We start from the raw sequence: 72,089 nt of genomic DNA, 5'->3' as shown, positions 1-72,089 counted from the left end.
AAATCCAATTCTTGTATCAAACTTCTGAAGTATGATAATCATACTTTGGCATCATTTTAAGCATAGTGATTACAAACATGTGTAATACATATATATACACATATATCTCTCGCAATATATGTATAATGTATGTATGTGTGTGTGTGTGTGTGTGTGTGTCCCATGTTTCAGGATGGAAAAAGGGACAGTTTATTTCGACGCAACAACTAGAGATGAATAGCTAACATTCAGCGGTACATGTACAAAGAGAATCTTTGGCTCCTTATCCATGAAAGTGAGACATTGCGTTAAAAAAAAAAAGTGTCAACACTATACAGACATAATCAGCTCCAGTAAGACAAGTAAGAGGTCATCTTGCTTATAACGAAGTCAGTCACACTCTTTTTTTTTTTCCTTTTGTGGCATGGCATCTTGACAGTCCGCTGGAGACACATTAACTTTCATTTTCGAGTCATTGATGAAGATGTCTCCCATGGAGATGATCACAGCATATAATTAATTGCCCAGAGCACACAGAATCGTTAGGTTCTCGCTATCATGTTACAATTGTACGGAAAACGTATATGTATAATTGAATTCAGTGGTGCCCAACAGGGAGAAGATATGAAGTATTTTACTTAGAAGATGTGAAACCTTGGTTTTTTTTTCAGTCGTGAATAAAATTTACTATGACAAAGATACACATGGACAAGAAAACATAATTGCAGCAAAAAAAAAAAAAATGCCAAAAACGAATAGAATTTATATCATTTTGTTGCTTTGATTAGGTTTTCTTTTTTACCTCATGAAACTATTTTGTTTTCATTTTCCATGTGACAAGATGGCAGGACAGCCCATATTCAGCTGCTCTAGCTGGTCTTCCATGCAATCCAGTTGTACGTACTTGGGGGGGGGGGGGGGGGGTGAGCTTATGCACCCTGCTCCTCGCAATGAATGAATGAATGAAGAGGGATGGGTTGTGGCTCTGTCACACGCAGGATCTCCATTTTATGTCCTATCAAGGACATAAAACTGTACTAGTGACTGGAAGACAACAACAACAACAACAACAAAAAAAAAACACTTGTAACACTTTCCCCGCATTCACTTAGAATATGATTCTCCTGTAATGTGTGATTTGATGTCACTCAGTTGACTCAGGATCAAGTGATCAAGTGAAAATTGGTATATGAAACCTTTATCCCAAAAGTTGAGTGGGGAAAATACCTTTTTTTTTTTTTTTTGGGGGGGGGGGCTGCCTTTGCATGGTATTCAGTTGAGCAAAAGGTATCCACCAAAAAAAGAAGATATTGCGGATGAGATTTATGATGAGGATTCTGATGGTCTGATGCTTTTACAAAGGAGTCAACACACTTACCCCTTCTTGTGCCAGGGACTTTGGATTGTGTGTATAATGCTATGGGTTCTTCTGTGCCAATCAGGACTCAATGCACACAATGGGTTAAGCTTGCCAAACAGACATATAGACAATGTTGGTGAGTTCACTCACATCGCCAGTCACAATTCTGTCTCGCTTTGATTAATGTACACTGTATTATTGTTATTATTATTGAAGTGTCATTTTTTCCTTCAACATTTTGCCTGCAAGGTTGTTAGAAGGTATCAGGGCAATTACCCTCCCCCTCCCCCCACCCCCACCCCGGACAATATGTCTACCCCCCCCCCCAAAAAAAAATAATAAATAAATAAATAAATAAATAAATAAATAAATAAATAAATAAATAAATAAATAAATAAATAAATAAATAAATAAATAAATAAATAAATAAATAAATAAATAAATAAATAAATAAATAAATAAATAAATAGATAAATAAATAAATAGATAAATAAATAAATAAATAAATAAATAAATTAAATTAATAAATGAATAAAAAAATGAACAATATTGGTTAGTGATAATGTTAGAGTAAAGATTAGGGTTAGATTTAGGGTTAGAGTTTGGGTCAGGGTTAGGGCTATAGGTTCAGGATAAGGATTAGGGTTAGTGTCAGGAGACTGGTCTGGGGTAATTGCCTTAGACCCCGCTGGAAGTGCTACTAAGTCATTGCGGACATTATCTGCTAATCTGCAGACAGCAGCATCAGGATGGACATTGTAAACATATACTCAGATGTGATTAAAGGGATTGTACAGTTCTGGTTGAGACCTAATTTCAGTTTTCTAACATTTTTAGATGAGATAATGAGAAATCTCTTATGAAATATGAAAGAGCATGTAATTCTATGAGGAATTCAACGTTTATTTGATAAAAATTGGGTTTGAAATGGCTGAGATATCCAAAAAAGAGCGATTCTAATAAAGTGTGGGACCCACACTTTGTAACGATCGCTTTGTTTTACTTTGTTTTTGGATGTTTCAGTTATTCCACACCCGATTTTCATTAAATAAACTTTGAATTCCTCTTAAAATGGTATGCTCTGTGCTATATCATAAGTGTTTTCTTGGTATCTCGCAACAATTTAAACGCCCAATTCTCATCTCCACCAATACTGTACTATCCCTTTAACCCATTCTATGTCAGCGACTTTAGACAGTGTATTCAAGGCTATATAGGGTTTTCTGTGGCAATCATCACTGATAACACACAAACGGTTAAAACAGAAAGGATGTCCTTTTAGTTTATTTAGTATAGTATCGGCCAAAAAGTCCTGGAACCAAACTGCCTGTGAATCAGATCAGGAAAAGGTTTGATGGAGTTTTGCGGATGTCTTTGGAGTGCTTACATAACCCTGGATGCACTAACTTAAAGTGAAAATCTCCTCCATGATATTCAAGTTCATTTTAATTAAGTGAGAAAAATCAAACAAATCAAATGGTTGATATTTTGTCCAATGGTTGATATTTTGTCCAAATGGGAAATAAAATGCAGATGTTTGCTTTGAAGACTTGAAGTTTTCTCCTCCATGAAATGATATCTCTGCCAACACCAGTATGCAAATTAGAGGAAGCAGTGATGACTTCACCCAATTTACCCATGCACTGGTGTGTGAGCAAAGCTATTACTCCAAAGGGTCTGTACGGTACTGGTTGAGGTGAGGATTCAGCTTGTTACGTTTTGCGAGATATTTAGAAACCACTCTAAGAAAATGAATGTTAAAGAGCATACAATTCTAAGGGGAATCAAAAGTTTGTTTGATGAAAGTCGGTTTTGAAATGACTGAGATATCCAAAAACAAGGTTAAACAAAGAGATCCTAATAAAAGCCGTGGCCTGTCAAGTTTATTAGGGTTGCTTTTTTGGATATTTCTGCCTTTTCATGACAGATTTTCATCAAATAAACATTGAACCCTTCTGGAATTACTTGTTCTTTAATATTTCATAAGAGATTTCTCATTATCTCACAAAAAAAAAATGTTATAAACCTGTAGATAAGTCTCAACCACAACTATACGTTCCCTTTAATTTTGCAATTGCAACCCCTCCCCCATTAAAGGTCGTCATTGCACTTCTAACACATTCGGTGCTAAGGGTAGAATTTCATCTTAATGACTTCACATAAAAAAAAAAATGAATAAACATAGTAAATGATTGTTTTTGCTCATCATTGGAAAGCTCATAAGCCAAGATGCCATTATCCCACCAAATTAGCCTATATGCACCTATGGTTGACACAGATAAAACTTGTGTTTCACAAAACATGTGAAACTATAGAAAATTCCCTGTCCAAACCTCTTGTTTATGTTTCAGTCTAAATACAGAAATTGCTAACATTCTTGTTTGTTTGCTAGCTCTCCTTTTATCAACATTACCTTGGCAGTGAAGTGGTTTTCCACTTAAAGGGATAATACAGTATTGGTGGAGATGAGAATTGGGCTTGTAACTTTTTGCGAGATACCAAGAAAACACTTATGATATAGTACAGAGCATACCATTTTAAGAGGAATTCAAAGTTTATTTGATGAAAAACGGGTTTAGAATGACTGAAACATCCAAAAACAAAGTAAAACAAAGTGATCGTAATAAAGTGTGGGTCCCACACGTTATTAGAATCGCTCTTTTTTGGATATCTTAGCCATTTCAAAACCAATTTTCATCAAATAGACGTTGAAATCCTCATAGAATTACATGCTCTTTCATATTTCATAAGAGGTTTCTCATTATCTCACCAAAAAAATGTTAGAAACCTGAAATTAGGTCTCAACCAAAACTACGACTTGATACGATCCCTTTTAAAAAAAAAGAAAAAAAGATCTATACCCATATCACTAACATGATCAAGTTATGGAAAGAGAAACAAGAACCAACTGTAGCTTGTAGGATCATGAGCTGTTATCATGTTTGAGCTATAAAGCAGCAGTAGTAGCCAATCACATGAAGCATTTTATGTCATGTGACTCAAATCCTGTAACCCTAGATTCCAGGGGTATCAGGTCCCTGGTGCCTAGGGGTGTCAACATTGTCTCTTCTTTTTTCTTCTTCTCCTTTTTTTATTGCTAATTCATTTTCCATTTTGTCATCCTTACTGTTAATATTTTATTATCATCATGTTTTTATTATCTATTATTCTTGTTATTGCTATATTCCTTATCATGCATCATTGTTTTTTAAAAATTTTGTTCTTAATGAATATGACTGTTGTCACAGTAATGACAAATTATGTCTTATTTTTGCAGTCATCATTGTTACCATCATCATAACAAAGTTGACACTGTTGTAATTTTATCATACAAGCTACCTGCAGTAATCAACGACATGATTTCACAAAGATCAGCAATATGAAAGGATATTGATATGACACTGGGCTGTTGTAGAAGATTTCTCAACATCCCCCCCCCCCCCCCCCCGGAAAAAGAACAACACAAACAGAAAACATTAAAACAAAAACAAAAACAACATCAAAACAATGATAGTGAATAGTTGCAGACACCAAATTATTCAAGATAGTCAACCAGTGATGTAACTACGCAAAGATGAAAATTACTCTAATGTAATGACACGTACACAACCTTCATTAATTTGATTGCCATCCTGTGAGTTTGCCTCCACCCGAGCTGGCGACTTTCTTCTTCTTCTTCTTTATTTTCATTCTTTTTCTTTTTTCAGGTTGCGGGAACTATACAGGGGCATATTTCCACTACAACATTGAAAAGTCGGCTGTAACCATGGTAACCATGATGGTTTTGCCAGTCTCCGTGTACACCTGATTTGCCGCTCATTTCATATTGCACCTGTTGGTACTTTCTGCTGTAAACAACACTTACCTGGTATACATGTACCAATCTCAAGTTGTTCAATTCACCACCGCGACGGTGCGGCTTTTATAGCTCAGCCACTGCACTGGTAATTTCACAGCACCGAATTTTCGATGAGGCAACGTTGCGTCAGTTTATTGATAACCAAGGCGACGGAACGGACAGTGATAAGCTAGATTGACACTTACAGCCGTCGGAGAGTGCGTTGAAAATCGCGACTTCATCATTATTGTCATCTATTGTGTCGTAATGCATATACATCATGAAGTGGCTGTAAAGAGCATCTACACCCTACGTCATCAAGCCATATTTCCAAAACTAATTTTCCAGCTATTGTTGTTATCTGCGATGGCAACATCTGGTCTAGTTTGCAACTTTCTCAGAGGCTTGCCATTCCCTCTCTGGTGTGTGTTTTTTTTAGAGGGAAGAATAAGAGAACAGTTCATGTTCTGCCACACTATAGTCTTTCATAACGCTTTATATTGTTTTAAATCTCAAAAGCGAAGAGGATTATGCAAGCTCACTGAATTCTTGCAAACGCAGAGTCATTTCGTTCCCTTCAGCCCCTTGGATAGGACATAAAATGGAGGTCCCGTGTGTGAGAGAGTCACAACTCATGCATTTAAAAGATCCCGCTTCATTTATTCATCGCAATGAGCAGGGTGCAGTTTAACCCGGTAAAGTGGTCCCGCCTCACATCCAACTGGACCCTATATGGAAGACCAGCTTAGCATAGCTGAATATGGGCTATCCAGCCATATATCTTCTCAGATGGAAAACGAACGTACAAACAACAAACAAACAAAATTTCTGGACAAACACACAAAGGAAACTAAAGTAGACCTATCAGTGAAAACACCATTAAAACCATGGAATTACTTGAATAACGACCCCCCGCCTTCCAACATAAGGTGGTACAGAAAAATTCACAAAATAAGGTTTCATTCTGCGAAAAGATTGGTTTCTCACTAATATGCACCGAATTCCTTTTCAGGAGGCATTGCAATGGAGTGTCCCCGGTTTTTCCTCGCAAACCACATTATTTTGATTGCATCAAAGTTTATCACGTAAACGGCTTTCTCAGAATGTGGATTAGTGCTGATTCGCAACACTTCGTGCAATTTCAAAGGAAGACACACAGGTAGAGCAGGAGGTATAATGTAGGACATTTTCCCGTTTTCCTCATACTCGTCCAGTCATGAGCGTTGTCGAGCTGAACAACTGCTAAATGGAAGTCAATTCCTATCGACGAGGGGGAAGTCTGGTGCCTGGCTTCGTTCTTTGTTTCTCTTTGTTTCTCTTTGTTTCTCTTTGTTTCCATGTTTCTTTCTTTTTCTATTTCAACCGTTCTTTTTTTTTCTTCCTTTCATAATGTATGTATTCATAATCATGTATTCTTTTTTCATTTATTAATGAATTTTTTATTCTAATTTCCTTTGTCCAATCCTTCTTTTTCCCGTTCTTTCTGTTCTTATTAAGTCATATATAGCCAGGTAATTCCTTTATGGCTCATCCCGTTTATGCGCTCGTTTGTTTGCTTCATCTTAGATTTTCATTACTTCCTCCAGTGTCGGTCATTAAACTCGTCTTACGGATCCATGGTATTATCATGGAACGAATATTTTTATCCCACTCATTAACGAACTGATTCAATTTGTGCAGATATCAATACTTAATGGTTTTCTGGATAAAGTCGGCCTACAATACGCATATTGGATGGTGATTTTACGCTTAGTTGAATTTGTGTATTTAAAGATCTTTCCATTTGGATTTCGTGTAGAATTAACCAAGCATGAAATAGGCCTACTTCCCTAGGAGGCAGGCTTGTGAAGCTCAATGAACAGTGCCAGGTTTGTTTCACTATGCAGTACATTGTTTGGTGACTCAGTTTGCAAACGAACGAGCAAGTATACAAATTAAAACAGAAAAAAAAACCCAAACTGTTTGTAATTGATCTATAACTCTTGCGGAGTTCTGTTATTTTTTAGCATTTTTTTATTTTGTTTTCCCCGTGTTTGTCCTGTTCTGTTTGTGCTTGGAGCATTGAGGGAACATCCACTTTAAAGCGCTCGGACAACGAGTGTTTCGGCTTGAGAATAACGTTTTGTATAGTTTACGATGAGGACGCCACAAAATGAATGCACTCTGTTGGCACATCACACCACAGCTATAAATCGGTTACTTCCCACGGAGAGTAAATTCTGAGCACATTGCCAAAGTCACGTTCCTGCCAGAAAAGGTAAGAATCTTGGATAAAAACCAAAGGCGCGCTAATAAGTACTTCAGTCAAATGATTGGAAAAAGAATCGGACATCAAATTTTCCTTGTGGATTGGATCCTATTTTTATGGCACCGATTAACAAGCTTCTTCTAACGGAACAAACTGTGGTTAATACCCAATGTATACTAATAATCAGCTTCAAAGAGTCTTAGCAGCATTTGTTGAACTTTGAAGGGAAATTCCGGACCAGGTGAAAGTTTTTTTTTTTTTCAAAAAGAAAGAGTGAAATTATTTGACACCACAATAATGCAAATTACTTAGGTCAAAATCGGATTAAAAGTAAAGAAGTTATGCAATTTCAAGGATTCGCTGATTTTTGCAGAACAGTTCTTGAACAGTTTTTATGAATGATATATGTAATATAGTAAGCTGATAATGTCATCTCAAAATTTCTCACTGCTCGTTAAAAAAGAAAATGACGAAAATTCAACTTTTCTGCCATGAAAGTATAAAAACAATACTGTATTTTCCTGGATGAATTGTGTATCTTCCAAATAACGATCAGTCAGACGTTTCAGATATGCCAGGATCAGAGACTGGGGCATAATTGCGATTGAACGAAAATCTGGATATCTCAAAATTTCTTGCACATGTTCAAATTGTATGGCAAGATGTGATATGGGGTGATGTCCTCAATTCACAATTTACATATAATTTGACTGTTCAAGAACTGTTTCTTGAAAATTAGCAAAACTTCACAATTTTACGAATTCCTTAATTTATATTCGATTTTGATCAAATTTCGATTGTCTTGCTTCAGAAAATGTTACTCTTTCTTTTCAGACTAACTTCGAACTTGTCCGGAATTCCCCTTTAAGATTAATCTGTCTGTCAGAAGGAAAACGGAATGACACCGAAGGCAACCACATTACAAAGATTGCAGGGTAAGTTCGAACAATGAGTGTGTCATTATGATACTGGATGTGGTTTTCCTGCGGAGCTCACATTAATCACACATTCAACATAAAAAGTTATATGTGTATATCTCTCTACAGTTTTCCCTCTCTCAGAGGGAATATATGTCATATCTAAAGCTGAGTCATAAAACATTCTAGTACCCGCATATTTTGTTCATGTACATGAATGTTTCGGCAAATTAATAAACGAATGAATGCGCACGTTATATTCTGGCCTTCATTTTTTTCTGCAATGTAATTCAGATGTGTGCGTGTATAAGTGCGTCCACCCCTTTTATTTATTCATTTATTTTTGTTATTATTTTTTTAATGTGTGCCTGTTTTTGTTTGCGTGTGATTGGCTCATTTTCCAGTTCGCTGATTAATCCCATCTCGTGAGTCACGATAAAGATTACCCATTGTCACATCAATCGTCGCCTCCGACCTTCCTATAGTCCCCGTATAAACCCGCCATATGTGTTTAGACACCATTTCACGTGCCCGGCGAATTACATGGCTTGAAGGGATGGTACAGTTTCGGTTAAGATGGAGTTTGAGGTTTCCAACATTTATTGATGATGATTTATTTATTATTCATTTATTTATCTATTTATTCATTTGTTTATTTTTTTATTTATTCATCTATTTATTTATTCATTTTTAGATAATGAGAAACCTCTTCTGAAATATGAAAAAGCATATAATTCTAAAAGGGATCCAAAGCTTATTTGATGAAAATTAATTGGTTTTGAATGGTTGAGATACAAGTGTATAAAAACCAAAGCAATCCTAATAAGAGTTGGGACCCGCCTTTCATTACAGTCGCTTTATTTTACTTTGTTTTTGGATGTCTCGGCTATAAAAAACCAATTTTCAGCAAACAAACTTTGAATTCCTCTTGGAATTGTATGCTTTTTGACATTTCATAAAGTGATTTCGAAGTATCTCACAAAGAGTTAAAAGCTGAATTCTCACCTCAACCAATACAATACCATCCCTTCAAGTCTCTCATTGTCACTGGTAACTCATCGATATACAATTGTACTGCATTGGTATGTTAGTGAAATACAATGGAGGTGCTGAGAGGCTTAGAGAGACGTAAACTCGGGCCTGAGCCCATCTATAGGGAGTTTGTTATGGCCAGGCTTTCGAGGAAAAGAAACAAAACAAATCAAAACGAAATATTTCTCCATAAACGATTTATCAAATCAATATTCAAGTTGATGAGCAAGACAGGAAATATGAAACAAACAAACTAATAGGTAAAGAATGAAGAGAAAAACTGAGTGAGAGATTGAGAGAGAGAGGGGGGGAGAGGAGAGGGAGAGAGAGAGAAAGAGAAGAGATATGAGAAAAGAAAGAAGAGGATGATATGCAGATTTGAACTGAGAACCTCGATAAAAGTCTTGGAAGGTCCACCCGAGAGTTTGAAACCAGTAGTTCTCAGTATTCTCTCAAACCCCTCCATCTCCTTTACTCTCATTAAGTACTGGTAACCTCTCTTCCCAGCTCACAAAATTATGGCACACAATCCCAAGACAGACATCACTGCAAATGCATCAAACAAAAACATTTAAATACAAGTCCAGGGTGAACATATCATGGTATCTGATGATACAGTTGGCTCCCATTATAACGAAGTCCTTTCTTTTTGTTTTATCATATTTTTTTAAAAATATTTAACAAATAAACAATAAAGAATATAGAGTGGATGATGTTGGGGGATGAAATTTTACTCCATTGTAACTGGAATTTCGTTATAACCCTGTTTGTTATAATGGGAGTGCACTGTATGTCTGTTGCTGTGTGTTGCTCTGATTTCATCAACTTCAATGAGTCTCCACTCTCACTTAGTTCAACCATCCCTATAGAACTGCACGGTTTTTAAACTAATAAGAATAGAGCAAAGCCATGGTTAAAGAGTCAAGTTGTTCCACAGTTTTTGAAAGACATTTCTTTTAATACTATGCATAGGGATCAATGAAATTATACAAAGATATCTCTAAGAATACTGACTATTAAACAGAAGGACACACTGCTGCTTAATTCACACCTGAATAAATGACTGATGATCATTATTCTATTCTGCTACAAGCTTCTGTCATTTCTTCCATCAATCACTCATGATATGTACAAGTTTTACTTGTATTAGGTATAAAAAAACACCACACAAACCTGTAATATTAATTGAGTATGTCACAGAGGCAATATAACATAAAAAGAAATGACCAATTAAATCACATGCAATTTGGCATACAGTAAAATCTTCCATCAAATATACTATTGTAAGATTTATGATATAATGTACATGAACGTCTATGATGCTTTCCTTTTCTTTGCTTTGTACACTCTGCCATGTGGTCAACCATCAACTTCCTCAATGTTCTCACTTAACTTAAACAAACAGATTTTCATCACTGGTAAGTCGAGTAGAAATAGCACACAATTAATAACATATTTCCACCTACGTGTATCTACATTAAAAATGTCATTACAAATATGCAGCTCTTCTAACAATTTCAGATAGTACCATAATTCATTCTACTAATATCAATCAAGGAGTGGAAGTTGAGTATTAAAGATATAACATCTGATATCCAAGCGTTCCTTTCACTTTCCGATTACTCGAGATGAGAAAAAAAAATGAATCTGGACAAAGGCCGTTAAGTGCAACATGTTTCAAATGTCGCTTCTTTCCCTTTCACAGTCCATCATTCTTCACTTTAAGTGGTTGACAGGAAACTTAGTCTCATGTTGAATGTAGTTTGCTTGTACTGGTATGCATTAGTTATGACTATTCAATGAAATGCATGCTCATATATATTCATGCAGTCTGTGAGAAGAAAGCATTCAAACTTTCAGATACTTTTTTCTGTACTTCATGAACTATGAATGAATAAAAACAGGAAGAAAAAGATGGAAAAGAAATTGCACATAACTAGGAATTTGAAGCAATGGAATTACTAGATTGTCAAAAGCCTGAATGAGGATATTAGACTCTAATAAGCTTAATAGGAATATTGTCTTACAATGCTAACATAAATGAACAAATATCATATTTTCACGAATCATGCTTTTATCATTAAAGATTAAAATACAATGTAATTACATACATTTGGAAATACCTTGGTGCCACACCATTGTTTCCAAGTTGCAGCATTTCCAACAAAAATCATGACCTAAATCCTCGTTAATACAGTTTATCCTCTCCGTTGTCAAACTTAGTATGTTCATTATTCTATGTCAAAGTTATTTCTAATTACAGAATATTTCACAAATGATGTGAGAGCTATGAAGAATAGAATATCTTTCTTTCCCTCATGTCTACATAAGTTACATCAAAGTAAAAAAACAAAAACAGCCTCTTTATATGCAGGAAATGTTAAGTATAGTATTGAATATGAAAAATATCTCATTACATGTCATCGATACCCTGTAAGGATAAATTGAAATATCCATTTACCATGAGAGTACTTGCATATCATTAAACCTTAAGTAATATAATCTGTTTAGCCTATTTCATCACATATGTGATGCACACATAATATAACATATAGTTTAATTAATCTGTCAATGGCTAACACACCTTTTAATACAATGTTCATTATCCAGAAGGACCAGCAATTTAAATCATTTGTATGAAATGTCACTAATCAGTAGACTATCCACAGAAGTGAAAAATGTTGGGGAAATCCCCTTCTGCCTACTTTACTGTATCATTTGGCAGTTTGAGGTCCACATTCTCTCATACGGTGCAATATTACACAACAAATTTTCATGTCACATTGTCCAGAAATGGGCAATTTGAGAAACAGTATATCTCAAGACAGATATATGTCAATCTTTATTTATAGAATAACCCAACATCTCTTATTCTCTTATAGACAACTCTGTGACAGTAAGTTAAGGCCTCTTTGAATTCATTTATGTATTGGAATCCAAGGAATACGTGAAGATATTTGCCTCTCTTGCAGTGATAATATACAAGGGTATGGATTTTTGTTCTTTTTGTTCCTGATATAACAAGGTAGATAGATCTATACCTCTCGGCATATATGGCAGTTTAATGACAATCTACATAGGAGAAACAAAGGACGTTAGCCGGCTGTCCTCCGACTGCTGGTGGTCTAAACAGTCTGCTGCTCCTGGCTGGTATCTTCGTACTCCGCCCGGATGCTGTCCAGGAAACTCATTCCCGACCGGGACATCTTCTCCTGCTGGTGGTGGAAGGACTGCTGCCTTGCCTGTCATAGCAACAATTCATGAGAAGGAAAGAGAGAAGTGTGAGATATCGATTTTGATATCATACCACTTATGGGACTCACTTAGTAATGATTCGAGTACAACAGAATTGTCATGATATGAAATGATATGAAGAAGATGCAGATAGTTTTCGGAAACTATCATAATGGTAGATAATGCTATACTTTCTGGTGGAAGTGAGAGAGAAGAACAGGGGGGCAGCAATAACTTCAGATAGTACTTGCAATACTTATGATTTTATTAAGTTTAAGGTAACAAGTGATATAAATGATGACATCAGAAATGATAGTTGTGCAATCATCATGAAAACTATGAAGGATAGTAAATAAAATATCAAGGAATCTCATTGCATCACTATCTGATTGCTGATGTGCTTTCTTTTTCCACATCTTCTTCTGTATAATCCTAACTCTATAAATGCCCCATATACGAATGCAAAGAGCCTAAAGTGCCTGCACTACAACACCGTAAAAGAGGTGGAAATCCTCTAAACTCTAAACTTCCCTTTTCTACGAATACGAAGTACACCAGGTAAATCGCATTAGGCTTTTAAGGTGCTTTTACAACCCTGAAAATTAGATTCCTTTCATAAACTGGTATACTGTAAAGGGAAGTAATTTCCTCAGAATCATAAACCTGGAAACTTCCTTATGATGGAGACGGAAACAACACTATAGATTTCCAGGAAATTAATTTGGGCTCAAAATTCTACCTGCTACCCGGTATTCTTGGTACAAAAGGGGAGAGTATTCTTGAGTGACATGGAGTTCACTTTTCACTTCTTTGTTAACTGTTCTTTGGTGTACTAAAGTAAGATTTCATACACGATATTGGGATGCAAAATTTCATGATGTTTGCAAAAGGGACATATGTGACCGTGCATCACAAAACAAACAAAAAGTCGCACCCCTTGATTTTACATGAGGACTCGAGAAAGGTGAAATAGGTGAACTGAGTCAATTTTGAGTTTTCCATATTTTCTGAAAGAGTTGTTCTTCTTCTACATTATTTTTGAGTTTGGGATCATAAATTGAATGGGAAAGTGGGTTTTCAGCTGTTTTTCTACAACCCCTTTTTTGGTAGAGTATTGTGATCAGGTTTTTCTTAAAGGCCCCTCTCATTTCTTGAAAATCCTTTGCACCCTCTTCACTTTCAACTCTAATAACTTTTAAAAGGATGCTGCTACTGCTCTGAAAGTTGACATTTATCATGGTCACAATGTGGTAATAGACCATGTTCAATTTCAGCTTAATCTGATAATCCCTTACTTGTTGGTGCTACAATGGTTAAGTTCATGTTTTTGTCCCATTCATGGCACAGGTAGCATGGCTTAGTAAAGATTAAGCACTTAAATAGACCCTGTACTTCACAGCCACTTTTCTCAGTTCACTCTTCCCAGAGTGTGTGCTTTCTTCCCAGTATTTATATAGGTTAGGAGAATCCACTTGAATTGAGTTATACATCATTTTAATGCTTAGAGTCTGCTCTTTCAGAATCAAGTCTTAACTAATCCATGTCTGGCGTCTTTTTGTTTGTTTTGTGGTGCAGGGTCACATATGACCTTTTAAAGTGTTGTCCAACTCACCATAAGGTCCTGCTTGTTTGCGGCTGCCTGCTTCGGTGTTGCAGGTCTCTCTGCCTCTTCATCGGCTGAAGCCGCAGCTGCTGCTGCTCCAGACTCCTGTGTGGGCGAAATCAAGATTAAATCTCATGAAATTCAGATTTCACCATATTGTGAGTATTACGGGAGAAATTATAGTCTATCACACTCCTGATGATTGAACACCAACACATATTTGATATATCATCTCAAAATTACCTACTCACATATCTCAAGACAATGGTAGGGTGCTACATGATATCTTGTGAGATTTTTGAAATGACAAAATTTCCATTCTCGATATGGTCATAATTTCTTTTTCTGTCATAGTCACTGCTACCGTATTCATCATTTTCTTCAATACATCACTTATTAGCAACGTGTTTGATATGTTGGGGATTTTTTGTTTTGTTTCATATTGCAAACTTGCGAGTACGGATAAATGGCTACATGTGTAGGGCCTCAAAGATAGAAAGGAATGCAGACATTGGGAAAAATTTACCCAACTGGCTTACCTCTTGAGATTGCCTTTGCTGTGAGTCAGCCTGATTCTGTCCTGGTGATCGGCTGGGGGATCTGAAAAAAAAACGAACAAAATTGACAACTTGTAAGAGTTTTCTTCTTTCCACAACAAACAAGTTCAAGAATAAACATTCTATCTTTATAGATTGCATATCTTTTTTTTTTTGCAGAAATATTTTCCTTATCTTGATATTCATAATATGATTCTGCTCAATCCATACATTACAATATGTCACTTTTAAAGGGACACATACTTAAAAAGTGCAGTATATAAAAATAAACACATCATTAAACACACTGACAATTTTAACCTGCTACGCTGCTAATATCATTTGATAACTAGTCGGTTAATTGATGTCTTCATCAATGATTGAGAGGATAAAACTATCAAAGAAGCAGCAAACGGAGATTTGAAGGTTTATGCAGTTGAGATTAACTCACTCGCTCCTGAGCACCGAGAGGGAACTGTCCGCCTGGGTCAGATCTGTCCGGCACGACTGGAGGAACCTCTCGACGTCCGCGTGCTGGTAGTCGGAGGCCAGCTCCAAGGGGGAACGTCCCATGATGTCTTCACAGTCTTCGCACGCCTTGTTGGCCACTAGCCACTTGCAGCAGTCCAGGTGTCCACTGAAATCGAGGCAAGGAAATAACGGTTGATTAGGGTCAACATACCGGCAATCAAGTTAAAGTCTGAATTCCCTGCAATATTCTTCTCGTCAACATTCATCCCACTCCAATTTGACATTGATGTAAACAATAATTTAAAATGGATGAATAAAAAAATACAATGATTGACACACATAAATAAATACACAAGTGAATGAATGAATAGACATGGCATAGGAACTACTACAATTAGCTGCATCATTTGGTAGCTGGTATGTCGGTGTAGGATTAGCAGATGGAAAGTTAATGTCTTGAAATATATAACATACTGATGGTGCAATAGTTGTTGGAAGAATTCCAATTGCTTTTGTTCAATGTCAAATCCAGAACCTAGAGTAGGAAATTGCAGGCTCAGTGTGAGCCTACTCAGAACGAATTGTTTTGAAACAGAGAGTGGAAGCAATTAACAAAACAATCAAATACATAGAAATAGCATTACAATACTTGATTGTTATGATAAAAGTGTTCACTTCTGTGATGTAGACATTTCTATGTAGAGGGTATATATTTGAACATTGAGCAGGTAAACAATAAGGTGTGACAGTAAAGTCTCATTGTATTCAAAGACTAAGTGATGTCTTCAAAGTCCTAATTTAACCCTTTGCATGCTTTGAGTGTTGTTTGACCCAGAAAAACCCCGTAGTGTTGCATACACTGTCCAAAGTCCCTGGCACAGAGAGGGTTAATAACGTACCTCATAGCAGCCAGGTGGAGGGGAGTTTGCTGGTCCACCGTCTTGCAGTTCACATCCACCCCCATGGCGGCCAATACCATCATGACGGGCTTGTGCCCATTCATGGCGGCCTGGTGCATTCCACTGTAGCCTGTAGGGGTGAGCATGTTGACGTTGACATCATTGACGATGAGCCACTTGACGATGTCCAACTTGCCTGCAGCCGTAGCACAGTGGAGCGGGGTCCAGCCCCTCTCATCTGGAGTACTGAAAATTAAAGATACAGGATGATATTGATAATTTGTCGGAATAACCACTGGTTTGATTCCCAAATGGCATTCTTCATTTCAGTAACTTGGATATGTTACACCTGGTTCAAGATGGGTGCTGCAGAATTAGGCACTTATTCTTGATTTCTCACATTCTAGTCACATGAATGGTATACTCTGAGGCAAAATCATCATCATCACCATCATCATCATCATCATCATCATCATCATCATCATCATCATAATAAAGGATTACTATCATCAAGACTAGATTGCATAAACTTACTCTTTCAATTCTGGCTTGAGTGTGATAAGTTGTTTGGCTCTGTCCAGGTTTCCCTTCTTGCAGCATTCATGGATTGAGGGACCAGCCAATAGCCTCTCTTCCTCCTCCCTCTTCTTTGCCTCCTCCTCCTCTTCCCTCTCCTTCTTCCGCCTTTCTTCCTCTTCCTTCGCCTTTATGCCAGCCTAGAGGAAGACACAAGGAAAACATGTTGTTTTTATTTTTTGCTTGTGATCAATTTCAAGTCAGAGTTTATCAATGCTACGTATTCTTACCTACAAAGTTTTGCTTAATTTCTGATCATGTCTTCTGGTTAATGATATTTGAATGTGATTGCATTGTTTAGGAATATTATGACATGATTCTACCTCAGCATTGCAAATATTGTACCATTCAATATATGTAATCAACTTTAGTGGTATATAATAATGTATTGTAGAATATACTGGTGATATATCATATCTGGAAATGTTCTTCCTGCAGATGTTAATACTGGAGGAAAAAGGAGAGAATATGTCAATAATCTCACCATATATCCAGACATGAAATCCCCGGCAGTTCTTCCTTTCGATCTCTCATCACTGGATGATGGTGGGTGTGGTGAAGGATGCCGTGAGTTGATGGGCGTCGACTGCTTGGGCATTGACACTGATGCGTCCCTCACATCGGTAGGCAACGGTTCTGAGTGCTGCGGCTCTCCTGGGTGGCCACCCCTGTAGTATCCTCCGCTGCTACCTGTTCGCTCATTGTCACTGTCACCGTCCCCCTTCCCGCTCCTTCGACGACCCCCGCGATCTCCGCCCTCTGTCTCGCTGCCGCTCGAGCTGCCACTGCTGCTCCCACTGCCACTGCCGCTCCCACTCCCGCTGCTGTCCGTCCGGTCGGTGCGATTGCCGCGGCTCCTCGTGGTGTCGGTGACGTCTGTGTCGCTGTCGGTTTCTGTTGCCGTGGTAGTGGATGGGACCCTCCTCCTCCGATGCCGCCTTCTCGGCTCGGACCTCTCCGTGGATCCACCATCGCTGACAAAATGTCCGTCCATCTCCGTCACCTGACTAAGATGGGGGTCGGTATCGGTGTACACACTGCTGTCAGCACTGCGCTCGACGAAGTCTGTCGCTTCACTGTCGGACTCACTTGATGATACATCTATATGGAATACAATCATTGCATGATTATAGGAGTGAAGTCCATGCAGGCATAATATTTGTGAAGAAGCAGATTTGTTCATAAGGTACCAGTACTCTTGAAAAAGATAACAGAATTAATCTTTACTATAGGGAACTCTTTCATTCACAGCTTCTTGCAAAATCAAAAGTTTCTTTGATCCTGTGTTTTCTAATCAACATTATACTTGTTGAACATGCCTATTAGTAAGAGACACTCAACCATCTTAATTCATATTGTGTCATTTATATCTTATCACTATGTTATTATCATTACTATAATGATATCAGGGGTACCAACCACCATAGCTCCAAAAACCTACTGATACATGGTGACAAAAAAATCTCAAGGTGAAAAATATCAACATTACAGTTTGTTAATTTGATTGCAGAGAAAAATACCAAATATGAAAACAACATATCACTCGGCAGCTGTGTCAGAATGTATATCAGATAGGGTAGTCTACAGTACTCTCCGCTTTGTCGGGTAAGAAGTGCTCTGCCAGACACTACCCAATTAAGTGGAAACTACTGTACATGGCCGACACTGGTGGTTCCGACATGCTGACTCACCCATAATGATGTTTGTGACAGGTAATGTCCTCACTGTCCTGCCATCCTCGTCCTGCGCTGACAGCCACCTCTCCACCACAAACTCATAGCTGATGTCATCACCGTACTCCCGGATCATCAGCTTATCAAGGTACCAGCCACACCCTGAAATGGCAGACAATGTGATAAATGAAACAATTTCTTAAATTATGCAGCATACATATCACTAAATGATGTACTTATCATACATATCACTAGAGATGTACTAGATGTACAAAAAAAAAAACATGCTTTGTTCTGTCGTTTTCTTGCAATCAAACTTTTTTTTTCCTCTCTTCATGCAGACATGTGGACAGAGCTCACTGAAATGGTTTTGAGAAATAATGTATCCCTTCTTGATGATAGCAAGTTTTAAATCTGCAATATGAATTCCAGATACAATGCTATTAGACTACAAATGGTGTTCTGCACAAGCGCAAGGCAGGTGTTTCAATTGGTCAACCTGGGAGGCTGCATAGGCTCAACATTTGCATCACAGATCGAAAGCTTGTTTGTACTTCAGTAATAACTACGTAACTGATCTACTCACCTAATTCTCTCCTGTCATGGCCAATGGTTACACACTCCAGCTTGCCAACATAGAACGATTCCACCTTGAATACATCAATCTGCAAAGAAAAAGAGGATCAAAATGCAGGTTAGCAGGTACTACTCTCAAACACTTTCAAGTGAGCGTACAAGTTTAGACTTTGATTGATCAATTTAAACAGTTACCATAACTTTGAAAACACAGTAACAAAACTGCACCATAATGATTTTCAAGATGAACTCATATTTCTCGTTTCATATTGTGTAAAATATTCAGAATTTTCCATACCTGTCCCTTTTGGAATTTCATCTTCTTCCCATCCTTGGTGTCCTTAGACTGTTTGAGCTTGATCTTTCCCGTGTTCCCTTTCTCTCCATACAAAATGATGTGCACATCAGCTCTCGTGCTGGCACCCAGTCTATTGCCGGTATGGATTGCCATTTCATAGATTGTCCTCTTTCCGGATTTGAGCCTCGGGCCGTGCCGTAAGTGGTCATAATCGTCCAGTTCCTCTTCCTCTTCCTCAGAGGGCGAGGGAGTTGGGTCCGGTGTTATCTGGGTGGAAACCTCCAAGGGGTGCTCTGTCTGTGTGCTGATGGCATCGGGGATGGTTTGCGTGCTCATTTCGGGGAGGGTCTGCGTAGAAATTTCCGGCCCCTTGGCGGGGGTTTGCGTGCTCATGTCGGGCGCAGGGGGTTCCGTCTGCGTCGAGGTCTCTGGAAGCGGAAGTACTGTTTGGGTGCTGATTTCTGGCGGTGGAGGCACTGTTTGTGTGCTCATCTCCGGAGGGGGAGGCTGGGTTTGGGTGCTGGAGGTGATCGGGGGCGGCTCTGTCTGCATGGAAATTTCGGCCTGCCAGGGGTCGGTCAGCGCCTCGACAGTGTTTGCTCGCCTCGTCTGTGTGTCCTTGGTGTTGTCCCGTTCTACGGTCTGCATGGCAGTATCCACCCCGGTCTGGGTGGTGTTGTCATAACTGACCAGCGCTGTATCATTCTGGAGAATGCTTGGCTCCTGGTTGATGCTGTCATTGTCCTCTTCCTCCTCCTCCTCTTCATCATCATCGATGTCAGCATCCACCAGCTGCATGTCGGTACCCATGTCAACCTTGGACATCTTGATGCTGCAGAAAAGACAAAGCGTATTTCAAAACTTTGATAGCAACACACATTGTGACCACATCAATGTAACTACTAACACTTCCTCTTACATTCATCTATTCCTTTCATTGGACAAATTCCAAATTGAATTCAGTAACATCATACAAGGACAGATCTGTTTGTATGTTATAATATTTCAAAACTAAAAAGTTAAGAAGTTCACTGTTGATACAGGGGAGCTTCTTGTTTCTCCTGGCAACTTTTAGATCACAGGATTTTCAAGAAAATTGATGCAGATAGCACTATCAGTCATTACACATGAAAGGTGGTATAATCTAATGATGCACACTTACTTGAGCCACTCTGGAGTCTGTGAGCCCCCACTGCGGACTGGAACCAGAATGTTGGTAGGACTGTCATCGCATTCTGGCTCCGACTCAGATGCCTCATAGTGATTTGGGGGCGGGGTGGGTCTGATTCGTATCCTCTGCCCATACTGATCATACCTGCAAGGCAATGGATTACGATTCAGTCATACATAGGCATTACTGGTACTCATCAATAGTCTAATGGATATCAAGCTAAGAGAATTTTTTCAAATATATATACAAACAGGGAAGATGGAATCAAATTTTTACAAAAGGAATGCACATGTATTATATCTATTTTGACGGATTTTAATAGAAGTTTGATGATAGAACTATAATATTGGGCTAAGCGATGTCCTGAGATAGCTTTCCAAAATGGAATATCAAATCAAAATATATTCATAACTTGCATGACTCATTGAATGTACAGATGCTAAACTTCAAGATATGTAACGTCCCTTCAAGCTTATAACAATACAATAAGGGTACCCAACAGGTTGCTATTTCCAGTGAAGCTTACCCATATCTCTTGCTGCTTGGGTTGTATACGGCCGACGAAGGCCTCACCCCACGAGAGGTCTTGGGCCTGCCATTCATGGAATGAGCAGACCTGGTCCTGATGCCATAATTGGACTTGGGTCTATCGGGTCTTTGGGGAGGGTAGGTGTACGGTGAGGACTGGATGATTGGTAGACTACCCCCAACTCCAGAGTCCTGCATTGCATATACCTGTAGACAAAAATCACAAGGGTAAGATTAAAGAATAACAAAACTGCGTAAGATCATATTGTGCACATGTCTTCGTTATAATATTTCTCCCATCAATGATGGTATATAAGACCACTCAACCATCTCATCAGATTAGAGTTCCAAATAAATATATATATTTCACACTTTCAAAATGGTAATTTACAATAAAGGACTTTGCAGATTTGTTGTCTATTGATACTTCTAGTGCAAAAATATTAATTATCCCAGGATTGAAAGGGGTTTGTGGATTGTTAGATATCCGGAATATGTTGTAGACAGTCAAATGTGTGAATTCTGGCCTAATACTAATCATTGCTCAGCATGTTCCATAAATCATTAACTACAGTACCTGGTTTCTATCCTACCTATGTAAAATCATATTTTACCATGGGACTTATGGTTGCTCTATGGACTCTGGAGAGAACACAACAATCACAACTTGTAATCTTAAAAGACAAGTTCACCTTCACAGACATGTGGGTTGAGTGAATGCAGCAATATTAGTAGAACACATCACTGAGAGTTTGAGGAAAATCAGACAATCTGTTCAAAAGTTATGAATTTTTGAAGTTTCTGCTCAGTCATGGCTGGATGAAAAGACTACTACAGCTTGTGATGTCACATGAGTACAACAATATAAAGAAAGTATAAAGAAAATTCAACATATTTTCACTTTTCTCGCATAACAAAAGAACACTCGACTTCTCCACTTTCAGAAGGCAAGGGGAATGATATTACCCTTAACATACCTAAGAAAAGAGTAGAAGAAATGTGCACTTTATTAAAAAAAACCGAGGTTTTGTGAAATTCTCTTTTTATTTTCCTTATACCTTTGTACGCATGTGACATCATACACTGTAGTAGTCCCCTCATTCAGCAGTGATTGCACAGATGCTTTAAAAATTCTGAACAGATTGTCAGATTTTCCCTAAACTTTCACTGATGTGTTCTACTAATATTGTTGCATTCACTCAATCCATATGTATATGAAGGTGGACTTTTTCCTTTAAAGCAGACTCACCTTGGCAGAATACTTCTTTGCTCTCTTGCCTTCCTCAATCGGTACTGTTTCCTGGTGGGAAAAAAAAAACACATATTGAATTTCTTTCACATAGGAGCAACACTTTTATGTGCAGAGATACTTTTTTTCCTACCTACTATCTCTCTCTGTTCATTTCCCTTTACCATGTCCATTTCCCTTTGTCTCTCTTCATCATTTTATGTTTAAAAGAACCAGAAATATATGACCTACATGAAAAATACAGACATAACTGTACCATAAATACCAACTCTCTACCTCAACACACTGCACACAAGAGCATCTAATATTTAGCACAAAAAGTTTTGGCATTGAATTATTCATCTTTCTTTTTTTTTTTCTTTTTTTGCCAAACAAATTTCCTCTATGTGCAATTGAAAACTGATCTGGCTGTAACTGTATTCTACAGGTCTTACTAAACTCAACACATATACTAATAACTTACAGAAGCAACGAGGAGCTTGGTGGCTGTGTTGACGAGTCTCTCTGTCTCCCCCTTGGACAGGTAGGGACCGTGTTTGGAGCGCAGGAGGATGGGACCACCTTGGAAGTTGCTCCGCCTCTTTTTTGGGGCAGTAGCCCTGGGCCGGATGATTGTAGAATAGGGGTTCTGTGGATATGGGAGAGGGAAAAGGAAAATGCACAAAAATAGATCTCTCAACTTTGCATTGCCAATAAAATATGTAACAGAAACTTTTTCTGAAATGATTAACAACAATGGTTTCCATAGTCTATAAATGTTTTTTGTTTTGTTTTTTGTTTTGTTTTTTACAACCAAGACTTCATCTGCTAATGACTGGAATCATTCTATTGGTCATATTAACCCATTGAGGATAGACTAATTTTGCTGTAACACACATTTCCCTTAGACACTTGCCCGAGCATACCTGGGACTCATCCCCAATGGGTTAATGATGGAGGGATATGAATCAGTCCTGTCTTGAATGAATGGAGTCACTGAGAATAGAGCTGGAAGATTAAGATGTCTGGCCAGGACAATGACTAGGAAAAAGCCCCTTCCTTTTATAGCAACAGGGAACAGGTTTAATGAACTGGGATAGCTGGTAAAAGGCTGCAATAGAAATCTTTACGAGAGGCTCCCAGTGAATAGGGTATCAATAGTATTGTGTAATGTATAGGGACAGGCAGGAATTGAGAGGGCTTTGTGTCCCCGTGTCCTGTGCAAGGCATTGTTTACACACCACAAACTGGCAGCTTTAATTGAAGGCTATGCACAATGCCTGTACAAACTACGTTGCCTTCTTATGCCTTTATGTGCTTTGAGTGCTGACTAGCACAAAAAAAACCAAAACAAAACAAAACAAACTATAGTTGTATATTCTGTTTTCATCTCTTTTAATCATACATCTTTATTCAAGCTCAGGGCTTATGATATCTTACTAATGATAGTCTTGAAACATCCATGCGTTAAATGTGTGAAGTACTGCAGTACAGTTGTCAAAATATTGAAGCATTAACTACTGCTGCTATAGAGTCAATTAGCAAAAAAGATAAGCAAAATGCATACTTACAGTGTACTGTGTGCGTGCCATATATTTGTCAACATCTCGCCTGAAATGAAACAGATATATGGGATGATAGGATATCTCACAACTCATCTTGGGATCTTAGATGAGTGGGTACAACATCAGAGATTTGATCAAATAGTGTCATGACTTATAAATGTAAGAAATTAAAGTCACACAATCAGACTTGCCTATTTTGTTATAAAAACAAAGATAAGAAAAAAGAAAAGATAAAACCAACAAGCAACTATCACTATTCGACGCCCAATGTTTCACAGTCAATGACTTGACTTCTCAAACTTTAAACAACCAAGCCTTTTAGATTATTTGTAGAATCTAATGGGCTTTTAGATAATGTATATATGAAGAACATTTCTTGGTGGGGATACTTTGGCAAATCTTGCACTAGATGAAAAACAAACATATATGAATATATTTCATGGTGATATAAAAATATATGAAAATACTATCATTTGAAGAAACTGCAAAGATAATCAGGTAGAATGCACTGATCTTGGCTCAGTGTAAAATTTCAAGGATTGACAATTTCTACTCTTGAGAAAACAGTACAAATCAGTGCACTAAAAGATAAGATAGCAAGGCCAATTCCACAATCAGACATCCTACAACAGGTTACAGTAACAATTGTAAAAAAAAATGCATGATTTATCAAAGGTCAGCACTGTATTTGGATAAATGGACCATAAAAGATGAAGCATTAGATCAGCATGCTTACCTGACTTTGTCCTCACGAGCAAAGTGGCTGCCCTTCGGATTCATTTGGGCCATATGTTTCTTGACCTCTGGACTCCTGAAGTAGTGCTTGAGAGACCGGTCATGGAGTCCATCATAGAGTAGAGTTGGCCTCTGGACAGGAAAGGTATATGAAAGTCAAATTTTATCAGCACAAACAATTAAGAGTATTGCATTTAATACTATATTATCTAACTTATGAGTACTTCAATTGTGTACACAGCACTTGGAACACAAGTTTCTTGACTGCTGAAAATAAATGAAAATGACTTTGACTTCAAAGCATTGCTTTCTCATGTTACTCGAAAATCAAATCAATATTATATTCACGGTGCATCATTAATCAATTTGATGCATCAGTTATTCAAATCATTACAGAATATCTGATCAATGACTTTCAAGGACTAAAAAAATTCCATTTTAGGTAAAATGTACTCAAATTTCCTAATTCTTCACGTATGAATCTTCATCCACCACATGAAAATAGGAGAAAACAACATACCTCTGTACCTCTCAAAGAGGAATATATGCAATGAATTAAGAACTTAGAAATTCACTTGCATTAAAAAGTTTATCTACAAATTTTAAAACTGCAAATGTTTTTTTAATATCTTACAACAATATCTACACTGTATTTGCAGAATCTGCATCTACCAGCATGATACAATGCATATTTTACATTGTAGGCATTGAGAAATGACCAGCAAAGTCCAAAAATTACAAGATTAAAGCATTGATAAACCCTACAACTCTTTATGTATAACCAAAGTATGATCAATGATCAGATTTTTGTGCACTTACCATGATGACTGATAACTACAATTGTATATATAGATTGATATCTTACCGGCTTCAGAGTTGGGTAGTGTTTCTGAGGCTTATCTGGTCCAGACAGGTCAAAGGCATCCTCTAACCTTTTAACTTCCATATAATATTTCCTATAATGAAGAAAGAAAATCAAACCAGAAAATGAATTATTCATCGTGATTAGGTAAATATTTGTATGTCACAAATATTTCATCTCTCTCATTCATAACGAGTATTGTAACAGCTGAAAAACTCATGCAGCACTTTTTCATAGCTAAAACGTCAGTATAGCAGTTAAGTGTATGAAATATACACCCATACACATGCACATACACACATACAGTATGTGTTCCAGTTTCAAAACATTATGACTATAAGCCAGATGGCGACTGATAACAAATGAAAATATAATCACTCCATTAAATGTACAGTAAATTTGCACAAATTAAATTTTTTTATACATGGCCGTTATCAGTACTTGAAATGACAACATGAGACAGGAATTAATAAATCAATTACAGTAAGTTGATGAGTGCTGGAAAAACATCACAGAGCAATGCATAAATCTCCAGGTGCTGGGTGTTGGTAAGCATACTATTCAATAAGCATGATTGATACAGAATTAGCATTCATTTGTCATTCTATTGGCAGGTATTGCATATGCTTCCATCTAACTTCATTCCTCGATTATATTATGTCATATATCTTCATATAATTATACGATGTTAAAAGATAAAAAAGATAATGCCTAATTAATTGCCGACTAAATTTGTGTGTAAATGACAGCTAGCTAGCTACAGTGTATAGGGATGGGCACGATTAAAAGTTTGTTTATGTTGCCATGGCAAGTTATCAATATTGAATGAAGACATGAAGATTAAGGTCACGTCATGAAAGCAACTGAATTGGATATAATAACTGACACACCCATCACATATACGCTACAGATCACTATTTATCATTCCATGATAAAGACATGACTACGGCTCTCAGATCATATTCAATACACTCATTTTATTCTGTTTTCATTTTTTCTTCTTTATCTTCAAAATGTTGGAAACGAGGTTTTCCAGGTATTAAAAGCACAGCCAAGTGCACTTGTATACTTCAGTATGCAATTACATTTCGTGAGCTATATAGTGGCAGCACTTTACACGTGAATTACACGGAGTACAATCAACATCGAAAGAGAAGCTGAAGAAGGTGAAACACACCATACATAGTAGACAAATGAAATGTAGCCTAACATTTTACTTACAATTTTTTGGCTGTACTCTTGATAACATCTTGTGAAGACATTGCGGTCGTTATCACTCCACACAGTTATCAAAATATATAATTTGTCCTAAAACTGCATGCGTGTCCAGTAGTGAGCTAGTCCAAAGGTAAGGGAGGTTGTCCTGATAATTGATTAGCAATCCGTCGGCGGCTCGCTGTAAATAGACCAATTAACAAGCAAGCAGCATGCGTAGCACTACCCACGCTACGGGGATGCACCTGTACACAATAGTACACAACCATACACAACTAGTGGTAGCTAGGGAGACGTATCACTGGACGTAAATACAAATTTTCATCCGAGTAAACGTAAAGTTCTATTTCTATTTAACATTTTTGGAGGCATCCTGTATCTGAGCTGGATATTTATATAATTTCCATCATCAAGACATTCTTTTGTTTGTTTTATTTAAATAATAACATTGAATTCCAGTAAACTGCTGATAGAATGAAATTAATCAATTATGCATGCAAATAAGTACAATGTTGATATTCATCCGCTCGTTTCCATGGTCTGTCATACACAACTCAGTGGAGAAGTGTGTCTCTCTGTGGTCTCCTTACTTCAAACAAACAATCAAGATGGCGACTTCTAGTGAAGTCAATTTGCCAATACACAATTACAAAGATTCTCTCGTCAAATCTATCACAGAGTCACGATCCCTTGTTGTTGTCGGTGAAACTGGTAGTGGAAAGACGACACAACTCCCACAGTTCTTATATGATTATGGTAAGTTTATTTTCTCTAGTTTTCAAATTCACATCGCTCACGGGGTGAAGGACCGACCGGAACCTACCTGAATAGTCCCACATATTGAAAGAAGCATTAGCTCCTGTATCATGCTATTTCAATTTGTTGTTGTTGTTGTTTTTTTTTTCTCATCAGTGTCATAATGCCATAGACCAGAAAGACCCGATCACAAAGAGTTTGCACAGTAATTCCCCATGTACCAGTAACTGTATCCCCACCTGTTGGTATTGCAGATTATAAGCATGATGAAAATAAGAGCCATTCTCATTCTTTAGTAGTAATAGTATAGTCAGGTATCCTATATACCGAACGGTATCCTATTACCGAACGCGTACTTTGTCAATGGAGCGCGTACAACAACTCGAATAGGCATTCATTGCACTACGCGCTGTTATCTCACAGGGGAAGCCAGTGCCGAAAATTGCTAAACTGCAGCAAAAAACAAAACAAAACGTAATTTACCTCAAATTTACGTAATAATTGCTAAAATTTCGATGTTCGTTGTCCTGCGTTAATAAACATTGACCGAAAATGCAATGTACTATTTTCCCCATACAGAGGGCGCACGTTCGGTAATACAATACGATTTGCGTCGGTAAAAAGAGACAACTTTTGTGGAAGGGCTATTTGAAATACGGATTTTTTCTAGAAGTTGGCTTATTTTTCAAGTATTTTTGTTACAGCTAAAGTCATCAGCATTTCAATTATCTATAAGGATATTTTTGGCTGAATTATTGCATAATGTTGCCCGTTTGGAGCAATAAAACAAAAATCGTTCGGTAATAGGATACACCTCCATACTATTTTGTTGATTCATGCTCATCCTTTGGCTTTGCAACATTCATTCATTCTGAAAAAGAAGGCAACGTTGTTTTTGCTTTTGTTTATTTGAATGCCCGCTGAATGCAATTGCAATGGGGGTGTTTACGGTATTCTTGATCTTGTAGGTTGTATTGTAAACCCCACAGATTATATAGGTCTACCTAATGGAAACTCAACTCTAATCCTAAGACTTCGGCCATATGGCCATTGGAGTGTCTCTTGAATTGCATGTAGATAGTATTGTAATATCATAGAAAAATCCGTCTGTCCGGAGGAGTCTTTTATTTTTTTGACATTAATCTCCGTGGAACATATACCCAACGACCAGACAGACCGATCTTTCGGTCAAGTTATATCATAGATGTATTCATTGATTGTTTAACTTTCTAGTAGTAAATTTTATAAGGTGTTGATAATCAGTCCGGGAAACCCGCTCATGAGGACCGCTCCCGCGTACGAGGACTGCCGCGCCTCATGAGGCCCGGGGGGGGGGAATGCCTCATGAGGCCCCCTATTCACTTCTATTCATCTCACATCTGACGTATAAATTGTCGCAACTTTGCACGGTGATTTTTTGTCACACACACATGTCCACTATCTATGATGAAAAGAAGAAAAAATCCTACCGACGTACCGTATCTGTTTTTTTTTTCTTCAAAAATCGAGTTTTAATCAACCGATGCAGAGCGCCCATTAAAACACACGTGTTTAGATGATCTTACCAGAGAGGGTACAGTGATTAATTTTGCTTCTGAGATGAAATAATTCCCCATAGGTGTAATACAGGGCATATATGCCCCATAAATAGGTAAGGAGTTGCTTGTAAATCTTACCCTCGTGTTTGCATTTGCTGCCTTTATGCAGGTTTCAGCAAACATGGTGTGATTGGAGTCACCCAGCCACGCCGGGTGGCAGCCATGTCCGTGGCAGCCCGGGTTGCAGAGGAGATGGGATGCCAAGTCGGAGGCAGAGTTGGTTACCAGGTGCGCTTTGACGACTGTACATCAGATGGTAAGAGGCAGGGTTACATACAAAAGGTGTATGATTCAGGAATGTGAGAATTCAGAGTTTAATCTGATTTGAGACTTTTTATTCTGCCCAAAAGCCACTTTTCAGACTTTTTTTTTTTTGCTGTGCAAATGAATTGAAATGTTCACAGTTTCTGCAAATAAGCTCACACCCCTGATGATTGATCATGTACTGTATAGTGCGGTAGCTTGGCTCAATCGGTAGCATGTCTTCCTCCCAATCTAAATGACCCTGGTTCGATGCCTGAGTCTACCTGAGCAATGTTGCGTGTAATCATCTTGTCCTCTCATAAGAGGCAAAACACTGTCCCTTGGATAGGACATGAAATGAAGGTTCAGTGTGTGACACAGTCACAACTCATGTAAAAGCTTGTAAAAGATCCTGCTTTGTTCATTCATTGCAAAGAGCAGGGGGCATAATCCAGTGAAGTAGTCCTGCCTCTGCCTCTGGCTCCCATCCAACTGGACCCCTCGAAAGACAAACTAGTGCAGCTGAATATGGCAAACCAGATGGAAATGAAACAAGCAAACCATGATCTAAGTACTAAAGAGAATTGTCATGAACTGATATCTAACAAATGGATGTGAATATTGCTCATTTTTATAAAACCCTAACTTTACACAGCCCTGTAGCTGTGCACAGCATTTGGTCAGGCTAATAAAAACCTTGATATAAAGTGGAATGACATGAACAAAATACAGTAAGTAAAGAAAAACAATATTTAGCATACTAGTAATATCTTGATTCCTTTGTGATCCATACATTATTGCTTACAATGCTGCACAAGAAAAGCAGTATTCATTTGTCTTCAGCAGTGATTGCACATGATTTTGTGAACAAAATTTACTTTCATTCCGAGATGGTTTTGAAGAACAATAAAGCCACTTTTATAATATTTGTATCCAGCTGATTACACAGTAAGCAGATGAATTACCCCATCCCCTTCATAGGATCCAGTCTTATTCATAATAACCTGATAAAGCCTCATTGAGAACATCTGACACCATTTACAGAGACAGCGATAAAATACATGACTGATGGCTGTTTGCTGCGGGAGTTTCTGAGGGATGGAGAACTCAGTCAATACAGTGTGATTGTCTTGGACGAGGCACACGAGAGAAGCTTAGACACGGTAAGATAAGTTATCCAATCTCTGTGCAGTATCATCAAAGCTGCTGAAGTTAATAAACAGAGAGAAGAGTATGCTCACTCCATTTAAGAATTTATCTGAGAAAGACAACTGCACGTGATGTATGACAAACTATCTGTTGTCAACAAATAGTTCATATTTTGCATTAAAATCCTTTCCCTCATGAAGCAAATGTATGTTTATTGTCCTATTGTACAACTGTACATTCTAATAGCAGAAAATATCCTTGATTTTTATGCACAATTATTGCACTGGAATAGGTAAATAAAGAGTTACATATTTTGATAGTGAGTCTTACCACATAGAGAGAGAAGTGAATAAATTGGCCATAGAAATATTCTGCATTTTGAAAAATTTAGAATTCAGCATGGTACTGCATAAACAGCAATGCAGTTATATGGACATTGTATAGTGTAATAAACATGACAATCTATATTTTTATGTTACCATAAAGTTTGATTACAGTCACTTGCATTCGTGTTCACTTATGATTATTTGTGGGATGTACATTTATTTGTCATTGCAATGCTGAATGCCATACTCTTCACCAGAGAATTGCGTTGAATTTAGTGTAACGAGTATTGCTTTTGTTCAAATATTTTAGTTCCATGTCATACACCTGTAACTTTTCTAGGCTGATACTTTGATAGACAATTACCCACATTTTCTGTGATTACTGTGATTCACAAGTGATTACAGTTGCATCTACAGTGTATGTGACAGTGTATTAACTGTTTCCTTTGTAACTGGGATGTAGCATTTTGCTTCCCTGTGTACAATCTGTTTGATTCACTTCTTCCTTTTTTTATACTGTGGTTCCTTTCATTAGGATATCCTATTTGGTCTGGTGAAGCAGCTGTTTCTGAGTGATGATAGTCGCTCTTCCATCTCAAAGAGGCAACGGCCTCTGAAAGTGGTCATCATGTCGGCCACCCTCGATCAGGGAAAATTCTCTAAGTTCCTTGGTGGCTGTCCAGTGTTTGAGATCCCTGGGCGTCTTCATCCGGTGAAAGAGATCTACTGTGGACTTGTTGAAGAGAAAGATATGGGAAGAAATGCCACAGTGAACTACGTTTCCAAAGTAAGTATTATGCAGGGATGTTGATGAACCCTTTAGATAGCTGGTAGTGTTCAAGAGTAGATCATACTTATAATATGATTCTGAATGAAGTGGTGAAACTGTCTTTATGAATTTAATGTATGTAACTAAGTTGTAGTTTTATTTTTCCAGTTTGTAGCTTCTGTACATTTATACAAATATCTAGAAGTAGAATATTTCTTGTTAATTTGTAATCAACCTGTTAGTGTATCATATCAATTAAATATGAAAGGCCAGAGTTTGAATACAGCTGTCAAACAAGAGCTGGCACTGATTTGGATGGTATCTCTCCAAAATAACAAATTTGATAAATCTAGAACATTCCATGTGTGTTTTTCAACATACTGCCAACTAGATTTCTTGTTATGTCATGTTTTCTATTTTTTTAATGATTTTCCCAGGTTGTTGACACCGTCATGGAGATCCATTTGGAGCAGAAAAAGGGAGACATTCTTGTCTTTCTGACAGGGCAAGTGGAGATCGAGCAGTGCTGCGATAAACTCTTTCGCAAGTCGGAGCAGGTGGACTACCGGCACGATGTTCGGGATCGCTCAGTACAGGCTCTGATGGTGCTTCCGGTGTATGGTTCAATGCCCACAGGTGAGGTCCCTTCACCCGTTTGGCACTCTGTTTGTTGTGCTAAGGATTCTAGGTCATATTGTCGCAAAATAGCACTGAAATGTAACTTTTCCAGCTTTCTTCGTAAATGCCAAGCTTGAAGAGCTATTAGTCTTAACAAAGCATGTTTGAAGAGGTCTATAACTGGTCAGATGGGAATTTTTATCTTCACTGCACTTTCATAACTGAAATGAAAGGCATTACTTTTGCAGACTTCTCTAGTATCATCAGAGTATGTCTACTTATGTAAAAAAAAAATAAATAAATAAAAAATGATAATCTACCTCAATTCCTGTTAAACAGAATTACAAAAGAGGATATTCGCCCCAGCTGAGGATGGTGTCAGGAAATGCGTCGTAGCCACAAACATTGCCGGAACATCTCTCACTATAGATGGCATCAGGTAGGAAGACTTTTCACTTCCCTATGATGATGATGTTGACAATGATGATGATGATGATGATGATGATGATGATTATGATGATGATGATGATGATGATGATGATGATGATTATGTATGGTGGTGGTGGTGGTGGTGGTGGTGAAGATGAGGGTGATAATGGTGATGGCGATGACGACGGTGATGACGATGATGATAGTTACGGTGATGATGATGGTTACGACGATGAGGTTAAAAGTGATGATGATGATAGTGATGGTAATAATGATGCTACTGATGTTGCATTTGATGACGATATTGACAGGTGTAATAATGGCAATAATGGAAACGGTGAAGGTAGATGAAATAATCATATGTTCAGAAGGTATTAACGTCGGTATCAGGACATATGTTCTGAAATCCATTACTTCTGCAGTTTGTTCAAATACTTAGGAGCAACTTGACTTTGAGGCCAAAATGTGAAGCAGATTCTCCCCACCCCCCCCCCCCCCCCTCACCATTTGCTTTCCTCCCATGTAATTCTGTTTGGTCTTCCATTAGTAATTTCTTTTTCAATTTTTATTTAGTCTTGTCATATTCATTCTTGATTGATTGTTGATAACTCTTTACATCACTTTCAACCTGTCATTTCTGCCCTCAGGTATGTAGTAGACAGTGGCTTTGTTAAACAGATGTCCTATAATCCTCGCACTGGGCTGGATGCCCTTCAAGTTGTACCAATTTCTAGGTAAGAATGAGCATTTTTCAGTAGACAGACTCTTTCAACTAGAAGGAGAAATATTAAAGGTCCAGTTTACCTTTGGGAACAATGATTTTAAAAAATTTCAAGATATCACATTTGATGCATATGTGTAGGTCTGTTATACCACAGAACATCCTACCATATAAAATTTTTACAATAAAGCCTAAAATATAAGGAGATATCAGTATTTTTCTCGTTAAACTATAACTGTAGACAGTTTAGTCTGGCAACATTGTTATTATAACTATTGTTCACATTTTGTCTATTTAACAATACTTACCATTGTTTATACAGATTTACGTTTTTACAGTGGTTGTTTCTATCCCAAACTCACATTTTGGAACTATTTGAAAGCACTAATGCTGGGTTTTTGTTTCATCTGCAAATGGTAAATTATGATGTCAGTGGTATATCCCGAAATCCATTATTTTTGTTGTGTTTCATACATCTACAATGTATGTTTATCAAGCATTATTATTATTATACTCTTTATTCGCTTCTTACAAAGCACATATAGTATATACAATAAAATATTCCTAAAAACATGCAGATACAATGTATATACATGGATACAGAAATGAAGTATTAAAAACAAAAAACAAAAAAAAATTAACAGACACACACATAAATCTAAAAATGCCTTCAGGGAGATCCAACAGACATCCACATATTTTCTGTTATTAATACATTCGCCCATCAACCCTCCCTCACCCGTGCCCACTCTGACTGTTCGGGGAAGAGAGTGGAGCACAGCACCCATCCATATTCCGGCTAAAAAACTACGCACCCAATCTAGCACAATGTACCTCACTCTCTGACTACTAGTACCTGATGTGTACACACAAGTGCGCACGTGCACGCTCTCATAGACATGCATTATGCTGTTTGCAGTGTTTTGAGACCTCTTGATTTTTATTTTACCACATTTTGCTCCTTATCTGATCTTTCAACATGAAATGGCCCTTGCAAAGTACTAATACTTGTTTCAGTTGTCATATTATCTTTGTTTTGATGTGGGTCACACAGGGCTGAGGCCATTCAGCGAGCTGGAAGAGCAGGACGAACTGCCCCTGGAAAATGCTACAGAATTTACAGCAAGTGAGTTTGTTGGATGCAGCATTCAACAGGTCTTGCCAAATACCTATTTCATTTTGGAAAATGATGATATCTACTTATTTGAAGTTCTGTTGTAGTTTTAATATGCGTTTCTTGTCACTTGAAATGATCTTGTTTGTAACACATGAAGTTGATGTGATATTACACGGCTGGTGTATGATGAACTGTCTTTCTCCTCCTCTCTCTCTCTCTCTCTCTCTCCCTCTCTCTCTATCAATCTATTGAGCTATCTATCTTTCTATCTATCTATCTTGTATATCTATGTAATTGTTTGGTATTAGATCTATCTGTTTCTGTTTATTCATCTGTTTATATATCTATCCATCTATCTATCTATCTATCTATCTATCTATCTATCTATCTATCTATTTATCTATCCATATATATATATATATATATATATATATATATATATATATATATATATATATATATACTCTCTTATAAATCTTATGTATCAAACAGACACATATCTAGTTCTCCCATCTCTTCATCTTTTGATTGTTGTGGATATGATCTTAAACTCACATTCCAACAAAGAGATGCATGTAACATCATATTTAACATTTGTATATCTGATACCTTTTTCATTCTTCCAGTGGTTTCTATGACAACTGTATGACAGAAGACATGGTACCAGAAATCCAGAGGACCAGCCTGACAAGTGTTGTACTCAACCTCAAGTGCATGGGCATTCACAACATTCTACAGTGAGATTTTTTTTTTCTTTCAATTTAATTCAAAAAGTATTTGTAAATCAAGTTTTATTTCCAATAGCACAAGTTCTTGCAAACACAGGAATTAAAAAAAAAATCAATATGATGTATAATATATGCTTATGCATTTGAAAGCGCAAGAGAAAAAAAGTGTGCGTGTTTGACTGATATTAAAACCTTTTTGAACAAAAGAAAAGAATTGGAAAAGAGAGAGCTGCATAGAAGACAAGCTTGTAGATGTGTGGACCACTTAAGATTTCACTTGATCTTAGCATATTGTAGGTGTCCTTGAAAATACCACAAATTATCATTCCTTTGTGAATAATGTTTGTTATCAGTTGAATGACAGTTTATATCATTGATGAGTTATTCAACAAGTAAAAATATGATTGGTTCCACATAAGGATCATTAGCTTATAATGCACTGTGATAACTTGGACAAACATTCTTTATTTTTTTTTAACGATTCAATGTATTCTTTTGTTTTATTGGAACTTGTATGTTCATGAAATAATGCTATCATTGTTGATGATTCATCATCAAGCTGATGGAATCAGTGAATTTTTTGGTTTGTTATGAAGTGAAAGCTTATGTGTACTTGTGCAATGGAACCGCACAATGACTATCTTTCATTTGAAAATGCCAGTTAGTTTATGATCAGCATTGTATGAAATTGCAAGTGAGTCATATTCCTCTTATGGCAGATTGTTTCCGTTCAAGTAATGCACCATCAATTTGTCAGCTTTTAGCATATTTATATTTCCAGTCTTTTGACAGATAACATTTGTGTTCTCCATTTCTCCATCTGTTTCAACAGGTTTCCATTTGTTGATCAACCAGAGGAACGAATGTTGCTCGAAGCTCTGCGTCAGCTGTACTACTATGGTGCTATAGACAAGTAAGGAAAAGCAAACAAAGGAAAGCAAAACAAAACAAGACAAAACAAAATAGAGGAAAAATGTATTTGATATCCTAAACAGAATAGAATGTTTAGAATAGAATTCATGTCCATCGGTTGTTACCTTGCATACCTTTTTAACCAAAAGATTCTCTAGAGGAAATTTGTTTTAAAACTTGTAATCCTACAGCATGCAAACAGTAGATGAATGAGAGCAAAAGACAGGGAGAGAGAGAGAAATGTAGGAGGGGGAGGAAAAGAAAGTAAATTGAGAGTTATGTTAGTTATGATAGTAACATGTACAGTATTGTATAAAGCTCTGTATTTGGAAAATCAAATGACTGTAGAATTGGGACTAACCATCATTTTCAATCCCAATACAAATGATTATGTACAAATGCTGTTTTTTTTTCAAATTATAAAAAAAAAAATAGATAAATAATCAAGTAGTAACGCATTGTACACATACATGATAAAATTGTACTCTTTGTGTGTGTGTGTGTGTGGTGTGTGTGTGTGTGTGTGTGTGTGTGCTAGGAATGGCACAATCACCAGTCTTGGGCGTCATATAGTGGAGTACCCCCTGTCCCCTGGGCTGGCCCGGTCACTCATCTACTCCGGGGCCATGGGATGTGAGGAACTCATGCTACCCATAGCTGCAATGCTGTCCGTGGAGAACGTCTTTGTCAGACCAGGTATGTACAACATGCCTCAATAGTATCTTTTGTTTGTGAAATTGACAAACTGGATCACTTCAAAGCCTCACCCAAAACTCATGTTTCACCAGGCATTTGAATTGCTAACTCTCTCGGAGGAGTCTGCACCTTTGAATGTTTCTATAACAGATATATGGCATTATACAAATGCTGTGGATCATCATCATCATCATCATCAATAGGCCTGTCATCATAGGAACCCATATTCCAAGGGGCTACTAATTGGTAGATAAGGGAATATCAGCGTAAATGTTGCATATTTGCATCTCTGTCACCCAAAAGAGGCTGTTTGCTACAGAAATAAGTCTGATTTTGACGACATGGACTCTTTCAAAATTTGGTTCCTAGAGCATGGTAAAATTTGATTTCTTTATGGAGGAGATATGAAAAAACAACAAACAAAATAACACAGAAGAGAAACTGAGAATTGAATGAATAACAACACATTTCACTTTGTATATATGGCAAACTTGACAGATTTTTTTTATTTTATTTTTTTTTTTTAGTAAAATTAATTCAATTGATGTACAGTAAACCTCGCATGAGTCGAAGTTCTCGGGACTGACAAAAATGCGTCGACTTAAGTGAACTTCGACTCTCGCGAGAGTCGATTTTTTTTCGACTCACAGTTATGTACATGTATTATAGTACATTTGCATGCATGTGTGTGTGTGTGTGCTTGCGTGTGTGTGTTTGCATTCAAATTTGTCTGTTCTTGAAGATAATGTTCTTATTTTGTTCTAAATTGAACATGGAATTTGTATCAATACTAGTGTAGTTAAACGTAGTTCTGAGAATGTCTGCGCTAATGTGGCAACGTGCATGTGCTATGTCCATGGTGCAACATAGTAGCCATAAACCTACCATGAGACAAACACTCTCCCAGGCCCATCCCACCTCCATTGAACAAAACTATACAGCCAGCCGGGCACGCACAAACAAGCTCCGCCCACTTGGCCTGTCACTAAAATATTAAAGCAGCGATTGGTTGACCAAGGAGTTCTGGCTTGACATGGATAAAGTATGGATGTGCTGTGTGTATGGATAAAGTATGGATCGATGTGCTGTGTGTATACATGTATACATGTGTATGTATTCGACATGCGTGCGGAGCAGTACGGTGAGTGTGCATGCTTACCTGCAGCAGGTCAGGGACGGGGTTCTGCGACATGCCGATTTTTTATTCTCCTCTGAATGTAATGAGAATGCCAGAGAAATTTTCTTCGGCTCAAGCGATGTAAACTACGTGTATTTTGTACAAAAGGGACTGAATGTTTTACTTCGACACAGCCGAAATTCGACTCTCGCACTTCGGCTTATCCAAATATTTCTTAGAAAAAACACATAGGGAAAAATCGGGACTTTTTATTTTGCTTCGAGTTAAGTGATTTTCGACTCACTCGACGTCGACTTATCCGAGGTTTACTGTATTTGCTGGTTTGATTTTGGGCTTTGAAGTTTTCTTCACCACAATACATCTCCTCTCTGCTCAGCCTCCATAAACCATCTCAATCTGGACTGTGCTCCTCTAAAGCCCCTTGTCTTCTCATCCCCCAAAACTAAAAGATCATGGGGAGACAGAGCATTTATGTCAGCAGCTCCCCGCTTATGGAACAGTCTCCCGGAGTCAGTGAAGAATTATGACACTGTGAGTGACTTCAAGAGAAAACTAGAAATGCACATTTGGACTACCTTTCTCTGAGGATGAACATGTTGCAGCTGTAGAAACTTATATGTAATATGTCATCAGATTGTGTATTTTGTTATGAATATTAATTGTGAGCCCCTTTGATTGGATATGTTGCATGTTATAAATGTCTAGATGATGATGATGATGATGATGATTATTATCATTACCTCCCCCAAGGGAGGAGGTTATGTTTTCATTACCGTTGGTTTGTTTGTCCGTGTGCAAAATAACTCAAAAAGTTTGGAATGGATTTAGATGACACTTGCAGGAAAGGTTGAAAATGACACAAGGAACAAATGATTAAATTTTGGTAGTGATCCAGGAATCTTTATGGATTTTATGAAGAATTTTCGATATTTTGGCAGGTAGGGTCAAAGAACTTCATGAACTTGGGAGTTCAAGCTGTGCATTTTTGAGGTTTTCATATGCACACTAAAGTGCGTGCTCTAGTTTCTGCTAGGGCAAGGCGCGCGCCGCGCGGCTGGAATTTGATGACCTAACAAAGTTGATGACGTAACTATATTGGGAAACAGGGGATTTCCAGCATGCATAATCTGGGTGTAACTCACTGATCTTTATGGAAGAACAAGATCACTGGTTGAAATTAGCTGCTTGGCGGAGGTCTGTGCTCTCAGAGTGCTTCTGTAGTGATTAATATTATGATGATGATGATGATTATTATTATTATTATCATTATCATCTGCCTTGTTGTCATCTTGTGGTATTAATTCAGGGGATCCCACCAAGCAGGCCGAGGCGAGTAAAGCTCACAGGAAGTTGGCAGACAAAGTTGGGGGCTCCAATGACTTCGCCACTCTCCTCACTGTCTTCCAGAAATGTTCTGAAAGGTCAGTTTTTTTTTGGTCAGAATTTCAGGAAAATCGGGAACCATCAACAAAGATGATGAATTGTAGATGTGTACTTCATGAATTATGGATGAATTACCTTGTGAATCATGATGATAACTTGAATAAAACAAGTGATTTTGTTTGACAGCTCTGTCGCCGACCTTTGTTAAATGATGTATTCATTTAATTCAGATTCTGATTTATCTTTTATAGAGACTTTTTTAGGTTGATTTTATCATATTGATGTCTTGCCTAATGAGAGTCTTAGTGTGGTAGTGGTGGTGATGGGGTATGTTTGTGTGTGTTTTTGTGGGGGGAGGGGGATAATGCAAGTTTATTGTAGAAAATTTTTACCCTGTTAGTCTTCTAGACACTGACTGATCTCATTCAAAGTTTTTCTGCACTTCTACCAGCATTTGCATGCCATGCAGGTAGTATTGAAAACATACGTTTATTAAACTGCATCATCAGTGAATAGATTGTGGATGAAAGAGCCCCCCCCCCCCCTTACCTTCGGGGGAGGGGGCGGCAGGGTAGAGGTGTGTTTATGAACAGCTGCTGCATTCTTCTCTAATGTCCAGGCATTCAATTGCTTTAGTGGTTCCTGTTTGTGAAGCGTGCTCATGAAGATGTTGGAAAATTCAGTATGTGTGAATATAGTATCATAATTATAGTTTACCCCAGTAGTTATGGCTGGGTAATAATGATATTAATGATGATGATCATGATGATGATCATGGTAGTGACAGTGTTGGTGATGATAATGATGATGAAACTGATGATGATGGTGATGATAATAATACCGCAAAAATGATTATTATAATGATTATGATATTAGACTTATTTTTGTGATTATCAGCATTGTCATAATTATCGTTAAAAGTAGCATTGTTATCATATCAAAAGTATCAAGTCATTTTCCTTCCTTATTTTTTCCGCTTTCTTTGACAGTGAGTCTCCATCAAATTGGTGTAGAAAGCACAGCATCCATTGGCGAGGTGTCAAGACAGCACTTAGTGTACATCGCCAGCTGAAGAGTATTCTGGAACACCAGATGGAGGTCAGTGTTACAGTGTTAACCCGTTCCTTCCACAATTCTCTGAGTGCCTTAAATGCCCCCAAACGAGATTCTTTTTGCCCCTTCGACAGAGAACGGACAGGTTGGTAATCCACCTGAGCGAAAGCAGTCAAGCGGTACATGTATTCCCTTTCCATGGTCAACTACATGTGCCATCGAACAATGGAAATATCGATCAAGGGCGGGGTATGAATAGAGCGTGCGCTGATGGGCTCACAGACTCTTTTGTTCTACACAAACCAGGCACTTGAATGGGATGACTGGGGCCAGCAAACACAAAAATCTACTCGAGCTCAGCTTTGATCGCTATGTACATGTTCATACGAGTTTTATAGCAAAGCAGGCGCAAACTAAATGAGAAAAACGGTAATAATGCTGTGATATGCACATTTTTCCAACAGAAAGAGAACATATGGTGATAGAAGGAACTCTTATCTTTTTATCAAACCCATTTTTCTGGGCATTACAACACAAAGAAACATGAATTTAGGCCACAAAAGTAGGCACTCTTGTCTTCATCGTGGGAACCTGGTATACCAGGTTCCCGTATATCAGTTGCTCCCACGGGAACCTGGTATACCAGGTTCCCATAAGGAATGGGTTAATATGCCACAAAGCAAATATTGATTGGAGATAACACGTAAAGAAATATTGTCGGGTGTTTGTGTTATCTGTGATGTCATCAAAGTAAATGGTTGGAATGGATTGTGAGCTTTTGTCATTATGTTTACAAGGTTATGCATTGATACGAATATAGGTGTGCAAAAAAGATATTTGTATTCATTATTACCAGATATTCCAGATTACATTAATCTTGTATACTGCCGTCATTCTGTTATTTATAATGTTCACTACTGTTCTTTTCACATTTTTGGTGGACAAATTTTAGGATCCAGATTTTCCCTCTGTGGAAATGGAGGGATCGTCCAGTGAGCGCCTGAGAAGAGCCCTCTGTGCCGGCTTCTTTGGGAACGTTGCCCGTAAGTCGCCCTCGGGTCACGGCTACCGGACGATGGAAGGTCACGGCACGGTGGTCTTCGTGCATCCATCCTCCTGTGTGAGTTTACTACCTGTCATTATAAATATGTGATCTGCTACAACAAAAGGATCCTAAAGTCGCTGACGGCTGAGTGGAGAAAATCAAGTTTTAAGTCAGATCATCAAAAAGGATCAGATTTCTGTTTTTGGCATGATTTTGTAGTCTTAATGTATCTCTATTATCGGCCGAAATTTCGAAGCTAAATGATCAAAGGAAAGGCAAGAAAATTGTGTTTTTCTAGACTATGATTTTTCGACTTTCAACGGAACAGAAACGTGTCTGAAAATTTGGATTTAGCGCCGCAGCTAGACTCCGCCCGTAGCAATGACGAAGTGATCTTATTGGTCAGTGTGTGGCATCCTGGCTACTGATTGGTCGTGCGTAGACCTCTAGCACTAAGCTTGAATGAAAATCGCGGAGGTTGCTAGGAGCATAGCTTCTATTGTCAAGCAGTGTCTTGCCTCCCCTTGATCCTGATAGCGTCGGAAGGAAAAACTTTGAAGGCGGTTTTCTCGAAATGCTGATTTCCTAAACCACTTGACATGCGCTAATAAAATTATCGATATCTCCGCAACTGAGTACTTTTATGAGTCGTGTTATATATGAAATTAAAGTGGAAGAGTAAGGGAATAATGTCATGTCATTTTCAGAAAATTGTCCTCCCCCAGCTTTCGGTTCCTTTTGTTGTAGCGTGTCACATATGAAGTCAGTGATCTGTCTGTGCCCCTGGTCTCCAAACCACAAGAACTAATGATTGTATTATTTTCCTTAATCGTCATGAAGTCCCAGAAGCCATAATTCTGTTGGTCAATGCTGTATCTTTTGAAAAGAAGTTTTATCGTTCATGGCCAGTATTTGCTAAGTGAAGTAATTACTTCTCTATCCTTTGAGCTTTCATTTTTATCATGTGGCATCGTTTGTCATGGTTTTGCAGAATGACTTAATGACTAAAAGTCTTTGATTCTATCAGTGACCCTTAGACTGGCAAAATATTGAGAAGATTACAGATGTTCTCTATGACATTTATTGATTGTGTGTGATTTCATTTCAAGTTTTTGATAAATTTAATGAATTTAACCAGTTCATTCCAATCTTTCTCCAATACTGGATATGAGTTAAATTCAGTGTTGCAAATTTAAGTAGGAAAGGATGATTATTTCTGCCAAAAAGTCACCTAGGCATAGACGATTACTGCGTATTTAGTCATTGTGATATTCAACTGACCAAATTAGAGAAAGGACTTGATTTGAATGTATGAATGGTGTTTTGATCATTCACATACCCCACCAAATTAGCAGAGTGATATAAAAATAAAAGCACAAACAATTGGCTTTAAATTTGAAAGTGCACCTCCAACTTACCACTTGGTAACGGTACTTGTTTTGGGGCTAATGCTGAAAAACCGTTTTGTAGTTTCTTCCACACTGTTGTGAAGTTTTCATAACAAATTCTCGCTTTTCTCATCTCAGTGAAAGAAAGTACTGGTATACTGAAAATACTGGTATATGAACATTTGTTCATGCTTTTCCCATCGTAACTACCTTTGCTTACTTCACCTTTTTCATACTCAGAATGTATACTGCACTTGTCTTTGGGCAGTTTTAAGATAACAAGAGATATGACAAGTGTATATGGATACCAACTCACCTAATTGAAGATGAGTATTTTATTTCTTTTGTCCTCCTTTTTTGGCTACCTCCACCAGTTGTTTGGCCGAGATGAAGAGCTTGACTGGGTCATCTACCACGAGGTCCTCCTGACATCAAAGGTCTTCATGAGGACTGTCTGCCCTGTAAATATTCCTTTGTTAACATTCATATTGTTGAAGATTAGAATAGAAATCATCTCCAAATATCACTCTAAATGTAACAAAATATATAAGGTATTATTGGAAAAATGAGCAAAGAAAATGGGATTCCACAGGGATTTGAACCCGAGACCTCAGGATTGCTAGCCCGGTGCTCTACTGACTGAGCTATAGAAAGCCCTAGTTCAGTGTAATAGTCCCAGAAACCCTTAATTCTCAATGCTCGAATGGTCAGAAGCTATAGCCATGTGTTTGTGTGTGCCACACACACACACACACACACACACACACACACACACACACACACACACACACACATACACACACTTAAATAAAATATATAAGGTGATGAAAATGCACAAGACAAAAGGACACAAGAACAATGCCATTCTCAGTATTCACATTTGTATCATAGGGCTGAAAGAAGACAATATGTGAACTTCTGTGATCACCACCAAAGTCTTATTTCTTAACCCATTGAAGACAAACTGATTGTGCTATGACACACATTTCTCATTAACACAAGTATACTTGGGACTAGTCGTCAACAAGTTAAGTATGTAAAGCCAAAGAAGAAAATCATGAAAAAAAGAGACAAACAATTATCCAAGTGACCCCTTTTATAGAGGAAATGAACAACTGCTGCTGGAATTGCATGTCAAACTCTGATGCGACGTCATAGTAGAATGTTCATTAAACCTTGTAGCATTGCATCACAATTTTCCTTTCTTTTTTGTCTCTTTCAGATAAAATACGAGTGGGTGAAAGATCTCCTGCCTAGGCTACACGAAATGGATGCGTACGCACTCAGTGGCTGTCTGGCGCCATCTACTGACGGCGACGGCAAGAGTTCTGATCACAGGGGAAAAAGAAAAGGACAAGATACTGACACCTCTGAACCAAAAGACAAGAGTTACAGAGGTACCTGACTTCAATGGCACAGATGTAGAAATTTATTTTTAATACTGCTAAATATATTTATATTCATTATTAAGTATACACTTTCTGTGAATAATGTATAAGAATTTTTCATTCCATTCATTCAGTGGCAGATCCAGAGAAAAGGCGTGCCCCCCCCCCCCCCCAATTTTTGCCGGACTTTTTTTTTAATGGATTTTTTTTCTCTGGTTTGGTACAATGTAGCTGCTTCCTCGCCACTGGCGCCCCCCTATTTCAAAATCCTGGATCCACTTCTGTCATTGTCATATTGATAAAGCTTATATGGTATGATGTATTGTGTGTAGTATTCAACTGATTACCATGCACTGGGGGTAGCAAACACCTGTAGTTCAACCGGTTGTTGCGCAGGAAAGAAAGTGGGAGCATAAATGTGTATTTTTGTTTTGTTTGTTCGTTTGTTTTTTAAGGCTCAAGGGTACACTGAGAAGACATTTGAGATGGGATCCTGATTTCTCCCATCTTAAGGAGCCACATCAAATTTACCTTTGTTTTATTCTAAAGTAGAACACAGGGCTTGCATTTGTGAGTGTCAAGGTGGCAATGCTGACATCTATATGGGGATGCCGGTCATCATTTACATTTTCTTTTGCTGTATTGACCACTTTGCTGTCCATCTTGTTTTTAGCTGATGCGGATGAGGAATCCTCCAAGGGGGGTCGGAGGAATGACCAGGCAGCAGTGTCTGATGCCAAACAGAGATACCTGGAGAGGAAGCTAGCAAAGGCGAAGAGATGATGTTTGGTCCGTGTCACTGACAGGGATTTTGAATCGAGAGAGGAAGCCAACTTTCAGAATAACATTCCACCACTGTGCTTTCCTGTTTGAAAACAACCTTCTAGTGATACAGTTGCGTATCAACCTTCAACTCCTATCTTTGTATTTGGATTTAAATCGAGCCAGAATGTTTTAACGGAGTTACAGTGATGGTTGAAAATTCAAGACAGACTCCAAATGGACTGGAAGAAACAAGCAAAGATATCTTTGAGTAATTCAGACCGATGCAGAATTTGCACCATAATCAAATGACTATGAAAGCAAAGGATGTGTTGACAGTGCATCTGTATGATATACTGTGCTTAAAGGCTGAAGAAGTAGGGACACAATAGCAGTATTATGATATGTATCTGTTTCAGTGAATATTGCATATTTGACATAAGATAATAGATATCTAAATGGGAGAAAAGATATCCATATACATCGTCTGCAGTTGAGAGATGCTGAAGAGACTAATTCCAGTATATTTGACACTCCGTAGCTCATGTCTTCAACTTGTGATCTGCCATACATTCTGAAAGTTCTGAACGTTCTGTATCTTTGTATGTTTCTTCTGTATGTCTGAAATCCCTCATGTGGGTACCATGTGTAGCTTTATCTCAGGGACCTGTCTTCAAGATGATGACCTCATTGTAAAGTTAGCAAACCCACTCGGGCATAGCAATGTACCTCAGGCAGTGGTGACCAAGTGGGGATTAGGGGGATTAGGTAATCTGTATTCAGTGGCAATTAGTTTCCAGACATCCGTGCTAATCAGTGAAGAAAGCATTCCAGCAGGCATACCATTGGGAACAAAGCACTGTTTTACAAAGGGTTATCAGCCAAAAGCTGAAGTGAGGAAGGAGCATGTAGGGTTATACATTCTTGGTGCTGTCTGTAGTGTAAAACGGTGCTGTAACAGAGCATGGCCCATTTATTGAAGTAAATGCAGTACTTTTTAAAGGCATAATTTACCATTTGTAGATGAAACAGAAACCCAGCTTTAATGCTTCAAAATAGTTCTAAAATGTGGGTTAGGGATAGGAACAACCGATGTAAAAAGTTAAATAAGTATGATCAATGTTTAAGTATTGTATTGTTAAATATACATTATGTGAACTTTAAGTATAATAAAGATGGTTCTAGACTCAACTGTCTACAGTTGTGGTTTATTGAGAAAAATAGTGATATCTCCTTATATCTTAAGCTTTATTGCCTCCTTATATTTTAGGCTTTATTGCAAATTTTTTACATGGTAGGATGCTTTGTGATACAACTGACCCACACATATGCATTAGATGTGATATCCTGAACATTTTTAAAATCACTGCTCCCAAAGGTAAACAGTACCTTTAAGTGTAAAACATTGATTCTGGTGAAAGAATTTATGGTCACAGGGCAATGTTCCTGACAATTATGCTATGGAATGTCATATGACACCACTCCAACCAGTCATATATCTTGTCATCAAGTCACTTTTTACTACATTGAGATTTTTGAACAATGTCACTGGTTCCACATGCTATGCGGCTGGCACTTGTATGAACAATATATTAAGCTTCTACTTGTGTATGTTCCATATTGTATGTTACTAGCTTGTGAATGTTTGTGTTACAAAGGAAAGAGAACTCAGGGAGGTGTCCAAGGTATTTGAAATCTTGCCACGTTTTGATATCTTGATATTTGTTCCAACATTCAACAGTAACAAAGTTGTATTACTCTTTATTCTCTTACCTGGAGAAATGCCATGACAATATTTAGTGATACCACAAGTATATATCACTGATTTTGAGGAGATATCACAGGATTCGTCAAGTTTTCTGTTATGTTTCAAAAGCGTACAGTCTGCAGTGGTGCCGAACTATAAAGTCATATTCAGCATACCTATTTACACTGTGACAACTGAAAAATGACAACTTTAGGACCAGTTACAAGTTTGTATGAAAAGAGAGTAAAATTTACAGCACAACAGTGAAAATTTGATCAAAATTAGGAAAGCAGTCAATATGAATATGGAAATAAGTGAGTTGATCATATCACAATCTCACAATTTGCCTTATACAGTGCATTCCCATTACAACAAAGTTCTTGGGACTGGGGTTTTCTTTCATTATGTCGAAATTTCGTCATAGCCGAACAGTAAAGTATGTTAAGATATATAAGTGGTAATTTTGAGACCTGAGTTCACCTTTTTTTCAAATGCTATTATGCCCTCGTCTAAAATCCTAATTCATCTGACTGATTATTATTTCTAAGCTATTAAGCCATGAGTATGTCTTATGCTTTAATTCATAGCAGAAGAATTGAGTTTTCATATTTTTTTTTTATGTGATCAATGGGAAAATTTGTGAGGTGGTGACATTATCAGCTCACTCACTTGCTCATTCATATCAACTTTTAGAGAACTGTTTGCAAAAATTAGCACAGGTGTACGCGTAAAACTGTACAGCTTCCTTATTTTTGTTCAGAGTTAGATAAAATTGTCGTTGTGTTTTTACATTGTTTGTCTTTCTTAATTCAAATTATTTCTGGTTCAAAATTGTCTTTTAAAAGGGAATTATGGACAAGGTAGATATTCATCTGATTTGAGAGAGTAAAATTTTGTAAGTAAAAAGCAGCGAAAAGTTGAGCAAAATCAGATAAGAATGTAAAAAGTTATGAATTGTGAAGTTTCTGTAATTGTCACAGTTTTTTAACAGTCAAAGATGAATTTTATGATTTGATTAAATGTCTTCAGCTCACAGTTCCCATCTAGTTGTTTGTACACCAAATTATAAATTTCATTTCTTTTTTGTTCAAATGCAATTATGCCCCAGTCTCAAATCCTTCTATAACATTGTATCTGACTGATCATTACTTTGAAGCTGTATTCAGCCAGGAATAACGCAATGTTTTTCCTTCTTTATAGCAGAAATAATTAATTTTTGTCTTTTTTTTACACGCTTAGTGAAAAATTATGAGATGATGACATCATCAAGTCACTCATTTGCATATTCTTATCGACTGTTCAAGAACTGTTTTGCTAAAAGTAGCAGAAATGCAGAATTTTTGTAACTTCCCTATTCATATTCCGTTTCTTATTTCAATCAAATTCTCACTGTTGTGCTTGCAAAATTATACTACTATGTACTTCTTTTCAGACTAATTTTATACTGGTCTGGAATTTTGATTAATCATACAGTTATGGCTTGTTTATGTGTGCATGTGTGTGTCTGTGTTACTATGTGTATTACACAATCAAATTTATCTCCAAATTCCTCTTTTGCAGCTCATGTACAAATGGTTGCTAAGTGTTTATTTTGCAAACTGAGAATTTTTATTCAATGTTCATGTACATATACACACTGTATTTTTTCATCAGTGTCAAATACATATTGAGTAAAAAGGGTGTAAAACATTGTATTTTGTATTTCATCAATAATAGACTGTAAAGTGCAATGAGAAACTTAACAAGTGTGAAATGCACTACAGATTGTATATAAAAACTAACTACAGTATTATTGTTATCATCCATTCTGGAACCCTAACATTGTAAGATGTCATTACATCACACATATCACCACACACACTAATATATACCTGTGCATCTTTATATAGTTGTACACGTGTTGGCGTGATAACATCATCAAACACAAAACTGAAACCAAGTTCATGCTGTAATCACCAACAGAGTCTAGTATTTAGGCACACAAATTTTTGAGCAATTCACTCTTTCTCAAATGTTAATACTGATATTGTTCTCTCAGTATCAACACTTGAGAAAGAGTGAATCGCTCGAAAATTTGTGTGCCGAAATAAACTGTTGGTGAATACAGCATGAACTTGGTTTCAGTTTTGTTTTTTGATGATGATTATATATATATATATATATATATATATATATATATATATATATAATATAAATTATATATATATATATACACACTGTATATACATATATATATACATATATATATTTATTATATATATATATATATATATATATATGTACATACTATTGCTCAACACTAACTTTCTTGTGTACAGTGGCTTCTATAAAAAGATGTGTAGTTGCCTTAAATAAAAGCAAAAAGTTACAATTCCTTTTTAATCTTAATTGCCCAATCAGCCCAGACAAAGATAGATTCTGTGGCCCAACACCAATTTTTAGAAGCCTCAGGACACCACTAATGTTGAACCCTCTGTGTATATATATGAATATGTACATATATATATTCATGTTTTAAAATATGTGCTTGCCTGTGTGTGTGCATAGAGAATTAATAGAAAAAAAATAATAATACACCTAAAGTTTCTTATCATTATACAAGTAAGCAGTGTTTTTTATCTCAAGCACATAATAATTATGCAAATTAGATGATGAGGTAATGATGTCATAGCTTTATAAGACCCCCATTTGCCTTTAATCTTTTAACATAATTTCCTTCTCTGACACAAGTTCAGGAACAACAAATAATTTGACCATCTTTCCAACCAGTGTTCTACAGTTGAGGTCATAATTGCTGAAAGATTGACAAAAACAATTTTTGTTTCATGTGTTTGTTTCAAATCAATGGCAAATGTGTGACGCAATGATATCACAAGTTGGATACTGATACACTTTTTCATATGTAATTTAGACAGATATTTCTATATTGCCAACAATCTTTTAAACTTGTGAGCATTTCATAGTTCTCTGTTCTAATTTTAAGGAAATTTTAATTTTCAGCCATTTACTTCATATCATTGAATATATGATACATGTATACATATTCATCTAAATATGTACATACATATACAATGTGTATAATATATATATATATATATATATTTAGGTAGAGAGAGAGAGAGAGAGAGAGAGAGAGAGAGGAAAATCTGGTGCCACCCTTTTAGCACAAGTTGAGTGCAGATGACAGACATCAAGTCCTTTATGGAACCCTTCCCCCCCCCCCCCCCCCCCCCCCCCCCCCCCCAATTGTGGCAACCTAAATTCCCACACTTCTGGCAAGGAAAAACCAAAATTTGGCTTCTTTATCCTTAGGGTTTCTACTTGGCATCATTATGATGGCTGTCCATCTCCCAGTATAGTATTATTTCAGTACAGTACATTGTCGTTTATCAGTAGCAAATCCGGGGGGGGGGGGGGGGGGGGGGGGCACACTGGGCATGCCCCGGCCCCTTTATTTTTTGTTAAAAGAAAAGATATAAAAAGAAAAAATGGAGGGGATGCAGGCATCTCCCTTTATGGGATTCCTGGATCCACCCATTGTATGACCGTAATATAGAAAGCACCATACCTTCCCAAATACAATGTACAACTGAAGGGAGACTTATGTCTCTTTACCTACTACATGTATGCCTTTTGAATGTTTGGCTTCACCTGCTACATACATTCTTTGCATTAACAACTTCTGGATTTAAACTGTTTTTAAACTACGGAAGGTCTAGACTCTACAGAATACCACTGAAATTACATTGGATAAAAAAGAAGTTTACTAAACGAAAAAGAGCCGGGTATAAGCCGGGCCTTTAGCTGCTAGAGTCTAATAATTTTAACTACATCTGTATATCACTGAAATTACCTTTGAGCAAAAAAAAAAAAAAGATTGAGTAGTATCTGAGAATTCTTTCTTGGATATGTGGGTGGCTCTGAAAAGAGCCGTTTGGTTGAGATGGTGTGGCAAGACAAGGCCAGGTCTCCACCAATTTACTTCTTGGAGGCCTTCTTCGCTCCCTTCTTGTCCTTGCTCTTCTTCGCCTTCTTTGCTGCTGGCTTGGCCTTCTTGGCTGGCGACTTCTTCGATGCAGCCTTCTTTGGCTTGGGCTTGGCGGTCTTCTTGGCGGCAGTTTTCTTGGTGGCGGATTTTGCCTTTGCCTTCTTGGGCTTCTTCACAGTCTTCTTGGCCGCAGCCTTGGCCTTGGCCTTCTCCTTCTTCGCCTTCATAGACGCTGCCTTCTTCTCCTTTTGTGCCTTGGCCTTTGCGCGGGCCTTTTCCTTCTTTGCCTTCGCCTTGGCGTCGGCATCGGAGGCCTTCACATTGACTTTGAAGGAGCCGCTGGCGCCTTTGCCTTTGGTCTGGACCAGACGCCCCTTCTCAACGCCGGTCTTCAGAGCGCGCTTGAGAAACCCAGACTGACGCCTCGACATCGACCTTGTAGTTCTGCTGGATGTACTTCTTGATGGCCTGGGCGGAGGAGCCGTTGCGTTCCTTCAGGCTGTGATGGCGGCAACAATCATGTCGATGTTGCTAGGATGAGTTGGCTTAGAGCGTGGCTTCTTGGGGGCAGACGCCTTCTTCTTGGGAGAAGCGGCAGGTGCAGCTGGCGCTGGTGCGGTAGCTTGGTCAGCCATGGTAACGTGTGGAGAGAGAAGATCGAGCGAGTTGATGACAAGAAACGACGCGTGCTGTCAGAATTGAATCTGGCGCTGACTGAACGAGCAGCAATATAAATACAAATATTGCGGACGTGGTAGGAAACTGGTATCCGCATCCCTCGTAGCAGCTGTGTTGAAGGCACGTAGGTCGCCGTTTGTGCAGTCCAGAAAAGTGCTGTGTTTGTAGGTGTTTTTAGATGAAATTTATCCTGATTTCGGATCCGCGAATCACCGAAAAATTCATATAGATTTAAAGAACAGAGTTCAAATTATCTCTTCATGCAATTTGTAAAGCAAGAATAAGTAGTTTTATTGAAGATAAAAGCCAATAAATTTTTAGTAAGAAATAGCACATGAAGACAATAAATTAGATAAATAATTATTATATGAAAATAAACTTGATTACCGCTTGAAATTACATGAATACATTGCTAAGGTCTTCATCTATCAAACCAAGCCATTTTTATCCACAGTTATGACTGCTTTCATAAAGTTTTAGCCGGTTGAAAATGAGCTTGCAAACACGAAGCCGACTGACCCGAAGCACCCGCCATCTTTGGAAGCGTCATTTATCTCGCTGCCATTGTTCCGAAATTCTCGAAATAATCTCTCAAATTCAATCCCAACCACTTCAAAGTTGACATGAGTGAACAACATGGTGAAATTACTATCTTATTCAATTGTCATGCTCGAAATAACACGGTTTCTATCTGAAAAATCAATTTTTGTGCCCATATTACCAGCCATCTATTGTAATGATAGCGGAGCTAAGAGCTGGGCTGACGTCACCGCCAAGTTGACATGTTTACGTGGATTTATGGCTTAAAATGCTTCATATTTTAAGAAATCGTCATAAAATTCTTAAGTTATCTATTTTTAAGCTTAAATACCCATTGTTCAAATCACTGCAACATTTAATCCCGCAAATTGTGCTTGGAATTAGTTTATAATGACACTAAGAACATACACCATTACACCGATGTAACGGGAGTGGGAAGTCAAATTCTTGAGGGACATGACGGCTCCCGGCTGCCGTCAACCTCCGATTCCTCCGAAACTATCTCATATCAGAGGGGGAAAATTCATTATCAAGCAAACAGAAAAGAGGATTATTTTAACATAACTTCACTGTCTTAAAGACTCAACACAAGAATTATCTTTGCATGATCGCAAAATCGTCATGTCATATTCATGATTCTGAATCTCCACACAAAAATAGCGTCGATAAGCCTTGCTTTGATTTGCTTTCGCGGGGGGACGCCACCCCGAGTTCCGATGCAGTGGTGCTGCTTGTTTGTTTGTATGAGGGAAGAAAAAGAGAAGGGAAATTTTCCTGAGGTTCATGATTTTTTTTTTTCACCACATGAATTGCTTGTCTGTTTCTCTCTTTTTTAGCCGTGATTTTGGATTCACGGACGGGAAATCGCAACCGTATGAGTGTCAAACTAGAAAAATAGTAATGCAATAATTATGTAATGCATTTCCATGCCATTTTTGACAAATGTGAAAGAAACTAATCACATTCGATGATGAGTATAGAGAGAAACTATTTTCTGCCCACTTTATGACATTTAAGGCAAGAAAATGTACTCAGATCCAAAAACGGGTCAGCATAAAATACACTACTGTTATATCCCAGCTATTGTTGTTCACGAAAGTGGATAGACATCCTAACATTCTTATATCAAGAGAAAACAAAAACAAAATTAAAAACAAAAACGAAACAAAAACAAAGAACCTCTAGGGTCATATCTAATTTTGTTTAGTGTCCATGCCTGTTTCTTAATTTCTCATTCATTCCCCCCCCCCTTTTTTTTGGTTTATATTTTTATAACATTTGCATGTTTTCTCTTTTCATTTTTTAATAACAATCAAAAAATGAAACGAGAAAACATGCCATAAATATTGTGCGTATGAAGATGTTGTGATTATCGGCAATCGTTATTTCATGTTGTGTAAACTTATATTTATTTGTTTTCTGTTAAAGACGCATAGAAGCTTGTACCTTGCTCAGGTATGTCATGTCATTGTGAAATATTCATGACTCCTTTGATCTAAATGTAAAATTATGTGGCAGTGAAAACAAAAATAATATTAAATGATAAGGGTTTCATCTTGTGAAATCTGGAAAGCATGGGTGGGTAATACTGCCATTTTTCTATAATTAAGAATACACGCCTTGCAAGTCTAATCGAGATCGAATTATGATATCATCATGAGCAGGATTTTTATATATGTATTTTTGTTTCTATTGCCGGCATTAATGTCTCAAGTTTTTCAGCTAATTAATTGTGATTATTGTAAAAAGCAACTCGTGTTTATACTTCCTCATCAGATTTTGCATTTTTTTCTCTAAAGTTTGCATGCATTACTTATGGAGCAAACATATCACAAGGACTTTTGCTTTAATTCCTTCGCGACAGCGGAGCACGGGTATGTTTGTTCCGAGCATTTATACAGCAGGCCAAAGGTCGAAGGTGATAAAAAAATCATAATGTGCCCAGACTTACAGTACCTCGGAGGCAGGAGACTCATGAATAGTACGTCAAGAGGCACAAAAAGCTGCCAATGTTCCTTCTCCCATCTCTCCTCCGTTCCCCTTTCTCTTTCTTTCTCTCTCCGGAGTCTCCCTCCGTATCTCTCTTCCTCTCTCCCCCTCTTTCACTGTATTTTGGTATGTCTCTCATTTCTTTTGAAGCTCCTTTTTTTTCTCTCCTATTTTGCTCCCCCCCCCCCCCCCCGCGTGTGATTGACTTTAACCCATTGAGGCCCAATGCCTCGGCGTTCTATTTCCATTACACAATAAAGTAAGTCTCGCTTCCACATCCGATGAGGTTAATCGTAGTTGACGTATAACGTGCAGGAATTCATGTCGTCCCTTGGTGCTCATTTGTGCACACAATGTATTTATAAAATGTCCTGCTACAGTGCAATAATACCTGATCTTTAAATTCTGCTATAAAAGTAAAGTAGACCTATACACGGGCCGGGGATTTCAACGGTGTTCAACTACTGTACCATACTATAGGGATGAAGGGTGTTGTTTCTCATGAAACGGAAAGAGGTAGGTTAATCTCCTCCAGCAAAATGGTAGTCTATAATCATATAAAGTAACGGGTTCATAGAATGAAAGCGAACAACTAGAAGTCTGCATATTATATCAGATATAGTATTAGCTTCTATATTAACATTATCTAACGAAAGCGTACCGCATCCAATGAAAACTTTCTGTTTAAAGGGATGGTATAGTATTGGTGGAGATGAGGATTGGGCTTTTATAAACTTTTTGCGAGATACCAAGAAACCACATATATATGAAATAGTACAGAGCATACCATTATAAGAGGAATTCAAAGTGTATTTGATGAAAATCCGTTTTGGAATGGCTGATGAGACACCCAAAAACAAACCAAAGCGATCGTATAATAAAAGGTTGGTCCTGAATTATAATAATTATGATTGCTCTGTTTTGGAAATCTCAGCCATTTAAAAACCAATTTTCAAGAAATAAACATTATGAATTCCTCTTGGAGTTACATGACTCTTTCACACTTCATAAGAGGTTTATCATCATCTCACCAAAAATATTAGAAACCTGAAATTAAATCTCAACCAAAACTATGCGATCCCTGTTTATGTATATTTCACTTTCCTTTTAATTCTATATCTCTCCCTCTCGTCACATATGATGCTGCATGCCACTCCTCCAACTCCGACCTTCTCCAAAAATCATGTGGGATTGTACCCATGTGCCAGATAATAAGACGGCCAGTTTCCTGCTGTGTTTTTCAAATTCTGTGATAATGCGAAATTTCGAGGGGAAAAAATGTTGCGAGAGAGAATGATATATCATCAATACAGTACGGTGGAAAGAACCAGGGGAAACAGACAACAGACGCACTCGATTCATCATTTTTGCCCGCGATCCAATGGTCTGCTCGAGAGAAGTACTTTGTGCCTCACTGCGGGATGCTATAGAATGGTTCGATCTTCAGAGGTATGCAGTATGATATAATATGGATAAGTTGCAGTACTGTGACTTATTAAAGTACCACCAAGGAGGTGATGGAAGAGAGACCCTCCCTGGTACCACTGAAATATATACTCCAAAGTCTTCGGAGTATATTTCACATACAACTGTTCTAGAAGACTGCAACTCAAACGCACACCAAGACACTTATACGATACTACAGTATACGATTCTCTTTGATACACACATACGCATGAACGCGAACATGAACATACAGACATGACACACACGATAATGTATACACACATACATGCGCACATCACCCATAACTAGCATACATTCACGCATACACATACACATACACATTTACTAGTGCTAACCACAGAACTGGTGCTAACACACATGCCTACCGCCATCAACCCTCATTCCTATACCTGTACCCATCTCTTGTACTTGATTTTACGGTGAACTTGAGATCTCTGGATGATTTTCAGATTTTTGCATTTAAAAATCTATCAATTAGTTATACTAGGAGCAGAGTTACAGAATTCATAGTGATTGGGATAAAGAATAACAACTTCAAAATTCATAACAAATCACAGTGAAAAAGAATGATGACATTGCACCTTCACATGAGAATACATGATTGGGTGCCCATAGAAACAAAACAAAAGAAGAAAACGTGTATGAAAAATACGTGCATTTTACACAGGGGTATTGTAATGAAATTACATTTCTGGAATATATGTGAGCCGCCTATTTAATTCTTTTTCATTGTAATATTTGTGGGCTTTTTTTTCAGTGTTAGTTTGTCTGTTCAAGGACCATAATCAATTCCACAAATCTAGACATGGCACTATGAATTTAGACCTATACTACGTAATGTAAAATCATATAAATCGCCTGGAGTGTCCCTTTAAATCTCCCCCTTCCTCATATTCTCGATATCTGTATCATGATCTGTTCTTAATGATTTTCAATTCCTATATCAAATACATTTGCAGTAATAATCTTTCTTTTCTTCTTTTTTTGTGTGTTTTGCACTGAATGAAAACATCCTACAATCCTCGTAATGAGTGCCAGGTTGGGTAAGCAATGTAGGCCTATCCATAAACATGCTATATGGTTGAAACAACTAACTAGTGGACTTAATACACGTAGTATATAGTATAACAAAAGTTATTATTGTCCTGAAGACTAAACCAATTCTTTGAATTTGATCACACGAATATATTTTCATTTTTCATCAATCTATATTCATATTTTCGTACCATTCCGTTCTTGTTCTTTATTACATAAATGAATGAGTAATTTGTTTTGATACCGTCATTGTCAAGACTCCTGAAGAAGGCGGAGGCCGCTGAAAATTTGAGTCGAATAAACTCATTCTTCATTGGTAAAAAAAAAATGCATTACCAGTTTATTTCTTCATTTCTTCGAGGAGCCAATACGTGAATTCTCGACATGTTTATTCATGTGTATGATTTTTGATCCAGAATGACCAATATGGTTTCAGGAAAGTTCATTCCACAGATATGGCACTAGCCCAATTGTAGGATAGAGTGTCGACTGCCTTATAGCTGAACAAAAACATGTCATTGGTGTTTTCATGGACCTAAGCAATGCATTCGACACTCTTGACCACACTATCCTTATACGTAAATTGCATTGCTATGAAGTTCGTGGCATTCCACTAGAATGGTTCAAATATTACTTATCGAATAGAAAGCAATATGCATTGATATGTGTACTATGAATATGTTAACTCTGAAGTGTTACCTATATGGCGTCCCACAAGGATCCATATTGGGACCATATTGGCTCCTGCCGTGTTTTTACACCACTGCTTTTACTCTTGATATATATATATATATATATATATATATATATATATATCATAAAAAGAAAGAGAGGTAGAAAGAGACGCAAAACACAGATATATGATTATGTGATTTCATTGTTTTCATGATTTCTATTATACACATCATTTCTATTGTTACTCTCACCACTGTGATAATCATCTTACCATACACACTTACTGCCGTCGATCATCATCATTAGCTTTGTTGTGAGTATAAACAATCTGGGCACCGTTTCATCAAAGTTGTCAGCCTTGACAAGTTGTCAGTCTCTGACAATTACCATAGTAACAGTCAGTGACCAAAGCTTGTCTGCCAATCAAAACCAAGGATTTTACCGAAATTGTAAGAGACTGACAACTATAGCGTAGCAAAAAAAAAAAAAAAAAAGCTGCTGAAAGCTGACTAAATTGATGAAACACCCCCCTGAAGTGGTACAGGAGTGCGAGAAGAGGGAGAACTTGCAATCAGTGTACATCCAGAGCTCTTCTCGATCACTTCTACTAGTGAGTTCTACATTGTACTGTATATTATTATGCACTCCACTTTGTATTTGCTTGAACCCAAAGAGCGTAACGCTCTTTGCTTGACACAGACACAGAAACATGTGTGAATTATATACAGATAAACCCAAATATAAATCAGTACAATTTATATAATACAAACTCACATATATATATTATTTAGAATTCATATAATAAGCGTAATGATATAGACCTATATAATTATATTATTGCGTCACTATATAAGCCCATATTTTATAGACGATATGAAACCAATATAATGTAACGTATATTCATACAATATATATATATATATATATATATATATATATATATATCGCTTTGAATTCATATAACATGAACCCATATACATTTAATTGTTATGAATAACATTATCAATATATAAAATGAACCAACTTTATCTTATACAGTTTTATGAACCCAACACATCGCTACATCCCCCATTTCATCTAACAATCCACCCATCCATCTTCATTAACAACACATGATTTTATACAAAGAATACGTACATTGTGGGGAAAATTGTCAATTGATAGATCCCCATTAAATGCAACAATAGAATAGAATAGAATCTTTGCTTGACAGTAACTACGCATGCTCAGATCAATTTTGCGCAAAACTTGAAGTTCGGTCGAGCTCATCGAGCGAGTGCACAGGCTGAAACATTCAAGATGGATGATTCCTCAATTTTAAAAGGAAATGGCAGTATAAACCCATGGGCATCGGATGTCAATTCAACTTCTGCTACAGCCAGCATCATCCGCTATTCCGAGAAGAGCGGCTATCTTCGACTGGTTCGTTGATGATTATAGATCTATCGTAGTAATTACTGTATTGATTTATTCAGTCCCATATATTGACATTTATGTCAGCAATGTCAATGGTAATAGATATTACTGAGTGTTCACTTCTCAATGCTTCTAACGTAAGTTCTGTGGCATGCCTATGTTATGGCTATGCTACTGACCTATCACGTATGATATTGATGGGCCGGGTGCCAATGCAGTAGGATTTTGTGCTGGCAATTAAGGCAAGTAGTCTAGACCTAGTCAGTCTGGCTCCTCAAGACTCTTTAGACTTTAGACTATTAGACTTTATTTGAACCACATCAAGCAAGCTTGATACTATGATAGATACTAGACAGAAAGATCCGTCTGTCCGGAGGACTCTTTTATATTTTGCCATTAACGCTGTCCTCCGTAGACAGACGGAAGGTTGCAGTACCCATTGCTGTGTGGATGTTCTTAACCACTGTCTCTATGGAAAATTGGGTGAGGTACCTCACCCTTCTCGATTGCGTCTAATTCACGGCCCTAGGTCGGCAAATTTAAGCTTGTATGGTGAAATTATTTTTTTAAGAATACGTTACACTCACCAGATTAATGAATAATCCAACATTTTAGGAGAATTTTCAACGTAAAACACAGCCTGTCGCGTCGTCACATTCAAACTGCAGAAACATACACTATGAATCTATTAGCCAATCACATGCGAGGTAGTTTCTACGTATTTGTTTTACTAAAACACGTACCTCGCATGTGATTGGCTTAGCAATTGTTACAGATTCAAAATGGCGACTTACTGCTCGCGAACGGCGATGTTGCGATATCGATAAAATTTCTGCATTATAACCGAGGTTATGTGAGTATTTCGATTGCACAATGTGAGAAATTTATCCCAAATATTGCTGCATAATGTGTCATGTCATGTCATACTTGTTTGAATGTAAAAAAGCTGTCTGAAATTTGGTTTATCGTAACGTTTGATCTGTGCGCGACTGCTCCACACAGGAGCCGCAATCATTGACTTCGGTCTGTATACGGAGGGGATCCGTGAAGCCAGACGCAGTCTCCGCGGAACATTCCCCGACGGACAGATACAGACCGATCTTTCGGTCAAGATAGATACCTACATCCCACTTGCACATGGTGTACAGCTGTTAGTGCTAGAGTTACTAAAAAAGACAGTCTAGAGTAAAATGTCCAGTTTGCGGCAGTTTAAGCATTACTAAGGGTTTTTCCAACTTGTAAACAAATCAGGCAAATTATTTTCAACCATTTCATATATCATAGACGAGATTATTCATCAACGCAATTGTTTTCATAAAAGAAATTTACCATTGACCAACGCAGTTTTCATGATTTACCAGGGCAAAACCCGGCACAATTTTCGCCGATAAGGGCAATATGCGACGTAGTATTTCTGCTTGCGGCACGATGTACAATCCTATGCAATACGCGCGTGCTCCGCGATCTTTAGCTGAACGCCTTCACATGTCTCGCAAACATTGCGTAAGCGCCAATTCCCATTGCGAAAGCACGTGAAGATAGCGGGCGCACATGCATTGGCCACAAACAAGATCGCAATTCTGGCAGTGTTGTTGATGTCTTTCTCGTGTTTTTCTGAATTTTTTCGATGGTAACATCCACTTTCCGAACAAAAATGGCGGCCCACATCGGCTCGCGAAAGTTCTACTTTATGTGAGGATATGTTTTCAAAATCCATGAGCATCGGGAAAACGACAAAAAATCATGTTTCTTGGACCATTATTTCTTAATTGTTATGTTAAGAAGTACCGAAAATTTTATTTTGGATGCGATATGTTGTCATTTAGGTGAGAAAATTTCACTTTCGTCTGAGATCGTGCCCATTTTATCGGTTGATTTTTGTTGATTGCTAGTGTGTTAGTATATGTGTAGTGTGCATGTAACAGTGCAATGCTGTGTTTAGCGGTATATTACCGTGTACGTTGTACCTGCCGCGAACGGCTGCACGGCCGCTTACTGCCGCATTTACTCTAGACTACGTCAGTCCGGGAAACCCGCTCATGAGGACCGCTCCCGCGTATGAGGACTGCCCCCGCCTCATGAGGACCTCAGGATTCCTCGTACTGACCCCGGGGGAAGTCCTCATGAGGACCCCTATTCACTTCTTTTTCATCTCACATCTGACGTATAAATTGTCGCAACTTTACACAGTGATTTTTTGTTACACACACATGTCCACTATCCATGATGAAAAGAAGAAAAAATCCTGTCTGTTTTTTTCTTCAAAAATCGAGTTTTAATCAACCAATGCAGAGCGCCCATCAAAACACGGGCGCCGGCGTGTTAGCACAATGCCAGGCTGCCGCACCTAGCGGCCTGATCCATCTAAATATTTTCGGTGCTTTTTTCTGCGGCTCGCACATCTCCACGCGTGAATCAGCCTCGTGAAGCTGAAGTCTGACAACTGTTTACACAAATTCTTAACGAGAAAAATGAAATCAGTACTAACCTGATATTGTGCATATATTCCAAATTACTATTCCACACTGATAAGGTAGGTGAGTACTCCAGTTTATTAGCAAACTAATCACTTTGTAGGTATGATGGGTTCACTTTCTTCGTCAATTCTACCGTCCGCTAAACTTTGGGCGCTTTTTCTGGAATCCCGCGACGAGACGTCACATCACATAACGCATTCCCACTAGCACATACAGACAGCGCGCAAGTTCGCTCTGAAAATCTCTCAGCTTGCGCGCTGTCTGGATGTGCTGGATGCTCGATGTGATGTGACGTCGCACTGCGGGATGATTCCAGGAAAGCGCCAAAACTGACAAAAATTAGCGGACGGCGCGGAATTGACGAAGGAAGTGAACTCGTCATACCTACAAAGTGATTAGTTTGATTTTGTCTTGGGAAAGCCTGCCTGCTGAGACAATAGCATTCTTCCAGAATCTTGGGTAAGAGTATTAAGGGAACAGGGATTCTGGGCTCTAGAGTATTGATATCAAAATTATGCTCTGTTTGGCTGTGATCAGTGAAAAGTGTGATGCCAATGCAGCCTTACAGAGCAATGATATTCACTGAGCAGTCTTACTTTTCCTTGAGTGAATAGCAAAGTATTTATATTCCCATTACAGTTAATTCAATGTACTTTTTTTTTCACAGAAAAGAGATGAGGACGCCCAAGAAATCATGGAGACTTTGCAGAGACAGTCGACATCGTTAAAGCTAATACATCATCTGAAGGAAATTGCAGAGAAAACAAGGCAGCTCAGTCAGGTTTGTTAACTTAATTGGAGAAAAATTCTGCAAGAGAACCAAGTACAATTTTTGTTAAGCTGTTCGTGTACCGTGACACTCGGCTATAGCTTGTCACATTTTTCTATTTAATTCCTCTAAACATGACCCAAATATCAGTTAGCCAGCCCACTAAAGGAGGGACACTATTGACACACATATAATGGATTGTGGAATGATTGTGAAGTCTCTGTTCATTGGTGGCTTGTTTCTAGACATATAGGCCTGAATTCACATAGGTGGTACAAATGAAACCATGGTTTAAACCATGGACAAAAACCATGGAGCGCCAAGTGTTGCATGGAATATTTCGTTACGAAATCAGTCATTTCGTCGATGAAATGATTATTTTGTAACGAAATGACAACATTTTGTAACCAAATGAACATTTCATCCACAAAATGATAATTTCGTTAACGAAACGGTCATTTTGTCGACGAAATGACCAATTTCGTAACGAAATATTCCGTGCGACACTTCACTGGCGCACCATGGTTTTTGTCCATGGTTTAAACCATGCTTTCATTTGTACCACCTTTGTGAATTCGGGCCGTTATGTTCCAATCAGCAAAGAAACACACTCCAGCAGACGTTATAAATAAGGGTAAAAAGCACAGTGAAGGGTGGGTTTTAGCGCCGATTATGCACGAGACGATATGTAACCCTGCATCGCAAAACTATCACAAAGTAACACTAAGTCATGAAATTTTACTATAGGGCAGACCTGGAGCAGATTCAGAAAGGGCTGACTCTAAGCTTTAAATTCATGATAAATCAATTCAAATGGACTTTTCTAATCCATGTAAATTAGATATTGGAAAGAAAGTACACCCTCTTCAAAAGTGTTGATGAGAAAGAGGCTTTGAAGGTGTACGGTCTAGTGCTTAGTTTTACCTAGCAGTGGCCTGTACAATGAATAGGACAAAGAACAGGACATAAAACACCATGTGTAGCAATAACTATGAAGGAATTATCAGATTAAGCTGAATTATAAAATGGGTTCAAGAATGTAGCCAATAGAAAGCGCTGAAATGAGTCACATGTGCTTTGGTTACTCAGTCCCATTGCACTGCGTGTTAGATCCTATTACCGATCGTCTGTGCGTGCGGCAGCTCCTTTGAATTGCATGCATACGCGCTGTCAATCCTGTAAACAACTTCTAGTTCGGGCTGCCGGCCGGCCGGTCTTTCTTATTCCCTTGTGCATAACATGTGTGGCGTACGTATCATACGTACAGTGTACAGTAGACCAAGCGTTGTGGGACCGGACGCGTACATGGAGTCACTTTGAAGGGCAAATCCAACGATTTAGCAGGTTAATTCTCACACCGTTTTCAGAGTATGTTGTAGTAGGCCTATATGAGGAGTCTGTATCAAGTCTTTAAGGTAAAGGGTGCATATTCTATGTAAAATAAGTAAGTTTTCATGCGGGAACTTAAGTGTCCGGAAACCCAACCCCCCATCATACTTACATGTGCAGGATTTCTGAGTGCGACGTACGTAAATGTTTGGGACGAACATCTTCGGACGTCCTGACCCACAAAGGTACGTGAAAAATGCTGAAAAATGCTGTTAGTTTTCGAATTTTCGACCCATTTTATAAAACAAATGATGCACAGGATTATTTCGTGGCGTTAGTGGAGGCGTAGCTCACTCTCAGGTATTTACAATGTAGTGCAACATGCACTCGGCTTTGCCTCGTGCATGTTTCACAATTGTAAATACCCTCGAGTGCACTATACGCCTCCACTAACGCACTCTATCCTGTGCATCATTTGTATAATATTGCATGCCCATTAAGTGCATTCTAGGCATGACTCCTACTAACTTTCAATGCGTTAGCATCATCCTTTCAAAAGTTACTTAAGAGTTGAAAATGAATTGTGTAAAGAGTTTCTCATGCTCAGTATCCCTAAAGCTGAGAAATGTCAGACCAGAGAAAAACTGTGAAAAAAAGTATGTTTTTCCCTGCGATTTACGACACCAAACCCAAGAATTATATAGAGCAGAAATTGCTCTTTTAGAAAGATGTAACCAACTAAAAACTGGCTAGGTTACAAATATCCCATTTTACTTGTTTTGAGTCCTCACAAAGAATTGGGTTGTGCTACTTTTTGTTTACAGGTGGTGTAGTTTGTGACACACGGTCACACATTGTGTTTATGCACACACAACAGCATGCATTTTCCTATAAACTCGCTGTTGGCACATAAGTGACAATGGGTCTAAAAAAGTTTACTCTATGGCCAGTCATTATATTTCTTTATCTTGACAGGTGAATGTAGAAATACAGTGCCACTTGATGGACAAGGAGACTAGAGATCTCACTCACTTGAACCTACTAGGTGAGTTATACTGGAGTCTAGCAATTGCTGCATATTTAACACTTCTAGGACACTTGATATTTCACTTGCCTCTGCCTCACCTTGTAGCAATAACCATTCACTGGGAATGCTGTTCCATAACATATTGTATCCCTATCACAGTCAGACTGCAGCACCCGATAATTCGCTCGTATTTATTCAACTCATATGCAAGCCCGCTCGAGGCTTGCATACTAATGAGCTGAGTAAGGGGACTTTGTCCTTTGGCTTTTGGCAACAAAAATACACCTTATTTTCACAAATCTGGTATCAAATTCAAGGAAAATATATATATATGTAAACTATCGTCACATGTTACCCAAATTATTGTAAATGAAAAATACCATTGCGTAATTTGAACTTGAAAAATGATGAAAAAAGTAATTCGTGCAGTACACGTTCAAGACGTCAAAAGAATACCAAATTCACTTTCCATCTCAATGAAAATGCATTATTTGGTAGTCTATCTCTTAATCTTTCTATCCATGTAAATATCTTGACAATTTGTTGCTTAAACCGGTCAGGAACCAGTAAAATATACATCGATGTCAGTGCTAATCAGCTTGAAACCGTGCAATCTCAAGAGTAAGCTCTCTCATTGGACAGTTCAAGTGCTGGATGCAAGCGCTGTCCAATGAGAGAGCTCTTTCGCGCCACTGTACACTTTGTGTGGAGCATACTTCCGGCTAAGGAGTGAATTTTACAGACATTTCAAAACAGAAAAACTAGTATAAATCATGTTTGCATCTCCTTGACTCCAATATATAATGAGTATCTAAGTTTCCTCTCTACGAAAAAGCCAAAATCAGAAACAACAGTTTCTTAAACTGGTCAGGAACCAAAAACGAACTTTAGACGACAAAATCTTCCATGAAAAGCAGGTAAAATTTACGCAAATTCTACTGATTATATCGTCATGATAAGATCTGATATTATACGCAGATTTAGTATCAAAATAAAGATCAAAGTCTGCAGAACAATTTACCGTGACTTGTAGCCATGACGAATGTATGCACAAGTCGCTACACTGTGAAAACCATGTCAAACTCTCGCAAAATCTCGCACGACGAGACACCTTTCGAACGCAAAGATCGTCAACGAGAGTGCTGAATAAATCTTGCTGGATCGGCTCATTAGCATACGTGCTGCGGTCTGACTGTATCAAATGTAAGAACATGTCATTCATAGTAATCTGATGTATTACTACCATGGAAATGCCCCGAATGGTGTAATTCATAGTTGTTGCATGGTATTTCCTTTAGTTTTTAACCCATTTTTAGGTGTATGTATCATACCATCAATTTGTCATTCTTTCTTCAAAGCACAGTGTCGATCGTGCAGTACTGTGAAGTTGAATTGTTCAAGTTCTGTCAAACTGTTGAGAACACATGACTTGGTCACCAAATGTGACGAGTCCTGCCAGCTAAAACCAAAAGCTTCCTGATGACATCTGACATCAGAAACACATGTATCTATCCAATTTCAGATCATAATACGTGCAATGACTTCCCATTTCTGAAGTGGCAGTGTGCTTTTTGTAAATCATCAAGTCAGTTTTTTCGAAATGTTCTGAGACCTCCTTCGTGCACTCCACTGCAAAATTTGATTTCCTCATGCCAGATTATAACCACGCATTGGATATTGTGCTTTTGCTGAATGAAAGATCGCACCTATAATGTCAATCTCCTCGAGGCTTTGCAGATACCAGCTAATGATTTCAAGTCTGTCATTACCAAGAATCAAGTGGTTGAATTATGGGCAAAGTGTAGTGTGTGACCATGTAATATTTCCTGTGCTCTGTCCTCAGATGCCAAGATAGTGAACCTGAGCTCCATCAGTGGGCACCTCCAGCGAGCCATCCAGCAGAAGAAGGAGCTCATCAACCGGCTGCAGCAGCCGCTGGTCGGGGATTTCCTGCGGGTGGAGGCCAGCTACCACGCCCAGGTCAAGGAACTTTTCCCCCTCCTCGTCTCGTGCCTCGGGGAGCTGAGCGCAAACCTAGAAAACGTGCAGTGGGGTAGTGGATTCGACCTCAGTGATGGCAGAATGGTAAGTACAATGTACATGTATAGGTCGTACATCTCTTGGTCACATCCTGTCTCACTTGGTCCTATGTCATCTTGTTTTATTTCATCACTGATACGGCCCTGCAAGGTTCCAAAAATCTAGTATTACTAGTATTCTCATAAACTATTTTGCAGGTTTTGTAGAAGGCCTCTTGTAGTGTTCTGGGTGGTCCACAAGGAGTTTTGGTGTGTCACAGCAAAATGCTTAAATTTTTGTGTGATACAATCAGGATACAATTAATGGCTTAAAATAGAATGCACACACACACACACACACACACACACACACACACACACACAAACACACAAACAAACCAAGCTTAACATTCCTTGAAGAGTGGCAAAATTTGAAGTCATACCCAAAATAAGGAACTTCCAAATGTGCTACAAACTTACTAAACTCTTCTGTTTTTCTTCCAGGGTAATAGTTTCTTTGCAGTGGTCAAATTCAAAAGATACAATTTGCAATGTGTTGAAAAAACATGAGGATATCAAGTACTCACGTGATTTTATTCCATATCGCCATCTCCTTCTGTCTCTGCCCCACCCCCTTTCCAACACTACAACAACTACTACTATTACCATCATTATGCATTCCGCCTTTTTTCACCGTAGGTGGAGGTACTAGGGGGCATAGAGACAAGGATAGCTCAACTGCAGACGGCCCTCCAAACCATCACGCAGGTCAGACAATCAGTTACAGAGCTGTGACCGCCGACGCATACCAGGTTCAGCCATTCAAGCCCCCCCCCCCCCCTCCCCCTTCTCTCTTGGATGCAGAGCTGACCGAAATGAGATGGGAAACTTCTTGTTGCAAGAAATGTGGAGCTGAGGACAAGAGGCATCCCGAGGCACATCGTTGCTAGGAAACGTAAACTTTCGCTGCTAATGATAAATGGTCATGTGAGTGCTCACAAATTTCTGGTGATATCAGTCCATCTCTGTGACTCCAGGTATTTTGAACTGTGACTTTTAAATTGGAAGGGTAGCATATATCCCTGATTGGACTGGATTTTTTTTTTCTTTCATCGAGATTGATAGATAGTGAAGATAGATAGAGGGAATCCACCAATGATAGGGATTGTAAAGGACTATGCCATACAGCCTGTCTGAACAGAGGAAAGGAGAACTCTGCACTCTCCATATGTTTTGATGAGAAGACATATGCCAAGTTAGTAGAACTGTGCTGGAAAGATGTATACAAAATGTGGAATAACTTTGCTGAACACTTCTGCCAGCGAAAGAACTGTATTTTGCAGTCACATGAATTTTATAGCACACTGTACATATAATTATGGTCAGATACACACACTAATCTTGTAAGGGGTTGATTGCGCATAGAGCCTCGATACTGATATTAATGTTTTGACACACAAGCAGGTTTGTTGCCTACAATGGTTTAGAATAATCCTAAGGTTTCTGTCTGTAGGCTAGGCTATCCTGCGTTTGTCTGTCCAGGCGTCAACTGGTTAGACAGAGAAATTTCAAAATTTTCAGTTTGAGATGCTTTGCAAAGAAAACTGCTGGACGAAGCCAAGACTGATTGCATGACACATGCAGCTGAATGAGCTAAAGTCATAAAAATGTTCTTGCGTCTGGAAAATCTTGTACATTGTCTCTGTGGCCAACAACGATTAGGTTTAACCCTGAAAGGGTCAGGGGCGGAATCCACCCCCCCCCCCCCCCCCAATGTTTTGCGCAAGAATTCTGCAACACGCACAGGCCTAATCACAAGGCTTTTTGACTTTTTTTATTCAAGTCTTGCGCACTTTTGCGATCAAATTTGCATCGTCTGTGCATGCTGTTATGAAGCCATACCCTTTTTTGTAATAGCCTGTCACATCAAAAATGGGCACAGTTTTGTGATTGTGTACTTTTTTTTTTAATGGCAAACAGTGCTCTGTCATAAAACTCAAACAAACATGTTTATTTGTACTATCTATCACTTTGATTGATTTTGTGCTGATAATGGCAGGAAAGTGGTCAGTGACAATTTCAAATTAAATGAGAAAAAACAAAGAAAAAAAGTCAAACGAAGAAATACATAAGAAATTTCAAAAAACGATAAAGGGAGTTTTTATGATGTTCAGTTTTTGAATATGTTAAAACTGATATTCAAACCAAAAGGTAGGCTCTCAATGCATTTAATCAGGCAGAAATAAGATCTTAGCCTTGATTTGCATAATTGATTGATTAAAATTAGAAATCGATAATTTCAAAAAAATTGAAGATGCTATCTTGTAGATTACAGAGTGGGTGTCGGGCGTGCTAAAATATACAGTAGCAATGACCATATTTCCCATAAAAGACATGCAAAAACAAAACAAAATAAAACCTATACAATCGTATCTGTAACTTTAATATGACAGATCTATAATTAATCAGTTTCAAAAGCAGGTGAAGACATGAAATAGTGCTCTCAGAGATAAATACATACTTTATATGCATCAGTACATATATATCTGTCAAACTTACTTTCTCATTTGAAGGTGTCAAATTGATGAAATATATTTATGTGTTATACAGTATGTGTTTCATTCATGCTTCAGTGTTATACTGTGGCTTGTAGTGTAGTATGTACATGCAAACTCTATACATATTTGTGCATAGTGTACATAAGATTTCATGAAATAAACCAATCCATTGAAAGTTATTTGTCTACATTGTTGCCACTTTGGTACAGTGTGTCATGGGAGTCTGTAGGTACACTGAAGAAAGTGTTGGTTGGATGTGCAAGTTGACTGTGTTAGGTATGATAAGCAAAAACAAAAAATTAAGGGGAAAGTTTGAAAGTGACCAAAAGTTGGAATTTACCCACTTTTCAGCTTCACCTGCTTAATCAGTGATACAGTGAACTCCCGTTTTAACGAAGTCCCCGGGACTGGCAGTTTTCTTTAGTTTTGCGATATTTCGTTATACATAACTGAACAAAATAGACAAGATAAATACATGAGTGGATAATGCTGCAGCCTGAATTTTTGCTTCGTTGTAACCGGAATTTTGTTACATCCTTGTTCGTTATAACGGGAGTGCACTATATGATATGTGAAAAAAATAATAAAGGGAAAATTTGCAAGTGACTAAAAGTTGTCGACTTACCCACTTTTCAGCTTCACCTGCTTTGCCTAATCAGTGATACATGTATCTGTCATGATTGATATGTAAATTGGATGGTGATGATGTTATGGCAGAACAAATCTCTAGTTTGCTTGCTCACTTGAGTGCTTCACTTGACTGAATAAACATTTTTTTTTGTTGCTTCCGCCAGGTTGTCTGTCCGTCCTGTCCTTCCATCCATAATTGATTGTGTGGATGACGTAACGTACGGTCTGAGGAATCCAAATAAAACTTGGCATATAGACAAAGCTGTACCTTTCGACTTATGGGCACACTCACTCAAGATCAAAGGCCAAAGGTCAAGGTCAAATTGTACAATTTCACTATTGCCTAGAGCTGTATGTCTGTAATACCTGAAGGTATTTTTTTACGAAACCGAGTGTAAACATGCATAAACAGATTCTCAAGAGAAAGTTTTGTGTCATTGGGTCAAATGTCGGGTTAAAATGCCGAAATTACACTACATTGTATTTAATGCTGAAATTACACTATTTTCTCCATTCCTTGGAAATGATGTATGTATACACGTACTTGATATATACATGCATTACTGCACAATTGTACTGTAGGGAAAGATATGAGCCATGCAGTCAAAGGTCTAGTGAAAATGCTATAATATCACTATTATTTTCCATATTTTGAAAATGTTTCAAAGCACTGGCATGAAGATTGCCAAAATGTTACCATTTCCTTCATATCTCAGAAATGTGCTGAAAATGGTCACAGTGATAATGAGGTCAAGTATTAACTTGATTGTGAATGTACCTTAACAATGTACAGCAAGATCACTCAAAAAACTTGTTAAACTTTACAATACCACCCCTTCTCACAAAATCTTCTTCCTTTTTCAGAAGAGGGGTGTGGTCAGTGGCCACAACAACAACAAATCTTTATATACAAATGTACATGTGTAGTTTTCACAGGAGCAATACTGCTAACAGTTTTCTTACTTGTATGTACGAGTCACGTTAGAATGGATTTCAAGGGCAAGTTTAATTATGTAATTATGTTGTGTCTGTGAATGCAAATTTATGAGCACAGCCCGTGAAAGTTGTGAAGCATTTTGATAGATAATCCATTTAAAAGTTTTCATTTTCCCCCTGAATATCATATGCCGCCCTCTTTTGATGAAAACTCTATACAGCACTTGCCCTCACTCCATGAGTAAGCATGGGCAATTACATTTCCCAGTCAAGGTCAAGGGATGATTAATTCTTTCCATTCAAAACTAAACTCCGCGTCGAGACTCCTGAAGAAGGTGGATGGAAGCCACCGAAAATTTGAGTTGCTCAATAAACTCTATATTGGCGAAATATTGCATTACCGGTTTATTCTTCGTTAAATTGGAGCCAATACGTGAATTCGCAACATGTTTGGACCTAGACTATATATGTATATATATATATATATATATATATATGTATATATATATATATATATATATATATATATATATATATATATATATATATTTCAATACATATAAACATAGGCCTATATTGGTCATTTTATTGCTATTGGGTGTTATTGTCATTGTCTTTATTAGAAGTTGTTGTGGTGTAATGGCATATTATATTCAACATCACATTTTATTTTTCATTATGTGCATGTCACGATGGCCGCTCTATTTCTGTGTTCTGTAGCAATGTTGGAGTAGCACAAGTATATTAATGATGTTATAATGTTGGTAATTACATTTCTACATTATCACTCTTGCTATGGCTTGGGAGGGGGGGGGGGGGATTGCTTAATACCGTAATGCTAATAGCCGCGTTACCATTCACTCGTCTGTCATTCGACATCCATTATGATTTCTTTGGGAAAAATGACAGAAATGATTATATCAGGGGTTTTATTTCTATTTGTGACAAAGAAATGAACACAAGGGCAACATAATATTGTCACAGGGACCAGTCTGCATTCACTGCCCGTCTTTATTGACCCGAACTAGCTCTAGCTGTAGATTCTTTGTGTGTGTGTGTGTGTGTGTGTGTGTGTGTGTTTCAGTAGTGAAATTCAATCCTCCATCTTTTTCCCCTACCTGAGCTCTGTTGCATAAAAGGTGAGATAAAACATGCGTCAGAAAAATTAAACATAATAACGTGATTAAGTCTCTGAACTCAATTCTGATTTGCTGATTACATGTATATATACCTGGCTTATTTTTGATCGTCTGACTTATTTAATTGCATGTTTTTATGCATCACGACGCTAGATCAGTCAAGTAGCAATAATTCGCACTTGTGACCACCAAGAAATTCAGTTTGTGCAAGATCTCTCCCTCTCTCTCTCGATCTCTCTCCACTCATTCACAATGGTAACATTAAAATGTTTACGTGTACTGCTCGTGTTAATAATGCCCGTGATAATAATAACAATGCCTTGTAATTCGAACCCTAGCGGCGTAAGACCGGATATTAGAAAGCCGTGTTCGGTGCACAATAAAAATGCACTTTCTGCAATATGTATACACTGTATTCTCAACACGCAGTTTTCAGGGGTTTTGCTCTGCACGGGAAAGTTATCCCATCGCGCTCTCTATTCTTCTCTTTTGACACTATTCTGTAAAGTGGGCTCAGAAATCCATGATTGGTGTCAAATTTACAATTATGTTTTGCCAAAGTGGTAGTGATGCATATCAAAGCTTGGATAAGACGTGAAAAAAAAAATGCAAATATCTGCGTTGTTGTAAGAATGAAATTAAAGGATAAGTTTCTCCAACTATCCATGGATTGAGTGAATGCAGCAGTATTAGTACAATATGTAGAACACATTTAGTGAAGTTTGCAGAAAATCTGACAATCCATGCAAAGGTTATAACCTTTTACAGATTTAGTGCTGTCATAATATGATCGCTTGATGAGAAGACAATAACAGTTCTTGACGTCACTGCAAAACAATATAAGAATGATAGAAAGAGAATTCCACAATAATATTTTCTTTTATGAAAAGTCCACATTCCTTTGACTT

At 37.8% G+C, this 72,089-nt stretch overlaps 3 protein-coding genes and 1 pseudogene across 3 annotated transcripts; 2 read left to right on the top strand and 2 right to left on the bottom strand.

Moving 5' to 3' along the window:
* Positions 1-12,499: 12,499 nt before the first annotated feature.
* On the bottom strand, positions 12,500-26,777 carry LOC139730378 (uncharacterized). Its single transcript, XM_071641244.1, has 18 exons — positions 26,551-26,777; positions 25,333-25,423; positions 24,469-24,599; positions 23,739-23,778; positions 22,652-22,816; positions 22,189-22,239; positions 20,938-21,146; positions 20,403-20,555; positions 19,241-20,072; positions 18,953-19,031; positions 18,385-18,528; positions 17,178-17,794; positions 16,652-16,833; positions 16,118-16,363; positions 15,199-15,384; positions 14,751-14,811; positions 14,221-14,316; positions 12,500-12,616 (listed from the first exon to the last, which is right to left on the bottom strand). Exons 1-18 carry the CDS (start codon positions 26,589-26,591, stop codon positions 12,500-12,502), a joined length of 3,441 nt encoding a protein of 1,146 aa, XP_071497345.1. The 5' UTR covers positions 26,592-26,777.
* Positions 26,778-27,152: 375 nt separating this feature from the next.
* LOC139730376 (probable ATP-dependent RNA helicase DHX40) lies at positions 27,153-44,784 on the top strand. Its single transcript, XM_071641241.1, has 17 exons — positions 27,153-27,300; positions 29,008-29,154; positions 30,186-30,304; positions 31,152-31,403; positions 31,823-32,021; positions 32,343-32,442; positions 33,080-33,166; positions 34,208-34,279; positions 34,897-35,007; positions 35,831-35,911; positions 36,449-36,606; positions 39,051-39,165; positions 40,117-40,225; positions 41,133-41,300; positions 42,988-43,074; positions 43,836-44,010; positions 44,675-44,784. Exons 1-17 carry the CDS (start codon positions 27,153-27,155, stop codon positions 44,782-44,784), a joined length of 2,238 nt encoding a protein of 745 aa, XP_071497342.1.
* A 5,644-nt stretch (positions 44,785-50,428) lies between these two features.
* Positions 50,429-51,184, bottom strand: LOC139730368 (uncharacterized; annotated as a pseudogene).
* Positions 51,185-58,152: 6,968 nt separating this feature from the next.
* On the top strand, positions 58,153-66,713 carry LOC139730367 (uncharacterized). The gene is made up of 5 exons (XM_071641235.1): positions 58,153-58,304; positions 61,443-61,556; positions 63,849-63,918; positions 65,744-65,985; positions 66,618-66,713. Exons 1-5 carry the CDS (start codon positions 58,182-58,184, stop codon positions 66,711-66,713), a joined length of 645 nt encoding a protein of 214 aa, XP_071497336.1. The 5' UTR covers positions 58,153-58,181.
* The last annotated feature ends 5,376 nt before the right edge of the window (positions 66,714-72,089 follow it).

This window comes from Diadema antillarum, unplaced genomic scaffold, assembly GCF_040938485.1.
Source record: "Diadema antillarum isolate AM-2024a unplaced genomic scaffold, OU_Dant_1.0 seq00000304_RagTag, whole genome shotgun sequence".
Lineage (NCBI taxonomy): Eukaryota > Metazoa > Echinodermata > Echinoidea > Diadematoida > Diadematidae > Diadema > Diadema antillarum.
This window is presented reverse-complemented; position numbering and strand designations above follow the sequence as displayed.

Excerpts from the sequence above, each read along its gene's own strand:
- LOC139730378 (XM_071641244.1), bottom strand. The coding sequence starts at position 26,591 with ATGTCTTCACAAGATGTTATCAAGAGTACAGCCAAAAAATT. Across the intron at positions 25,424-26,550 it reads AAGAGTACAGCCAAAAAATT|GAAATATTATATGGAAGTTA; the intron begins GTAAGTAAAATG and ends TCTTCATTATAG. Across the intron at positions 18,529-18,952 it reads CCATGACAGGAGAGAATTAG|GGTGTGGCTGGTACCTTGAT; the intron begins GTGAGTAGATCA and ends CTGCCATTTCAG.
- LOC139730376 (XM_071641241.1), top strand. The coding sequence starts at position 27,153 with ATGGCGACTTCTAGTGAAGTCAATTTGCCAATACACAATTACAAAGAT. Across the intron at positions 35,008-35,830 it reads GGCATTCACAACATTCTACA|GTTTCCATTTGTTGATCAAC; the intron begins GTGAGATTTTTT and ends CTGTTTCAACAG. Across the intron at positions 41,301-42,987 it reads TCGTGCATCCATCCTCCTGT|TTGTTTGGCCGAGATGAAGA; the intron begins GTGAGTTTACTA and ends TACCTCCACCAG.
- LOC139730367 (XM_071641235.1), top strand. The coding sequence starts at position 58,182 with ATGGATGATTCCTCAATTTTAAAAGGAAATGGCAGTATAAACCCATGG. Across the intron at positions 61,557-63,848 it reads AAACAAGGCAGCTCAGTCAG|GTGAATGTAGAAATACAGTG; the intron begins GTTTGTTAACTT and ends TTATCTTGACAG. Across the intron at positions 63,919-65,743 it reads CACTCACTTGAACCTACTAG|ATGCCAAGATAGTGAACCTG; the intron begins GTGAGTTATACT and ends CTCTGTCCTCAG.